General features: G+C 38.8%; 3 long non-coding RNA genes across 3 annotated transcripts; all 3 read right to left on the reverse strand.

Annotated features, from left to right (window-relative positions):
• Window positions 1–6,380: 6,380 nt before the first annotated feature.
• LOC150078171 (uncharacterized) lies at window positions 6,381–10,560 on the reverse strand. Its single transcript, XR_016547627.1, has 3 exons — window positions 10,276–10,560; window positions 6,796–6,974; window positions 6,381–6,541 (listed from the first exon to the last, which is right to left on the reverse strand). It is a non-coding gene; the product is annotated as an uncharacterized LOC150078171 (long non-coding RNA).
• A 1,544-nt stretch (window positions 10,561–12,104) lies between these two features.
• On the reverse strand, window positions 12,105–15,114 carry LOC150078172 (uncharacterized). The gene is made up of 3 exons (XR_016547655.1): window positions 15,054–15,114; window positions 12,329–12,513; window positions 12,105–12,198 (listed from the first exon to the last, which is right to left on the reverse strand). It is a non-coding gene; the product is annotated as an uncharacterized LOC150078172 (long non-coding RNA).
• Window positions 15,115–16,184: 1,070 nt separating this feature from the next.
• LOC150078173 (uncharacterized) lies at window positions 16,185–21,989 on the reverse strand. Its single transcript, XR_016547617.1, has 3 exons — window positions 21,968–21,989; window positions 19,070–19,281; window positions 16,185–16,313 (listed from the first exon to the last, which is right to left on the reverse strand). It is a non-coding gene; the product is annotated as an uncharacterized LOC150078173 (long non-coding RNA).
• Between the last annotated feature and the right edge of the window lie 41,264 nt (window positions 21,990–63,253).

A 63,253-nucleotide genomic window follows, 5' to 3' on the forward strand; every position in this document is an offset into this window, starting at 1 on the left:
CCATCCTTTTGACAATGAATAGAATCTTTAACCGTATTTAACAGTCATGAAGGCACACGCGTGGGCTGCTGTATTCTCGCACTTTACCAAAGATTAAATCTATTCTTACCGCTTTCATTCAATATTAACAGTTTGACACATTACCAACGAAGGACAAGTCGATGTCTTTGTACACTTCCTGTTGCACTTCAAACAAGTTAGGCAATATAGGCAGTGCGTTTCAGGCATTTTCCAATTCTTTAATGGAATTTTCATTTCAAACTTTTTCTGCGTCGGCCAAAAAAATAGTGAAAAGTAGGTGAGGTCTCCATACGTGGACACAGCATTCCAGATGCGGTCTTGCAATTGCCTTATACAGTGGTCATCTTGAAAATTTCACTGAGCAAATTATGGATGCCTTGCATTAATAATGCAAGGCATCCATAATTTAAAGTTGAACCGAAGAAGTGTGCGTGTGTGTAAGCACGCGTGCCTAAACACGTGTTAAGCACCATAGCAAGCAAGGCTATGAGGCGTGAGTATAATGTGTCTGTAAAATGCGTGTATTCTGTGGTCGACTTGACTGTTTGCTCGACGATAACTCGAGTTTCGGAAGAGAAAAAAGCATGCAAATCTTCCCCGAGAATCTAACTCAGACACCAGAACAAATCAGATAACAATTCATCTAGTTATTGACGGGATTCGAACCTGGGCCTTTCCATGCAGGGTAAGGGGATATATGGTGATTAAAATCACTGTGTTACCGCGAGAACTCCTGAATGGAATTAGAATCTAACTTTCCAAAAGAAAACACGATCGTTATTGAGAATAATCACCCTGACCTTTCGCCAGTCTTTTTGCTTCGCTAAGGTTAGTTCTCTTCAATATTTTCCTCAATGACTTTGCGGACTGGAATCTTGCTTCAGCTGCAGACCCCATCTTACTTTCGCCAACAGTAAGTTTCGTTTTTACACGACCTAGAATTGGGTTCAACTCCTTTCAACCCTCATTTTATACTAAGATTCGTAGCTGATTAAGGCTGATTTAAAGTTTTTCTTAAATGATTTTTTAGCTTTTTGTATGCCTTTCTAATGAGCATGCTGCTTTGAAAGGCCTCTGGCACTTGAATTTTTGTCTTTTGTGTCTTTATCTTGTTGCATTTTAAAGAAATAAAATATTTCGATTGTGCCACTTCAAGAATTCCTATATCCTATATCAAGAATTCCTCGCTAAAGTGACTAGTTATTAAGCTCTGCAGACCACATCTTCTAAGTAGTTTCTCATAGCGATAACGTGCTCTTGAGTAATTTGGTCTCTCTTCTTTGCACCATCTTGTGAAGCTGTATATCTTTGGATACAGCCTCCAGCCCTGGATACAATATTCCAAGTGTGGTCACACCATCATCTTACCGAAAGGGATAATAACTTTCTTCACTATAGTTGCAAGATTTCGATAAATCATAGACAAAACATCATGTGCTCTTTTTGCTATCTGCTTACACTGCTTGCTGAGCTTTATGTCTTTCTGAATGTTAATCCTCTTTTTCATCCAATGAATGGTTTAATTACTCTCCCCTCTAATCTATAAACTATTCCTAGGTTTCTGTTCCCCAAGTCAAATACTTTGCATCCGGTAGTGTTTAACTTTAGCTACCATTTGTGAGCCCATACTTGTAGCCGGCCGAAATCCTTTTAAAGCCACATAGCTTTTTCCAACTGTTAACCACCCAGCCGACCTTTAAGTCTTCAGAAAACTTTGACAGCTTCTCCTGTATTCCCACATCGGTATCATTTAGGAAGATAAGAAATGATTGAGGTCCGAGCACTATTTCCCGACGGACTGCACTTGTTACTCTAGTCCACTGTGAAGAATATTCATTTATGAGCACATTGCGTCTTTAGCCATAGATTCAACAATCTTACCAACCTAGAATTCAAACTCACTGTTCTATAACTGGCCATCCTTTCTTCGGCCCCTCTCTTATGGATTGGGGAAATACCGGCACTTCTCGAGTCCAGGGGAATACTTGAATCTAACAATGATCTCATTAATATCACTTGTGCTTGCATGTACTGTACTCCTCGAATTTTATAGTATAACTTGGACGTTATCCACCCCTGGGATTACGCTCTCTCTCAGTCTCATTAGATTTTCAGAAAGACGCTTCTCTGATACCTCTGGTTACAGCTCTGATGAAATCATTATTAGCGTAATAGATACCATGTACTTGAACTCACCTGTTTACATACCTCATCCGGTCTCCAATATCTCCACCATTTTGTGAGTTTCGTAATATGTTTGGATGATATTGCTTTTAACCAACGTATCTGGCTACACTGTACTTATTCTATAGCTCGTTTAAGCTTTTGTTATTCGAACACCATTTCGTTTTTCTTAAAAGTGACCTTCTCCCAGCATAGAAAGATCGCTTTTCACCAAGCTTAACTTTTAAGGAGTTTTTGCCATTTTCTTCCATTAAAGAAAACGTTGGTTTTGCTTCTTTAATTAAAGTCTGAACGTATCAAATTCACAGTTTAACAAAAGAAATATAAAGTTACAAAAAAAAAAGTTTCTTAAAACCAGCCAGCTATTAGCAGATATAAAAAACTTTAATAAAATAAATGCACGTGGCAATGATGCATAAAAGAGGAGTGTAAAACTAAATAAAGGCAAGTATACACAGTTGATAATTTAATTCGCGAAATGGCAGCGCCAACGTACAACCACTCAAGTTTTGTGAAACCGGGCTGATGTAGTTAGATTGCCTAATGGCAGCACGCACTGTACAGCGTGTAACTTAAGGGCCACTTTTGGTAGTCGCAAAGTGGCCTTAAGTTACACGCTGTACAGTGGTGCTGCCATTAGGCAAATTAAATAATCAGCCCGGTTCACAAAACTATTAAAATAAAGAAGTTTAAACCACAAGAAATCTTAAAGTCGATGTGTCATTTTAAAAACTTGAAAGGAAGAGCTTTCAACGGGCAGAGCAGAGATTATACACACCTGACCTGTACTGGTATGGTGCGATATGTAACAGGAAGCCAGAACAGCTTTTAAGAAGCTGTTTTCGAACCCTTTATCTTACTCTCAAAAGAAGGTTAATTTCCTTTTATACACATTAAGCGGAAATTATCCATGTGGTAATTTATGATGTAATATTAAAACTTCGAGTTATGTACAAGTTTAATTCTCAAAATATCAATAAACAATTTTCTGGAGTATGTATGTTATCCTGTCTGATTTGCATTTCATCCCGGTTACTAATTCCTTTTTTATTTTTAATATCAAGTAACTGGCTATATCGGGGGAAATACATTAGATACGAATCGCATATTAATTCCCATACACTGTACTACATAATAAAGATTACTTATTTACTTTACGTATCTCCTATTGAAAGAACAATGACCATCATCCTACAAGTTTTTCCAGACTTCCTTGACATACAAAAAACCAGAATGACTTGGGTGGCTGCAGCTATCATCAGTCAATCATTCAAAGAGTTTATAGGTTGTTTGGAAGTTTGTAAATTGCTGGCCATCTTTCCTGTTGCAATTTTGCCCTCTGCGAGCTACTGTTAGTCACCCACGTTAATTAATTTACATAATGCTGGTAATTCCGGAGGCATCACCTGGTGGAGGTCAGTTGGCAAGCACACCTGCACTCCACAAACTGGATTTATCTCTTCCTTATGACTTCCTTCGGTTCTTATTTGGGCGAGCTCCAGCAACTATTTTACATAACAGGGAGTAATTAAGACAGTGACTCATAAAATAGTACTTCCATAAGTCATTTGCAAGTCAATGTCCCGGATATAATCGTTAACTAATGCAAATTTAGTACTTATTATTCGTTGTGTATTTTATACTTACTGAATATGTACTGTTCGTATTCGTTCCTTGTAAATCATTGTAAATTAGCGACAGTTTGAAAAGCTGTCGCTAATTTATAATGATTTTTTAAGAGTGGAAACTCGTATCTTGAGTTTTTGATTTGACTATTTGGTTTCATTGAAAAGCAGATAATGTGCAGATCTTTTTGGGTATCGAGAATAAAACTAATACTAGCTTGGAAGCAGTGGCATAGGTTAAAAATGGCAGCCTATTCAAGAATTGGCGTTTCAATAAATAAGGTGAATATTCGCTTTTGGTTGACCTAAATATCCATTTTATATATTTATCTTGTTGAGGAGCACCTGAAAGAAATCAGTGAAATGAAAGAGGAAGGTATATTTTCACTGCAAAAGAGAGAAGAACCAGAAGTACTATTACAAAATTTTGCCGAGTTACAGAAGTCTGGATTCATGAAGTTTAATTTTGGGCAGCGTGGTATAATCATTGGAATGTGGCCTGTCGTAGTGGTCGAGGGTTCGGGCAAAGTTTTGAATAGAGTAGACACTTTTGTTGGTGAAGGTATGAGCGATAGAAAATTATTTTTTTTTGGTTTGTAATAATTGTATACTAAACTAAATTTGATGCAAAGTGCCATTTCAAGACACTTGCCGGATCTTATCTTCAGACCCAACCATATTATCAATTTAAGCTCCAGAATTCTAACAACAGTAGAGATTAATATACTAAGCAAAAGGCTAAACTTCAGATCCACTCTTTGTCCCCACTCTTAATCTGATGATAGGATCTGGCAAGCGTTATTTCTTACGTTAACTTTGAATTATTCAAGTGGTATCATAGTGTTCTGTTATTTTAATCAATCTATAGATAATCGGTAATTATCGCCCTTCCAGTATTAAATTAAAATTCGACCTCGATTTGTGGAGCCTTGAAAAAGTAACGTTGCACTTGTTTAGTATGGAAGAGTATTGATTTTGCTGATTTTTCTGGAAAGGATATTGGCGAATATAATTTTTGGGTGCTTCCTAAAATTTATGGAAATACATTTAAAAACAAACATTACTTTCACTTACCCAACTGTGTTCATTTCCCGTTCCCTTGGAACTCAATACACTTCAGCAGCTCCTGCAATTTTTTCTGAATCTCCTAATTATGAGTAAATTTCTTTTCTATGAACTTCGGTTTCATCTTTAGAAACAAGAATTCGAGTTTCTCAAAAATAAAAATTCAGTTGGCAGATGGGAAAACAAAGCCATTGTTTTTTTTTTTGGAGGCAAGTGATTAAGGAGATAGGATTATACTCATTAAAAAAAAACTTAACAGCGGCTTTAGAGGAGTTAAATTTCTTGGCACGTGCAAAAGGAGTGGAAAATACTCCCGGGAGTCATGTACGCCTATGTAACATTACACTGTGGCAGCCGAGTAAGAGGATCGTGTTAGCCTGGAGTGAAGTCAGCTGCTTCCAGACAGACTTGCTTTTCGTATCGTCCAACCTTGTAGTAGTAATAGTAGTAGTGGCATGTGATGCAAGAAAGCAAGTGTATGAGCTTATGCAGCATCAGCCAAAAAAATAAATAAATAAAATAAATAAATAAATAAAATGTTTACGAAACAATTCCCTCTAAATGTTTGTCCAGTTCCTCCTTAAATTTATTTAATCTATCAACTTCCAGAACGAGAGATGGAAGTTTGTTGCAGCAATTAACCATCCGCTGGCTAAAGGCAAATTTCCGCACATCTATTCTACATCTGTCTTTTCTTAATTTGAATTTATGCCCCCTTAGGTTCGCAATCTGAACAAGTGGAAGAATCTCATCAGAATTCAGCGTGCTCAACCCATTCAAGGCCTTATACACTTCAATCAGATCACCGCGCTGGTGCCTAAACTCCAGCCATCGCAATTTGCAGAACTTAAGCCTCTCTTGGTAAGAGGATCCCTTCATTCCCCTCACCAATCTTGCCCTTCTCTGTACACACTCAAGCAAATCTACATAGTTCCTAAAATACAGGCCTCCAGACCTGTATGCAGTACTCAAGGCGTACAGGTCATGGAAAAGTTTCTGTACAGGTTATAGGGAAAGAAGAGATCGTCGTTGAGAAAGTCCATACGTGACAGCCTCTACCCTCTGGAGAAAGTAACTGTTTGCTGCCCTGCAGAGAGATTATAATCTCTCTGCAGGGCAGCAAACATCTAATAATGGAGTTACGATTCCAAATTGTAATGGACTATGTAAATCAATATATTTGAAATCATTGTTCATAATAATTCATTTTATTAAGTATAAGATTATGTATTAACTTATCTAAGATAAGGCAACTAAAATTAGATATACAGATTTATTGTTTCAGCTAGAAAAATAAATGTAATAACCAGGGAAATTAAGGTTGCGTAACTCAATGGTACTGCAACATCATAATACTCTTCTTAACATGTTTCAAAACAATAGTTTGATCCCAATTACTTCTTTACAATCGCCATCAATACTTGATGTTTGTCCCAGTCATTTTTTCCTAAAATAAGCTAATTAGAAATACATTACAAGAGTACGCTGATGGAAACTATAATAATTTATTAACGAAGGTTGTATACAACACATATTGAAACGGGAAAGATTGCACAATGTCTCCAGCAGCTTTCATCGAAGGCCTTTGCAATTAAGGAAAGAAAGACAGTCATCGGTCACTTCGGCTTCCACGCTGATTTCCTCCCCTGTTGAGAGAAAAATTAAAAGATAAGAATTTTCCAATTTTATAAAGTTTCCACATTGATAAAGCTAAGAGAAGTGTAATAAATAATCAAACATTTATAACAGCTTCTTTCTCCAGATTATAAGATATATTTGAAAGTATAAGAAAAGCCATATTGAAGAGATAATAATATTTCTAATAGTCAAAAAGACAGAAGGATTGCACTGTAGTTTCTTGTCTATTTAATGATAATACTGCAAAGAAATTTGATCTTACCCACTGCGAGCCCAATTTCTTGAAGGGCCAGAATAACCACGCCAGCCGCCGTGTCCTACATTTGGATAAGGTACAGGTCTATTTGGACGATATCCTCCATACTGTCCCTGGATAGGAATTAGTAATGCCAAGATTAACACACAGAATAGACCAATGACTCTCTTGTTCATCGTCGATGGCTGAGGTAGCAGAAACAATGAGGTAAGATGGTGAAAATAAATTATACAAAATGGTACACTTTTTAACAAATATACATTACAACTCCATAAAGGCGTTGGGTATTTATACAAATAGCTAACTGGTGTCAATAGGTAAAATTTAGGATCTTCTAATTATTTTAAGGTAAAAATGGATAAAGACGTCCCATCAGTTTAAATGGAAAATAATAATAAACGTGTTAAATTTTTTTAAAAAGATTTTCCGGTAACATAATATATGTTTGAAAAAATCATTAAGTATTATAGAACATGTTCTTTAATTTCTGTGTGTTCCCGTCTGTTCTCCCTTCTGTATTCAATATAATATTTCCTAAAGGTTGTACAATCTTCATGGAGTCGCGTTGAACCAATAACATCTATTCGCATTTTAAATTTCTATAAAAATTGTTTATATTTTATCATTTGAACACATTGATATCATCAGTTGGGTCTTTTGTATAGTAGGAGACAGATCGCACTGATATGTACTCACTGATCATTACTGATCTGTCCTCAAAGGACAGATCAGTAATGATCAGTGAGTACATCACACCTATTGAAAAGAAAGCACTGATCTGTCCTCAAAGGACAGATTAGTGCTTTCTTTTGCATTTATACACTTTGTTTTATTTTTCTTCGTCTCAATGTGCTGTGCCCTTTTCTTCCCAATATAAGTTGCTGATGTCCAGATACATCCTGCACAACTTACTAGCCGTTCTTTTATTGTTTGATGTGAGCTGAAGCAAAGGTTGAATTTTCATGAAAATTTTTTAGTGTACTGTGATGCTGCAAATTCATTAGCGATTCTATTGATGGTTATAGCTTGTTTCTTCTTGAAATTCAGGGAAAATTAATTGATTTAAGGACTGATCAGTATTATGTTATGTAGTTGATTTAATTAACGCCTGTGACTTCATTTAAGCTTACTGCAAAAGCAGCTCCTGGGGTGAATTCTGAATGAGACCTATGTGGAAATATTCCTCTCGCTTGGAAAGCAGGTCCGCCATTACCTGCAGTAGGAGCTCTTCCCAAAGCTTCTCCCAGTAATCCTTCAAATGGGTAGTCAATAATTTTTCTTCCTTCATTAGCCACAAATCACCTATTGCCACCCTGATTAAAAAGTTGACCCCCAGAGACCTAAAAATGCATGGCCCAAGGGTCGCAAGTATTTTGTAGGGTGTGGAGAAGGGTAAACAAAGGATTATAACTTCATTTTTAACTGCGTAATCCAGCATGCCTACTCATTTATGAAGGATTTAGGGTCATTAAGAATTAAAATAATTTTTCCAAGTGATTTGCGGATAATAAAATGTCCTTTTCATATTAATTCCTATTAAATTTGAATTTATGTACAATGACTACGTTCATGGAACTACGTTCTTGGTACTCCTTCTTCAAATTCCTGCTTTTGTTTATACCTTTAAAACTACATACAACAGGCACACATATATACCTGTTTCCCTCCTATTTCTTCTGGTGCCAGTCTATACGCTTCCTTCCCTCCTTTACTGCAATAACTTTTCCAATATTATTAATCCCTTGTAAATATACAACCTGGTTTATCAAATATATCATTTTCAGTCGTTATTCTTAAATGCGTTAAATATTTGCAGATATTTGACCGATTTTTGCTTGAGGACGTGCTGTATTCAGATCCTCCGTTATGCTGGAGGTCAGTTTTGGATGGCTTAACAGAAAGGATCTGTAGCAATCATATCCAGTTTTCTTTTTAATTGTACTTAATATTTTTTTACAATGAATTTAGAAAAAAAAAAGAAAATATAACAAAAAAGTATACTAATCTGTATATCACATTTCAAAAACATGAAACGCCAAGTTGGATAGATTTTAAGATAATCAATATACATTTTAACTTTAAAGTTTTAAAATGAATCAACTTGTCTTTCGCGTCTGTAAAAAAATATGACTTTTTGTTGGAACGCCCATATATATCGCATTCACTTCTCCAAATAAAAGAAAGAACAACCCCATCATCTCAATACAGTGACTAGTTTAAGAAATACAGGAGGGGAATGCTTTCCAGTGGGGATATTTTTGCCATTTGACCCTAATTCTAAACAGTCTTTTTTGTAGGATGCAACTTACAAGTTTAGAAGAGCCAAAGTCGTGACGCTGTTGGCAGAGTGGTCTGAAGCTGAGATTACCAGAGCCTTAAGTGTGTCATTTAATTTCAAGGTTATGGTGAGCTACTGCTTTAAAAGGAAATTCAAGTTCGGCATGTGATGACGCATCTCCTTCGACAGGAGAGTTCATTTCACTTGAATGCAAACCACACCGTTACCGAAGCAGGGAAAACTGGACCAACGTTTTCTTTACTGATGGATCTGGAATCAATCTTGAAAATTTCAAGATTCTCAATATGTTCTCGTCTGGAGAGAAGCTGAAACATGTTCCTATAGTAGATCCATTTCTCCTCTAACGTCAGCGAAGAGAACCACTGACAGCCACTAGACCATTGTCGTCGAGATGGTTGGTGATCTAAGGAGTCATTATGATGAATTATCCACACCAATTTTCACATCTTTACTGTGGACACTTTGATTGCTCGAATTTATTAGGAAGGAATCCTTGAGATCTACTGGAGGCTTTTGAGAAATTCATCTTCATGGACGATAATGTTTTTCCAGTAGGACTTCGAAGGAATTTATTTCAACAAAGTAAGAATATTCTTTGGATGGAGCGAGCAACCAGATCTGCACATCTGATTAAGGCTTTAGAAAGACGAATTGAGACACGTTAACCTCATTCCGGAACTCTCCAGGCGCTAAGATATTGAGGAGTGGAATTTATTATGAAAAGATATTATCAACCCTACGAAAAGCACATGAGTTGGTGAGAGTTATTTAACTGTCGGGTGCGTTAATGATCTCCTGACAATGATAATGAAAACAGAGTTGATCTGTCCAAATATTAATCGAATGCTGTGAAAACACCCTTTCATAAAAGATTTGATTCGAATTCAAATTCGAAAATTCCACTGAAAAACTTCTACTGCTCTTATATACAAATTATAATAACTGAAATAAAATCCTAAAATGATGTTATCACATCGAAAAGAAGCAGAAACACGGAAACTAGATATGAATAAAACGGAAAATGGAGACAAACAATATGTGGACAAGCATCCTTCTGTTTTGGCATCAGTCTGCAGCATTTGTTTAGAATTCTGCAGATGCACGTGTAATAAGCAGATAATGCAGACTGATTCAGAGAGGAAACTGTTTCACTTACTAAAAAAATAAATAAATAAAAGCGAACTCACCTTTATAAAGAAACAGCGGAGTATAAGAAAACGTGGTTGACAGTTCTGGTGACTATGTGACAGTGCGTCTCCTTTTATATTTATGTTGACAATCCTGACTTCTTGGGGAACTTTCTGAAAATTTCAAGGACGTTTTGAAGATTCGGAGAAAAGATGCCGCATTTCCTCAAGCAAATCGGCCGATAGCCAGTGCCATTTCCTCCCCGATTAACCCTCGCCTTCCTGCATGTGTCAGTGATCCAACAAAGTCATAGCGATTGGCCGATAGCAGAGACATATCGTGGATTCGGGAGGAAATTCATTACACGTGCTCTGATGACGACACGGCGAGTAGGTTTTTCAACGTGACAAACAAAGGGGTGGGGAAAATACTCTCAAATTCCTCGGCCAGCACTTGTCTTCGTGTAACCCCACGGCTGCTGGTAATCAACTCTGATTTGTAAAGGAGTTGCTTGACTTCGAATGGCCTCTTACATGTCTTAACCTTGGAAAGAATCGTCGCACGAGAGCCTCTCCTCTCCCCGACTCTCTAATTACTTTTTGCAATTGCCGAGGGGGAAATAACTAGTAGATTTGTTGATAAATCATTATGAGGGGGTTCAAAAAAGATTTGTAATCACCCAGAAGTAGTTGTGATAGAAAGATGAAATTTTATTTGTTTGATATATCGAAATCTCTATAGCAACCACACAAATTTTGATTTCGATCTGATAATTCATTTTTTTCTTTGAAGTAAACTGTCACAATGGATAAAGAGGAATACAGACCAGTGATTCGGTTCCTCTTTCCGCAAGGGAAAACACCCAAAACAATTCACGAAGAAAAGGTCGCTGTTTAGGGGAGAAGAGTGCCCCGGTTACAGTGTGGTTGTTGCACATTGGTATAAACAGCTCAAATGTGGAAGCACCTCAGTGCATGATGAAGAAATCCCAGAATGCCCAGTAACTGCTGTAGCAGAAGAGAGTATTGAAAAAATTAAGGCATTAACCCTGAAGATCGCCGTTTCAGATCTATGGAGAAAAACATCCACAACAGTTGCACATAAGTAAAATGTCTGCTAGATGAGTTCCCAGACTTCTGATCTCTTACCAGAAGAACGAAAGGGCCCAATGTGTACATGAAATGTCGATGTGTCAAGAAAAGCAAGAGGAGTTCTTTTCACGGATAGTCACCATGGATGAAACTTGGATCTATAACTACGATCTCAAAACTAAACATGAACTGGAAATTACTGTATTTGAGTAATTTAAAATGTTCGAAGAAGGCGCTATGCGTCTTCATCTTAAAATTTTAATTTTTGTAAATAAATGAAAGAAGAAATAACAGTGTGTGCGTCCAGGTATTATTACTAATTGACATTCGTGTACTACGAAAGTTGTGACAAAATATGCGAAATTTATTACTCAAAGGTTGCTTTTTAATGTCATAACCATAATCAGATTAATGTCATAACCATTATTATATGGACAAATCGAAAAGTGAAGTCTAATATTGTAATTTAAAACTAGATTAATTGCCACCTTCAGTTTTCCATCTGATTCTTCACCTTAAGCAATAACTTGGAGGTAAATATTCGTGTTACCAGCTTCGACATTACTACTAGATCAAGATGTATTAAGATATTCCAGGGAAATAGATTCATTCCAACTACTTCCCACAACCAATCATCATTACCTAATGTTTATCAACTTCACAGAACACTTTGAAGAATTTTTTGCTAATATAAGTTAAGTAATACATTAAAACAACAACACACTAATGGAAACTATAATAGTTTATTAACAAATGTCTGTATCCAACACAAATTGCAACGAAGAAAATGGTACAATCTCTTGAACATATCTGACTGAAGGTCTTTGCAATTATAGAATGAAAGATTATCATCGACAGCCACCTTAGTCTCCTTCAGAGCCTCTTCCCCTCCTGAGAAAAGTTAAATAAATACAACATTTTCAGTTCATATGAAAAAGATATTCCAGAATGTCGATAATATTTTATCACAATTGAAAAAAAAAACAAGGATATTTTTATTCATTCATTTATTCATTCTTACCCACTGCGGACCCAGTTTCTTGAAGGACCGTAATATCCACGCCAACCTCCGTGTCCCACAGATGGATAACGCACAGGAGCCTGTGGACGATATCCCCAATATCCATACTGTCCCTGGACAGTAATCAGCAAGGCGAAGGCTAACACACAGAACAGGGAAAATATTACTTTGTTCATCGCTGAAACCTGAAAGAAAGAAGAAACCAAAACGTAGATTTCTTAACAACTATGGATATTTATGGCGTCCGGTATCCATATTATTAATTAATTTTACTCTATTTTATTTGAATTAATTTATTAATTTATTTATTTAAGGATATACATTTAAATTGAGCTATATCCTTAAATAAAACAAATAAGCGAAACTAGAAAATTAAAACATTAAGGAAAATCACTAATAAAACATTAAAAGATAAAATAATAAAATAATAAAAAATATTAATGGATAGTTATGCAAGAAAAAAAATGGGAAAAACATACACACGGAGTAGCCACTTTATTAAGTACACCTATTTAACAGCGAGTAGGTTCCTCTTTAGTCACTAGAACAGCTTGGATTGGTCGTGGCATAAACTAAACAAGGTGTTGAAAGTATACAGCTTGGATGCTGGTCTGGTCCTTGTGGAATCAAGTGATTTCGAGGCTGCGGAGCTCCGTTCTACCTCTTCCCACAGGCGCTTAATTGGATTTGAGATCTGGTGAGTGGAGGCTACCGCAGTGGACTGAATTCAACTCTCATGTTCCTGCAACAATTTCTGTACAACTTTGCCCTTGTGATGTAGAGCATCATCTTGTTAGAAGAATCCATTCGGCCAATGCATTCATCTGTCGAATGGGTCGGATACAAGTTGCAGTAGAGCAACATTGTTAGTTGTTGTAGGGTTTTAGGAGCATCAGAACTTAGGCCATGTTGTGCAGTATATAATATCTGTAAATTGCCTGTGTTCTGTGGTCGATTGCTGTTTGCTGGACGAAAGATCCGAGTTTCTGGGAGGAAAAAAACCACGCTATCCTCGCCTGTGACCGACTAACAGCCACCTTGTGAAAAAGGCCCATAAAAGATCCCTGGAGTCATTGATGGGATTCGAACTCAGGTCTTTTCCACCTGGTGAGGAGGACGGTGATTATACCAACTGTGCAATCCACGAGGACGGAGCAATATTTGGTTTTGGCATTCAAATGTTGCTGCACTTGTATCAAGGGATCCAGTGTACACCATGAAAACATTCTCCATGCCATTACATAGACACCACCATAAGACCAGATTTTTGACACCTAGCAGAATAGATAGATGGACTTTTAAGTTAAAATTCACTTAAATCTTTCTTGCCATTATTGGACTAACTTGCACACATCCAGCATCGCTACTCATCTGCTTTATATCGTATGGGAAGAAACATCTGAGTACGTTACTGAAGGAGCTCTCCACTTCATAACCAGGATAGGTGTGCCTAATAAAGTGGTCACTCTGGTAGATTAGTGGATAAAAATATTAAATAATTGGAAATCTATAGGCTTACGAAGAATGCAGGACCATTCTGAATTAGAAAGATGATACAGTATATCCTAAACCCAACAGAGAGAATGCTTAATGGAAAAATAAGAAGCTGAAGAAATAGGATATTCATACAACAACTGCACTCATGTTCAAAAGTTAAGTGACAGCCATATTATTCATTTTTTTAACTAACATGAAATTTGACACTCTGGTGCAATTTAACATGATAAACCCAAATACGATTTCAAAAAAAATAAATAATAATCTTCAGAATGTGCAAATCAGGTGAGCAATTAAAGCTCGCACTACAACAGCAGCGCTCATTTCTAATTTAATATCAAACAGAGCGCATCTGATTTTTCCCTTTCTGTAGAATATATCGTGAAAGTCTGCTAGATTTGGAGCATCTTTCTATTGGCTGGAAGATGACAAGACATTCGCAAGCTGAGATGGATAAAAATAACCTTTGACAATCCGAGAATGTTAATTTCAAGGGCCGTGGCAACATTAGGAGAAAGTAGACCTGTCTTCTAGCCATATTCCAAGCGTACATCTTGGATGACTGCTATCTGGCCCTAATATCGAGATGTTAATAGAGCTGGCAGCCAAGCAGCTCTCACTCTTAGCATTTATGAATTCTTCTCCCTCTCACTTCCAATTTCATTATCAGCTTTTTGGACATTTTGAGAATTCGTTATGAGAGTTGTTTGGCTGTCTGTGATGATCATAATCCAAGTAAACGCCTGAATTATGCAGGACTGTTCCTCACTTTTGGACAGTCACGATCTCACGATTATGATTCATGAAACGCGCATCACTGAGTATAATTTAATCTTTTGATAACATTCTTGACACCTTTACTACTGATTCCAAGAATAATTTGCGATGTTTTCTTGAGTTATTGAAGCCTGACGGTCACATCTATGACGTTCACCAATGCAAAGAAGAAAAAAATGGATGTTTTCCAAGTAATTTATCACGAATGCCGGATATGAATAACGTAAAACAGAAGCAGCCGGTGTGAAAAGAAACAAGATTCTGCTATTCTTTGGCATCTGTCTGCAATCCCTACTTAGCATGTTGCCGGGGTTTAGTCAGATGCACGACGCTACAAACAGGTAATAGGAAATTGTCTACCATCTACTAAGAAAAATCATCTTCACATTGGATTCCGAAATACGAATTGAATTCCTAAAATATAAATAATCGTAAATAAAAGCATACGTACCTGAATAGAGAAACAGCGGTGTAGAAAAACCTGCAGACGTCTCCCTTAATTATGAATAAGACAATTCTTGAGACGTGTATGTTTGGAAAGCCTCTCGGGGCCCTTTTTATTTACATTCGCATACCGGCCACCTTGTGGGGAACTTTTGGAAACTTTCGAGGAAGTTGTCGAGTTTCTGAGAAAAGATCTTGCATTTCCTCAGACAAATCACTCGATGGCCAGTTTGATTTCATCCCCAAGTGAACCTCGACTTCTTGAACATGTTGATGATTTATCCAAGTCGTAGCGATTGGCCGACAGCAGACAGACGCATCAGGGATTCGGGAGGAAAATCGCTACACCTGCATCGATGACGAAACAGTGAGTGGGTTTCTCAGCACGTGCCAAACAAAGGTGCGTGTGTGTGTGGGGGGGGGGGGAATACTTCCAAATTCCACGGTTAGAACTTGTAACCACACAAAGAGTAATCACCTCTAACCTGTGGAGGAGTTACTTGACTCTGAATAGCTTCTTGCGTGTGTTTTAACCTTGGGAAGGATACTGTATCATGGGAATGGCTCTCTAATTACCTTTCCAGTTACCAAGAGAGTAGTTGAGTTCTGATTCGCTTGATTAACTGCTACTGGTACTATTAAGATACCAATATTTACTTCTTTAATATGTCACCAACAAATAAAAGACGTGCAATATCTAATATTATTGTTTTTTTGGATAATTTGTGTAATTCTTCTTCTTCTTCTAAAGGTTTATTTTTTTTAAAATAAACATTTTTAAAATTACTGTTTTTCATTAATTTAAAATGTCTGAAGAAAAGACAGTACACTTCTTCCATCGAAAAAGTATACAAACCATTTTTTTGTTTTCTCTCTGTTTAGCTACAGAATCAAAACTCAAAAATCATTCTTAGGAAGAAAATCTAATTCTAAGAGGTCTAGTAGTACTTTATCCCTTTGATAATGACGAAAGAAATGCATTTGTGGTCGGTGTATGTCTCATCCATTGTACCGAATGAGTTTTTGATTAACAGAAGCCATAATCACGTGTTCGTATTTCTTTATTGGTCTTAAAATACACAATAATGTAGCACCTCATATCAGCAATCAATCCCCCCCTCCCCGATCCTGTACAGGCTAACACCATACTTGCCATAATGTCCTACAGATGGCACTGAGAAAGTGAATTACATGAAGTGGGATGTTTAGGAAGATACCATGATATTACAAGTGTCCCCATCCTCCTAATCTTCCACCATATCTTCCCCTAGAATTAAAAAGAATAATAGAATTTAATTAATAGTAATCTACAACAAAAATACTGTAATTTAAGTATTAAAGATAGAATGTTCCTCTAGGCCTAAAACAAAATCAAATTAAAAAAGGTGTAATGATTTGTTATCTTTGATTATGATTTGTTTTGATTGTTATATTTGATTGTTTTCGTTTGTTATATGTTTGATTGTTTTATTTGATTGTTTTCGTTTGTTATATGTTTGATTGTTTTATTTGTCTTCATTGTTATATGTTTGATTGTTATATTTATTTTCATTGTTATATAATTTGATCTGATCATTATCTTCCCTTTGATCACATCAATGTAAAACTTTAAAGGGCTGTTAGAAGCAGCGAAATCTCTTCTTTTTCTAGGGTCGTTTCACCTTTGAGTCAACTAACCATAGTCAGGGATGGGGGAGGTCTCTATTTCCAGAGCCAGCGATACCTAATAGGCATAGGTATACGATTGTCCTGTGCCTAAAAATCTGCGTAGAGCCACAAATTAAGAACAAACTTAATAAAGTACCTAATATAAGTAAATATACAAAAACTTAAATTAATGAAGGAAATAATGGCTACACTATATTTTAAAATGTAAACCAATGAGCTTAGAAATTTGAGTTTGAGTTTTACCAACAAATATATTTCTCAATGAAAGCAGGTGGCCCAGCCTTTGAATCTGTACCACTTGCTAATACTAATACGAGCTTTTTGAGCATCAATCAAATAAAAAAAACCTTTGTGTATACAACCGGAATCCTTCTTTATCAAACTCCTCCCACCGCCAGAAGGCACCATCTGCATTTTATAAAAGGAGTCCCGATCCAGTTTATAACAGTGGTCAACAGCATCCTAACTAAACTCAAACTTCCTCAGGTTCAGTCTATTGGTATTCCCCCCAATAGTTTATTGTCTCATTTCAATGCGAAAATTCCAGCGTCATTCAGTTTGTTCCCCTCCTCTCTCAATGCCTTCTACTTCTCAGATCACCCCCACATGCCTTTTTCCAAGCTCTGTAACCAACACCTTTTTGATCTCTCTTTTTTGAAGGCACCTTTGCTATTCTCTCATATTCCTGGAACCAGTTCTGTTCAATTCTATCCTTGTGACATAGCTCATCATCCTCTTAACAGAATCCATTCATAGATGGATGCGCTGCTGCCACGAAGGGATGTGCCTATCACAAACAAATTTCCAGATAATGTGTCAACCAATTGTTTCTCAACTGGAATCAAGGTGGGGGAGCACTGTGCACCCCCTCTGAACAATGCTGATCCTCCGTCGTTCCAGGCCTTGTACCAGACATTAAAAGACAAGAGTTCTTTCGTGTGTTATCTCAGACTGGAGCACTTCACAACGAGTTACTTCAGTACTACATTGCTTTCATATAAATAAGAATGCATTTTTTTTGTGCATCCTCTTTTTACAATGAGTTGCCCTGGTATGGCACTACTTTATGATAAAATAAAAATAATTTATTTATTTTTAAATAAAATATTTTTCTCTTTATACTCTGGAGAGACCAAATAAGATCAGAACAGTTCACAAGATGAAGAAAATGCAAGAACATCGCCATACTTATTAGTCACCCAGGCTTGAACCAAACCACTCGAGAGCCGCGAGCTTGACCAGTCGGCTACAGAGGGCGTATAAATGAATTCTAAGTACAATACCTGGACAACTCGTTGTAAAGCGCTCAGGTATAAGGCCATATGAGAAAACTTTGTCAATGTTCACGATAAAATAATAATATCTGAAATGCAGAAAGTGACTTATGGGAAGAATCCCAAATCGTTTTATCTAAAATGGCGACATCTAGGGAGCACCCCCCCCCCCCCCAAATCCATATGGAAATACCAATGCTAAATGCTAATTAGAATGCTCGTGAGCTTTTGTGGTCTAGGAAAATCCTTTGGAATTTACGATATGGGACACGTGACTCGATGGCCAGGGTTGGCGAAGACTGGTAATGCGCGAAAGGGTCAAAATAGAAGACCTGAAATGAGGAAGTGAAAAAGACCCTTTCTTATTGGTGTTGCAACAGAAGTAGGAAAACACATTGCACAACACACACAAATACTTCGAGCAGTTGCATCTGCTAAACTACAGAAATAAAATAAAGAAACAGACAGATGGGGAGATATGATTCTACTTTGTAGTACTGACTCTACTCACTAGATGGCGCGAAGTTTTTCAATATCCCATAATAATAATAATTGCCTATTATTATTGCGTTTGATTATTACTGTCGCCAGAACTTCAACCTTTGACCTTAAAATGAGAATTCCGAGACTTTCTGTCAACCACGGAGATGGCGGGCTCTGTCCTCTTTCCAGGTCATGCTTGGTAATTGGCTTTTTTTTTGTGAGCGTTAACTCTCAAGGTCATTTTTCGAATGGACCATGAATATCGAGGTGGTTGTTCCAGCAGATGGTAACGTCCTCGGCTCAAGGCTGCCATTTAGCCTTCACGTTTCGTTAAGCGACACCTGGCGGCAGGTGGCCATAGGCAGGTGGGTGACAAAATCCAGATAACGCTACGATAGGTGGTTCGTTTTGTCTGGAGTTACCTTGGAAAGAACCATGAACGCGCCATTAATTGCTTTTCCTCTCGTGAATTTACATTCGTTATTTTATTTATATTAGGGTCATCACACAGAAACTTTTGGATGTTTCTATATGGCATGCGCTTGATAAACACAGAATGATGAAATAACGTACATGACATAAAAACTAAATAATTTACCATAATCCTCCGTGATGTCCGTAGCCATAACCGCCGTAACCGCCGTAACCACCATGACCATAGTCGTGATGATGATGATAGTATGGATGATGATGGTGATGATATCCTCCATAACTCAATCCAAGTCCCAAGTAACCATCGACTGATATTAGAGTGAGAAAATAAAGCAGAAGACAAAAGCTGATAACAATCGACGTGTTGGCCATTTTCATCTGAAACAAAAAGATGAAACACGAAGTCAACAATCAAACAATCAACTCTGGCAAAGCCAAAGATTGATGTGATGCAATGCTTTCAATTAATACAGTATAACGAATACATTTAACTCTGAGTATTGGAAACAAACAATACAAAAAGTAAGGCCAATGCTAACTTTTTCTGGTCTTGGTCTTTGGTTTTGGTCAATGCTAAAATATTAAAAACAGTGTCATGCGCAATAGCGACACGTGTTATTCAGCGAAATACCGTTAGAGATATGGTAGCAATGCAGGCCATAGTAATCTAAACTCGATCTAACGATAACACGCAAAGTTTCTTTTCTACAATGCCTCGAAGCAGCTGAACGGGTGGGAATAATGGTTGCCCAGGTAACCATGGTTCCCACCATTTCAGTAGTTATTCACTGTCCCACATCCTATTATTACCGACAAGTCACATTTTGACACAGACTTAAAAGAAAAGAAAAACCGCTTCCTGCGTTTAGGGTGGGCACTCAGCCGAGAAACGAGTAATATTTTTCGCCTTCCCTCCCACGATGTTAGCGAAATGATTTCTCCAAAAGTGCACGGGCCGGACATAATCTTTTAGTAGTTGTACACTGCGATTTTTTTGGTTTTTATACTCAAGAACTGAATGAAAATTGTTTTAATAAAAATAATAATTATTAAATTATGACTGGTAAAAGGTTAATTCTCTTCCGAATTGAGATCGATGGAGTAAGAATACAACAGGTAGAGCACTTTAGGTATCTGGGGCAATTATTTGTACAGGACATTTCATGTCAAACTGAGGTTCAATCCAGAATTGCAATGGCAAAACAATCTTTCAAGAATAATCTGTCGTTGATTACACAGAAGAGGATTTCGCAAGGCATTAGGAAGAAGATAATAATGATATATATCTGGTCAGTGGTACTGTATGCAGCAGAGACATGGATTCTAACACAGACAAAAAGGGACTTAAGGCCTTCGAGATGTGGTGTTGGCGCAGAATGGAAAAAATTAAATGGACTTAAAAAGGATCAAATGTGGAAGTATTAAGACGTGTCTAAGGACAAAGGAAAATTCTAGATAGAATAAGATCAACTAGACTCAAATGGGTGGGCCACGTGATTCGACGTCCTGGTTTGCTTCTAGATGCCATGGAGGGGATTGTGGAGGGAAAATATCCTAGTGGAAGACCAAAAATACCTTTTATCGGGACGTTGCTGGATGAAGCAGGACTTCGAAATTTTGAGGAACTAAAACAAACGGCACAGGAGAGACAAAGATGGCAACAGCTCATCACAGGAACTGACCAGTCACAAAACAATTACTGATGATGATTATTAAATTCTTTGAGAAGATGGCGGCGGAGACATGGACAAACAGAACGTCGTTATCGATTGTGTTGGATAAGATTATTTTGTTTATTAAATTCCACATTCAACATCTTTAAAAGGAAATAAATACGGTATATGTAGCGGATCAAACACATGCAGTTTAATCGCAGAATCGTTATAAACGAGATCCGCTATATAAATACTATGTTAACAAAGTATTGGGACTCGGTACATTTTTAAGAATATGGTTGTTCATTCAGAGGGAAGTTTCGCCTACCATCCCCATAGTAAGTCGTCGTGGGTTTTGTGCCATCCTCCTCCATTCACATTTCCACTTGGCAAGACTTTGGAAAGTTCAGATGAATTGCAAAAGATGATGATAGGGAGCCATCCACACTACAAGCTCATTGAAACTCCATATTTTAAAAATGTCCAAGATATCAATGATGTCTACGAACAGTTACCTGAAAAGTTAACAAAGTTGTTCTTGAGATCTGCGCACACCTTAAAGAGCATAAAGTGGGCTAATGAAAACGAATGCATTTCTCTTCGGAAAGATATTCTGCCAGGGATTGTTGTGTGGATGGAACTCTTCTTTTCACCTAGTCGTTCCATCTGACACGTTTCCACTAGTGATAGCATAATCGAGAGATCATAATCGATTATTTCGATTATTCTAATATCATTTATGAAAAATCAATCGATTATATCATTCGAATGATTAGTAGCCAGTAACTACTAATCATTAGGTTATGGAAATCATTCCATTATGTTCATCACTGATTTCCACATGTCCATTTTATGTTCACTCAGACTTTTGAAAACACATACCGAAATGTTTTTGCACATTAATTTTATATTTAATATCTAATAAAATTCCGCTTGACTTACATACACATTTTATTTTTAAGCAATTCTCACTACGCCGTTGGAATTCTGGGAATGTGAGCGCCATTAAATACATATAGACACAGACACTGTCCAAATGTCAGAAAAAATTCTTGAAGGATAAAAAGTTACGCGATGTTCTCTTGTAAACCGTGGAGACACTTGGTATAATCGGGGATGCCATTTTAAACCAAGATACGATTGTCGATAGTATGGGGAGAGTTGACTACCCCGCAGAGTTTGTCTAAAAATTCAAATCTGCCTAGTTTCTTTAGAATTAAGCTGCAACCCAAGGTCCCGATTTTAAGAGGGACAATGGCAGGAAGGCAAACAGACGCTGCATATTGGAAAGGAACTCCGATATTCTACAGTTTCTGCATCTGTAATGAAGTAGTTCATATGCACAGAGAAAAATAAATAGACAGATAGACGAGAGAGAGAGAGGGATATAACCGCATGGTGGAACTCACCTGTTTCCAAGCTGCAAAGAAGGGCCTCGAGGGTTGCGTCCTGGTCCGTACCTACTTCCCTTTTTATTGCTCCTCCTTAACCTTGACCCCACGCAGTTCTGGCTGAGATCCAGAGTTACTGCAAGTTCATCACTCTCCTTTAATTATCATAAACCATGAGGTATTTAACATCGCCTCCACCCCAACCCCTGTGTCGTCCCAGGTGATGAGGTCAACCTACCCGGAAAGTGAAAGCCTGAGACACACAGCAGAGAGGGAAAGTTTAACCGCGGGGGGTGCGATGGGGGAGCATGGTTAAGGCCATCTGGAAGAAGGAGGGGAGGGTTTGGCGATTCTCTACGGCCTACATCTCTGCGCATCCGTGACTATTATAGTGTAGGCCTTTGTTGCTATGGAAGGCAGCATAACGTGATCTTTCTCTCACTTGGTAACAAAATCTCATCGCTTTTGAGCGCTGTTATTACAGTTTAGGGTTAGGAATCAGCAAAGCAAATGACTAAAATATTAGAAATCCAGAAAATTACCCAATATATTAGCATGAAGACACATCGCTTGCAAATCCAGAACGTGGGACTCTCATCTACTTTGTGACCAGCATCCGCTTAAACCATTTACCGGAAACGGGTCACGTTTGTACCTCATACTTTTTAGAAGTTAATGTCTCGGATTTTTAACATTAGTAATATGATAGCCCTTCATTACGAAAGGTCGCTGCCACTGTCTCTTTCATACTTCCATCTTACATAACCAAACAAGCTATCGCATCCTCTGTCCATTCAACTCTTTGTGTAGTTCATTGTTCTGAAGTTGAAATTCAATCTCTGGATGAAGTAAATCTCCTCTTCTTTCGTCGCCCTCGTGTAGACCTAAACGTGTTTACGACCATCCGTTTTAGGCAGTTCGTATGCAATAACATCATCAAAAGAGTGGTAATGCATCAAATGTGGCAACTTGTTTTCCCGATATTATATTGGAGCGAAGGTAAAATACTGCTTTATTTTTTTGAAGAGGCATAGTTGTGAAAATAAAATAAAATTTAAAAAACATTTCCTCCCTCTGATTTTATATACTGTATATACTCGCTGGCCAAAATATTAGAATTCATTTTTCAGTATTTAGTAGAGCCACCTTTTTCCCAAGGTGCGGCAGGTACACGTAGCAGTAAGGATTCCACTAAGTGTATGAGAAAGTCTAGCTCCATATTTGACCATTCTTCCATTAGCTGATGCTGTTGTATTGTAATCGCTAGCAAACTATAAAGCCGAACTGCCTTTCCAACATATCTGAGACATCCACATTCGGTTTCAGATGTGGAGAATTAAGCGGCCAAGGTAGACGTTGGAAATACTGGGAATGTTCCTCGAACAATTCAGATACAATTTTGGCACGATGGATATTGTGATGATGGATTCTTTCAAGACTGCAACGCAGTCTTGAAAGAATCCATCCGCAATTCGGATAAAAATGAAATATTGGCCCAATAAGACAGAAATATATTCATTGCTGCTAGTAACTCGACCTTCTGATGGTATGAGCGGACCCAGTCTGTGCTAGCTGAACATACCCCATACCATGATGTCAGCTTCAGCCGCTTGAGTAGTAGATATGAGACAGTCTGGATGAATGGCTTCATGAGGTTCACGTCACACTTTCACCCTGTTATTGGAGAAAAATAAGTGTGAATCGAGACTTGTCAGATCACATGTTCTTTTTCCACTGTTGGCATTTGACTTCAACTTCGGCATCACTGTTTGGTTGGAAATAGGTCTTTCTATTCCTAAATTGAATTTTTCAATCATTTGCTGCACTGTACCGTATATCCTGAGGCAAAATTCGCTTTAAATTCCTGCGATCTTGTTCTTGAAGTACAGTACCGACTTTCTGTTGCATTTTTTTCCCTTTTAGTGTTATATTCTCCCATCATAAAAACAAATCCTTGGGCGATTGAAGGGATTCGAACTCTGACTTTACTTTAGCCAGCTGGAAGGACTGGGTTTTGACCACTATGCTCCCTGAGATGTCACGCAATACTCAAGTGGTGATTCTAAATAAATTCGTCGATGATACGAACGTTTTTAGTTTTTAATTTCTTGTATATTAAGGCCAGTGATCACCTGAATGTAAAAAAACTTAGCAAAACCAAAAATACAATTGATTGGTACATCTGACACTCAGACATATGTGATGATTATTGAACTTGGTACAAAAATAGCACCCATTCTATAAACAAGAATATGCCAGTCACCATTACGTTTTCTACACTTCCATTTATTTTTATTTCTGCATTCATACCTATCTCTGCGTTCTCCAAATGTCTTCCAGACTCTCTGTCGCGCTCTTTTTCTTCTTCCCCCTTTACCGGGATGCGATTTCATCGAAAATCTTGCGCTACAAAAAAAATCTATTGATTTTTTTGTACTTCAAGATTTGCGTGTTGTCCCTAAGGAGATGCAGGAGATACTTTTACATGCCTCTTACCCACTCCCCGTAGACCTTGACCCATCGGAGCACGTGTCTCAGTGAAAAGCTCTCCTGATTTCACGCAACGTTGGTAAAATGGTGGGTCAGCCACCTTGTTGCTATAGTAACGCTGTATTGTCCTACGCGACACGCTACACCACCGTTTTCCTCACTCTCCTCGACTGTAAAAAATTAATTAAAAAAGAAAATTGAGGCACAAACTTTAGGAGACTCGTTGTTAAGTTTTATAAATATGATGGCAACCAGTCTAAGATGAATATCATTGTGATCTTATAAAAAAATAAAAAATACAGCAAAGTAAAAATACTTCCATTAACACGATACAAAATTAATTAAAAATTAAGCTTCCCAGAGTCAAGAATTTAAGTTCAAAGTGTTTGTAATTCGATCTGAACTTGAAAACCGAATTAGATAAAATTCCATTGATTATCACCGAAGTACGTTTTTCTCCATACTTATTTAAAACTGTAGATTACTCGCAGAACTTAATTCTCTGAATTCGTGAAGACCAATCAGACTTCTCTCACCGTACCCTCCAAGAATTTGTCTAGTTCTTCTTTCATTCAACCCATCCACTTCCACAATAACAGATGGAAGTCTGTTCCAATAATCAACCACTCACTGGCTGAAGGTAACTTCCGCACATCCATCCTACAACCATCCTTCCTCAAATTGAATTTATGCACCTCTCGTGTGTGTAGTCTCATCAAGTGGAGAATGTCATAACATTCAGGCTACTCAACCCATTCAAGGCTTTAAACACCTAGATCAGATCTCCCAGATCTCCTCACAGGCGTCTAGTCAAGAGACGCTGCAATTTTCAGAACTGAAAGCCTTTCTAAGCACCCTTTTGTTCCCTTAACCACTCTGGTTGCCCTTTTCTGCACACGTTCCAGCAGATGCTAAAGTGAGGCCTAGAGACCTGTATACAGTACTCAAGTTACGGCCTAACCATGGCCTTATACAAAAGGATAATCACCTCCTTATCCCTGCTAGCAAAGTTTCTGTTTATCATTGACAAATCTCTATGAGCTGTCCTGGCTGCATGTCTGCAATGCTCAGAGGATTTGGCGTCTGACTGCACAATTACGGTCCCCCCCAGATATTTTTCATTCTCCACTACACTGAGTGTAGTACCACACACAGTTGATAAGTTACTCTGGGGTTACTGCTACCCACATGCAGTACCTTGCATTTGTCAATGCTAAATTTCAACTGCCATTTCTCAGCCCATCGATCCAATTTTCATACATCTTGTTGCAGTAACTCATCCTGATTACTGCTATTAATCACCCTGCCAACCTTTGTATCATCTGTAAACGTAGACATTAAGCCTGACATATCTTCATCAATATCATTGATAAATATTGAAAACAACAATGGGCCCAGCACTGAACTCTGGGAAACTCCACTAATAACATTAGTCCACGAAGAGCAGCAGTGCTTATTGATAAGTATTCTCTGTCTTCTTCCACTTAATTATCCTTTTATCCATAACAGTAACTTGCCCTTAATGCCAAATTACTCCAAATTGTTCAGCGCAATCTTTTATTGCAGCAGTATCTGCAGTCCGCAACATGAGCAAGATCATCGACAATTAACCCATAGATACCAAGTAGCCGAACATGATTCAACCAATTACTTCTACTGTTAATATAAGCATAAAAGTCTTTGCTGTTTTTCTTTGCATTCTTTGCCAGAGACTTCTCATAATCTGCCTTAGCATGCCTAATCTCCTTTGTGACTTGATTACAGACTAATTTATATCTGCCATTGGCTTCTGTATCACCTGATAATTTGCATATGCATCCCATGCACTTTTCTTCTCTTCCATTTGTCTCAATAGTTCATCTGACATCCATTAAACATCTAAGCCTTAAACAGTATTTCTTCGATGGTATGAAAACCCTAATAGCTTCTTTGATTACTTTCCATGTACAATTTGGGAAGAATTCAGGGAAGTTCAGTAAACTGTCCTTAGACCACTGTAGTCAACCTTACGAAAGTAAAAGCCTTTCCCTTTACCCTCGCAGTAGTTATGTCTTTAATTAAATTCCACATTAGTACACTGTGATCGCTGCCCCCCAGTCTTTTGCCTGCAGATTCTTAATGTATGATGAATCACTGCTGGCAATCAGGTCAAGAGTATTGCTTCCTCTTTTTGTTTCTTTAACATGCTGTTGCAGACAACAGTCACAAGAAATCCACAAAAGTCTTGCTAGTGTGTGAGTAACCAATCCAAAAATTCCAGTCAACGTCTGGCAAATTCAAATCCTCCATTACGAGACATTCTGATTTGCTGGCCCCCTCTATTTCTCTGTATAGCGTTTTGGTATACTTATCTAGTATACCATTAGGCTTATAACACTCCTACTCTCAATTTTCTTTTCCCAGTGCTTGCATCACACCAGACTGATTCAACATTGCACTTGTCACCCATGTCAACTGGATGCCCTGCATTAGATTTAATACACCGATGAGCCAAAACATTATGACCAGTGAGTCATTATGCAAATCGAAGCAACTGCAGGTGAACTACGGCGCATGCTCGGGTCGGGACACGGTATAAAAAGTTTGACAAAGGCCAAATTGTAATCTCCAGACGACTGGGTCAGAGCATATCCGAAACGGCACGGCTGGTGGGATGCTCGCGGTCAGCCGTGGTCAGACCTCCCGAAAGTGGTCCGAGGAGGGGAAATCCACGAACCGCCGGGGAGGTGTTGGACGACCACGGCTCATCGATGCTCAAGGTGAGCGAAGGCTCTCCCGGATGGTACGTGGCAACAGTACGACGACTGTGGCGCAACTCGCCGGTAATTGGAATGCTGGTGACGGGAGTAATGTATCACAACACACAGTACATCGAACCCTGCTGAAAATGGGGCTGCGTAGCCGCAGGCCACTCCGAGTGCCCATGCTGACCACGGTTTACTGGCGACAGTGCCTACAATGGGCACGCGAGCATCGAAACTGGACCTTGAGCGATTGGAAAAGGGACGTCTGGTCCGACTAATCACGTTTCTGGTTGCACCATGTGGACGGCCGGGTACGTGTGCATCGTTTACCTGGAAGTGATGGCACCTGGATGCACCGTTGGATGAAAACAAGCCAGTGGCAGCAATGTCATGCTTTGGGCGATGTTCTGCAGGGATACCCTGGGTCCATTCATCCATGTGCCGGGCACTCTGACGTCTACCACCTACCTAAACATCGAACCACAGTAATGACGAAACTAGTGGAGGACCTCAAGACCACAAAAATTAAATCAGTACGGAAATCGCGCAACACAGGCGTAATAATCGAAACGCATACGCAGGAAGATGCCCAAATAATAATGGCGAATCTGAGAATACAAAACCTCGCCCTGGAGGACGCCACCCCAAACAGGGCCTAGTATAATTATATTCAACACGCACAAAGACCTCACGCCAACAGGTCTTCGAGAAGAACTGTATATGAGAAACTTTCAGCAGGAACATCCAGAGATAGAAAAAAATCAAATTACTGTATTAGGGTTACCCGTAAATGATTATATTAACCCGTATTCGTGTCTCTAAATTGCGTGTGTTCTCTGGTCGATTTGCGTGTTTTGCTGGACGGAAAAATCTCATTTTTTTAGGGAAAAACGTTGCTATCTACGCCTGAGACCGACTAACGCAGCCACGGAGCGAAAAAAAGCCCACTAAAGTTCCACGCGTCATCGACGGGATTCGAACCCGGGCCTTTTCCACCCGGTGTGGGGAGGACGGTGACGATACCACTGTGCTACCCACGCAGACATCCAGAGGTACATCCAGAGTCACTTATAAATCGGAGGTATCAAACCAAATCCCAAATAGGTAGCGCCACAAACCGGGTGGTCGAGCTTTCCCCTGCCGCCTGGAATACTATAAATAAACGCAACAGAGTGTTCATAAACTGGGGCAGTCATCGCTACAACGAACACGTGACAGTCCCCAATTGCTTCCGGTGTGGCCGCTTCGGACACACCACCCACAAATGCGCCCAAACGCAACCAACGTGTGGGCACTGTGCTCAAGTAGGATACGAATTTAAGACATGCCCTAAGAGAGAGGACCCATCAACATGTGCAAAGTGCAAGGCGCACAAAACCATTCAATCCGTGACAACAAGTGCCCTGTATACATCAAGGCCAAGGGAGTATACCATACACGACTCTACTATGGAAGCACTCCCTAAACAGTATAACCAATTAAAAGTTCAGTTCACACAGCTCAACGCGCAAAAGTCTTGGGTGGTTGCCGCCCAGTTGGTACAAAAGGCCAACGAAGAAAATATCGACATTATGCTCGTGCAAGAGACATATACATTCAACAAAGAAGTCAGGGGACACCCCATGCAATACAAGATCGTGCATAGTGATGCTGAATCCCCGTGGGCAGCCATCCTAATTAGAAATCCGGATTACACACTGACCAAACTGTCAAACTACTGCCTCCACTGGGCTGCGTGTGCCCACATAGTCACCGCACTAGGGGAATTTTATGCTGTCTCAATATACAGTCGAAGGGGGGAAGTCATCCTCCCAACTATTAACTACCTACAGACCATGCACACAGAATTCCCGAACGCCAAAATAATTGTATGCGCAGACGTAAACTGCCGCTCACCAGCATGGTATAGAGACTATAGAGAAACCCCAGGACGGAGAGGCGTTGTGAACGGGCAGCGTCTGGAAGAGTACCTTACAAACAATTGCTATAATATACTTAATCAGACAAACAACCTCCCAAGTAGAGGCGCTCCAGCACTATGTGGGAGACAACAATTGATGTCGCCCTTGCCACAAGATTCGTCACTGATCACATCACAGCCTGGACAGTAACGGAAAATTGGAGAACATTGGACCACAGAGCTTCCAACTAAACAGAACCTTCCAACTAAACCGAAAAATATCCAGAAGCACAAATTCAGCACAGATACGCCATACGAAAAGAAGACTAGCCCAAATTAACCAGGCTAGACTTCAACTTCTGCTTAAGTTCTTTGACAAACCCTCCAAAGATCCGGCCTCTTACAGTCCCATTGCTCCGCTGCCCGTCCTTGGCAAAGTCCTAGAAAGATAATTGTTTTCGTTTTCTAAATTACTATTTAGATATAAATCTAAGTTCCCCACTTCAATTCGGCTTCACACGTGGAAGGTCTTCAGTTGATGCTATTTGTCAGGTTCTGAATACTGTTCAAAATTCCACTTCTAAATATGTTCTCGGTCTCTTTGGTAACTTCAAAGGGACATTCGACGCAGTTTGGTGGCCGAGTGTCCTGGCGAGATCCAGAGAGGCTGAGGTCTTTGTTCCCCTTTACCGCCTCCTTTCGAATTATTTTGATTCGCAGCATCACCGTCACTTCAGGATTTTGTTCTGTCACAAGATCTGTAAATAGGGCTGCCCTCAGGGCTCTGTTCTTGGCCCAGTGTGCTGGAACACGGTCCTTGATGGGTGGTTTTCGGTTGTTCGTGACGACATCCTTCAGCTCGCTTACTCAGACGATCTTGTTATTTTGATTTTTGGTAATTCCCGCCGGGAGCTTGAGCACAGATCAAATGAAGTTCTCGAGGACTCGAATATCTGTTGTCAAATACATAAATTTCAAATCTCGACTAATAAAACAAAACAAATGAATAGACCACCTGTTATTAAGCTAAATGGAGAAATGATTAGGAGTACTAGGCAGCATAAATACTTAGGAATTTATTTGGATGGACGTCTTAATTTTTATTATCATTCAAAATATGTACTTCAGAAAATAAAAGCTATGACCTATAAAATTATTAAGATTACCAGGAGTACTTTTGGTGTAAAGAAATCTATTAATCCAGGGCCTCAGTCATCGATTGCCAATCCAATATGAAGTAATGTTACACTGTCTTTTATATTGTAGAAAAAAATGTTTCTGCGGTTGTAAATGGTTTTACTTATAATACTGACTTACAAGAAAATGTAGACATTACAAGAAGGAGAAATTAATGTTGTAGAGCGTGGCAAAATACTTGGTCTACTTCTACCTTTGTTAGGGAGATCTTTAGTTTTTTTTTCTCCCAGAGATTGCTGATTATAATAAGAAAATGGACTTGTTCAATCCTGGCTTATATGTTATGTTTCTATATACCAGTCATGGAAGTCTTAACTAAGTATTCTCATTAAGATTAAGTAACACTCCTTTCTGCAGTTGTGGTGCTCAAGAAACTGTTGAGCAAATCATCTTTCATTGTCCTCTGTATGATGATTTAAGACTGGACTTTTAACTTCTCACAAAATGTATTCGATTGCTCTGAACTGCCAAGATTAGTTCCCTGTCCTGAGTATTATGCTGCCTTCTCCACCTATGCGGAGAAAATATTTAAACGGAGGAAAAGAATTCTTTCTCCTGAGGTTTAGTAAAATTTCTAACTTAATGTTAATTGATAGTAAAAGACCGCCTTCTGTCGGTTGGTTGGTTGGAATTTTTACATTTACATTTATTTATACACACAATTCTATATACATTCTCAAGATTTATATACATCCATTTATATATACATGATACAAGATTTATATACATTCTCACATATATATCCATTCGCGACGTGTATACAGATAAAGTGTATTTGTAAGTTATTAGCGGCTTCCAGGGTTTCCCCTATATCCGCCGTTTGTTAGGCTTTTTGCCAAGTTGCCGGCTTAGAAAAGAACTTAAAAGAGCATCAAAATTTCACGTATATATTTAACACAAAAAAAAAAAAAACAATTTCTTTAAATTTTTTAAGTTTTTTGAATTTTGAGAAGAAAAAAAAAAAAAAAAATGCATCTGATAGATGAAATATGTAATTAGGTGTGCATTAGTGTTGTGTTTGCGTTGTGTGTTAGCCAGCACCTGGCATTTAGCAGTAGGGGGCTGTGGCAGGTTTGTGTCACAGCCCCTCACTCCCATCCCTAGCCACATGGAGGCAGCCAGGATCTACTTTATCTTAAGAGGACACGGACTGATCCGGTCCTGTGGTTAAGTTTTTGGACGTCTGATGTCCCATCAAGTTAATCCTGTGTGGCCGGGTAATGCATCAGGGAAGGTCCCCTCAGAATTACCAGGGCACACTTTTTTGGTTTTATTTCCCCTTAGATATGAAATAAAATAAAATAAAATAAAATAAATAAAACAATTAAAATAAAGTAAAGTAAAATAAAATAAATAAAACAATTAAAATAAAGTAAAGTAAAATAAAATAAGATAATTAAAATAAATAAAATAAAGTAAAATATATTAAAATAAAATAAATAAAATAAAATAAATTAAACTATAATAATATAAGGACTATCATTTACTTTTCGATATCCCTATACCCCATCTCTCACAGGGCTCAGTCCTGGCCACGAGTGGGAGGGATGTACTATTCCATCTCTTGCAGGGCTCAATCCTGACCAAGAGTGGGAATGATGTGATCAGTTCATATTGGTACGCAATCTGGCATGGTAGTGTCCATTTCTTCTTGTCTTTCTTTTTCCCCTCTCTTCCATTTTCCTTCTTCTTCTTTCTTCCCTTCTTCCCTCTTTTCTCCTTCTTTCCTCTCTTTTCTTTCCTCCTGGATATGTCCTTGTGTGCACCATTTCCTATACACTCTAGATATTCCTTTGGCTCAGGCACGGGCAGATTCATCTGGTCTTGTTAAGCCTGGCACTTGTGATTTATGGTACATACAAAGTTTATGACCATTGTTATGGTTCTCTGAGATGTTAGGATTGTAGGTAACATCAACATGCTTTGTTCTCATTGGCACATAACCTCTTGTAGGTGAGAGTGCTGTAATGCCTGGAACTTGGACACTGGGGATGTAGGTCTGTATCTTGCCCCTTGGTTTTATTTTTGTTGTTTTCAATGTCATAGTCATTACTTTTGTTCGTGCAATACTACTGTGATCTGGGATTATTCTTCACCATTACCTATACACTCTAGGTGTTCCTTAAGTTCAGGCACTGACAGATTTACCTGGTGTTGGTGAGCATTGCACTGGTAGTTTATGGTTCTTCCGTAGGTTATGACCATTTCTATGGTTCTCTGGGATGACAGGTCTGTGGTCATTATGCATTGTTTTTAATATCACATGTCTACTTATTGTAGAGTACTGTGGTGTCTGCAACATAGACACTGTGAATGTAGGTCAGTGTCTTGTCCCTTGATTTTAGTTTTGTTGTTTTCAATGTCACAGTCATTGCTTCTGTTCATGTAATACTACTGTGATCCAGGGTGATTACTCCCCATTGTCTATATACTCTAGATATTCCTTAGGCTTACGCCATGGCAGTTCCATCTGGTCTTGTTGAGCATGGCACTGTTGAATTATGGTACATACAAAGTTTATGGCCATTGTTATGGTTCTCTGAGATGTTAGGGCTGTAGGTGACATGCAACATGCTTTCTTCTCATTAGTACATAACCTCTTGTAAGGTGAGAGTACTATAATGCCTGGAACATGGACACTGGGGATGGAGGTCTATATCTTGCCCCTTGATTTTATTTTAGCTGTTTTCAATGTCACAATCATTACTTTTATTCATGCAATACAACTGTGACCTAGGATTTTTACTCACCATTACCTATTCACTCTAGGTGTTCCTTAGGCTTAGGCAATGATAGAGCTACCTAGTGTTGGTAAGCATGGCACTAGTAGTTTATGGTACTTCCATAGTTTATGACCATTGCTATGGTTCTCTAGAATGTCAGGTCTGTATTCATCATTCATTGTTTTCAATAGTCTATCTATTTATAGTAGAGTACTGTGATGTCTGAATCATGGACACTGAGGATGTTGGTCAGTATCATGCCCTTGATTTCATTTTTGTTATTTTCAATGTCTCAGTCAGTACTGTGGTGTCTGCTACATAGACACTGAAAATGTAGGTCAGTGTCTTGTCCCTTGATTTTAGTTTTGTTGTTTTCAATGTCACAGTCATTGCTTCTGTTCATATAGTACTACTGTGATCCAGGGTGATTACTCCCGATTATCTATGTACTCTAGATATTCCTTAAGCCTAAGCCATGACAGATTTATCTGGTCTCATATAGTACTACTGTGATCCAGGGTGATTACTCCCCATTATCTATGTACTCTAGATATTCCTTAAGCCTAAGCCATGACAGATTTATCTGGTCTTATTGAGCATGGCACTGGTGATTTATGGTACATACAAGTTTATGACCAGTGTTATGTTTCTCTGAGATGTTAGGGCTGTAGGTGTCATGCAACATGCTTTCTTCTCATTAGCACATAACCTCTTGTAAGGTAAGAGTACTATAATGCCTGGAACATGGACACTGGGGATGTAGGTCTATATCTTGCCCCTTGACTTTATTTTTGCTGTTTTCAATGTCACAATCATTACTTTTGTTCATGTAACACAACTGTGATCTAGGATTTTTACTCACCATTACCCATTCACTCTAGGTGTTCCCTAGGCTTAGGCAGTGATAGGGTTGACTGGTGTTGGTGAGCATGGCACTAGTAGTTTGTGGTACTTCCATAGTTTATGACCATTGCTATGGTTCTCTAGAATGACAGGTCTGTATTCATCATTCATTGTTTCCAATAGCCCATCTTCTTTTAGTAGAGTGCTGTGATGTCTGAATCATGGACACTGATAATGTTGGTCAGTATCATGCCCCTTGATTTTATTTTTGTTGTTTTCATGTCTCAGTCATTACTTTTTCTTCATGCTGTACTACTAATTTGGTCAGGGATAATTATGTATGTCAGTCCCTTTCCGTACATCTGACCCCGTTCTTGTTGTGTTTCCTTCCCATTTTAGATATGGGCTTGTGTGTTGCAGCATGCCTTGGAGAGTTCTCCTTCTTTTAAGTGCTTTTGTTGCAAAGGTTGCTAGTGCTTGGAATTTTTCTGGTGATTCCAATACTTTTGGAAAATCATCTGTGTGGTACACCTCTGTTATAAGCTGGAGTGGTTGCCTCAGATCCGTGTAGTTTATGCATTCCAGCATTATATGTTGTACTGTTTCTTGCAACCCGCATTTGCAGTTGGGGGAATCTGTTAGCCTCAGAGCATGCAGTCTTGCATTTAGGCTTCCATGACCCGATAAGAGGAAGGTAGTGTATAAACCTGGTTGCAGCCAGGGTTTATTTATTTTACTTATTTCCTGTGCCAGGGGGAAGAACTGGTATGTTGTTCTCCCTTTGGTGTCTTCTCTCCATTCTCTTTGCCATTGTGTGAGAAACATTTCTCTTAGTCTTCTTTGTTCTTCTTTGTCTGTTTCATTTGGATCTGTTGTATATTCTTCAAAGGAATGTGCTATTCTTTGTCTCCTGTAGTATTTTAAGTATGCTTGTATTATTTCGAATGTTATTGGAAGTTTTCCACAGATTATCTGGAGTGCTGATGTGGAGATGGTTCTACATGCTCTAGAGGAGGCCAGTAGGAATATTCTTTGTGCCTGTATTAGGTATTTTTTTACTAGGCTGTGTCTGATTCTGGGTGCCCAGGCACCTGCTCCATAGCATATTATGGGTAGGAATAAACATTTGTAGTACATTGCCAATGTGGATGATTTTATGTTCCATTTTTTTCTTGCTATTCTTAGTAGTTTCCCTGTTAATTGTTGGGTTTTATTCCTTAGATATTTTGCATGCTCCACAAAGTTTAATTTTTCATCTAGTACTACTCCTAGATATTTGTATTTGGATTCCATGCCTATGCTCTGTTCATTGATTTTGATTAATGGGGGTCTGTTTCTGTTAAGCTTTCCCTTGAATAGGACTTGTTTTGTTTTTTCTGCTGACAGTTCCAGTTTGTTTGTTATACACCATGAAATTAGATCATTCAGTACCTCTTTTGCACTGGTTTCCAGCTGTCGCCGTGAGTTGCCATGTAGGAGCAGAACAAGATCGTCTGCGTATGCTATTTTTGTTATTTGGGGGGAGTCTTTTGCGAGCCACTCATCAAGGACCATGTTCCAACAGACAGGGCCAAGAACAGATCCCTGTGGGCAGCCGCGGGTCACGGGTCTTGTTACGGAGCATGCTCCACTTGAGACCACAAGGTGCCTGTTTGAGAAGTAGTCTGTAATTAGACGATAGATCGGAATTGAGACCTCTGCCTCTCGAAACCTCGCCAGCACACTTTGCCACCATAAGGTGTCAAAGGCACCTTTGAAGTCTACAAAGAGACCTAGGACATAATTGAATTCCGAGGAAGTGATAGTGTTTAGAACCTGCTTGATAGCTCCCACGGCAGACTTGCCGGGGGTGAAACCAAACTGGCATTGTGTGGATAGATTTTTCTTAGCATAGTATTGTAGGAATCTGCCTACTATTAGTTTTTCTAGTACTTTTCCTATGACAGGAAGCAGGGCAATGGGGCGGTAGGAGGAAGCTAAGTTTAGGGGTTTGTCTGGGTGTTTAATTAGGACTTTAAGGTTTGCTGTTTTCCAGGGGGCAGGAAAGGTGCCCTCATGCAGACATTTATTAAATAGGGTTTCCAGTACTGTGCTATTCTTTTTCCACAGTCTTTTCATGATAGTCACCTCTATTAAATCCAATCCTGGGCATTTTCCATCACTAAAGGAGAGTATTGCCTCATTTATCTCCCCGTGTGGGTAGTCATCCTCTTTATCTGTTGCTCTGTATGCCAGGTGTTGTATTCGGATGGTTGTTTGTGTGGGGCTTTCAGGGTTTGCAGTGTCCTGCTTTATTATTCCATCCAGAATTTTATTTACTGACTGTTCCCATGTCAGTGTCTCATTGTTTGGGGAGCTTATGATCGAGGAGAATACTTCTCCCGGGTGTATTTTTTCAAACACTAGCCTGGAGGTTGGTTGGAATGACTTTACGGGTTTTTTTGAATTTTAGATGGAAGGAGACAACGGTCTTCTCCTCTGGCAGTTCCGTCTTTTAGCAGGATAATGCGCCATGCCACAACGCCTGGTTTGTTTGAGACTGGTTCACGGAACATGAGGAAGACTTACAGGTATTGCCCTGGCCTCCAAATTCCCCAGACATCAATCCCATCGAGCATCTGTGGTTTGTTTGGAACAACAACTCCGATCTGCGGCGTCTCAACCACGGACCTTACAGGAGTTAAAGGATCTGCTGGTTACGTGTTGGTACGAGATACCACAAGACATTTAGAAATCTTGTAGTGTCCATGCCTTGCCGGGTACGAACTGTTTTGGCTGCACGTGGAGGACCAACATCATATTAAGTAGGTGGTCATAATGTTTTGGCTCATCGGTGTATGCTTCTTAACTGAGAGCACAACCCCTCCACCTCTCCTATTCTATCTGTCTTTCATTGTACTCACCATATTCAAATTCAGCATCACTTATTTCTGAGTGACAAAATGTTTCTACTGTTCCTACAATGTCTGCATTTTATGCCTTCACCAGCACTTCAAATTCATCAAATTTATTTACAATGCTCTTAGCATTAGTGCTCAGCAAGTACACGTGTTCTTACTCTTAGTTACTTTAACACATCCCGTGTATTAATTTGTTCCATGATGACCCACAGCAAGACCCGAAGTCCCAGACAACTTCCTTTCCAGGCTGTTGCATGTACCAATCACTTAACCAGAGCTGCACCCTCTGGTTAAGTGATTCTTACACTGCTACTATTGGTAAATGCAACGACCTTGGGGGATACACAGACTAATAGCTTAACCAAAGCCAGCTCTGGTTAAACAATTAGTCTGTGTATCCCCCAATTCCTAAATGCAGTGATATTAGTTATAATTAGTTATAATTAGTTATATTCTTACTAAACACAAAAAGATACATGCCCAACTACTTATTTATCGCAATTAAAAATTGTAAATTGTTTTAAAACACAATTTATTATGTTAATTAATCAAAAGACGGTAAAAATTAAAAAAAAAAAAATTATCGTTCCCACGAGCTCAAAATTCCGCGTCCTGGCACTTGTAATGTTGTAGGGGTCCTCCGGAATTTTCCTGGTTTTTCGGCCAGCAAAACATGCAAACAGACCATAAAAACATACGCTTGTATTGACATAGTAGGTAATAATTTAGTGGCTGATGCGCCTACCCCCCCTCCTCCTCAAAAAACACTACTCTTCTACATATGGTTTTATTTGTGGCGTTGATTACCTATTTTACAAAAGTTGAACTTTTCTGCAATTTTATTCTGCCAGGTGCTGGGCCGGGGTGTATCTGAGATTTATGCAGATCTGTGATTTTGATGTTGTATAGGGTAGATGAGCCCAATTGTTGGCCCACTTTAGGACCCAGAATTCCAGGCCCCAAAGCGTCTTCAGACTGGACGCAGGAGCAGCCGACCAAACTTCAATACCATAACTGATGATAGAACTAAAATAGTAGAGGAGAAATTTTCTGACTGTTTCCTTGTTGTGCGCTCTACAGAGATCAAGTTTCATACCCCAGAGAGCCCGTAATGCTCTTGAACGCAGTTGCTGGATTTGTTCTGTATACGTTAGGTTTTCGTCCATTACCACTCCTAGGAATTTTACTGAATGAGTGGCGACGAGAACATGCCCCGCAATGGAGGGCTGCAGAGAGACTGTTGGATTGAGGTCTGCCTGTGCTTTAGGTGAGAACATGATATATTTGGATTTTTCAGGGTTTATTCGAAGCCCAAAATAGGCAGCGTATTCACAGAAAGAGGACAGATATTTGTTCAGGATGACAGACTTCGATAGTTCCTCTGACTGCTCTGTTGAGGTGTTAGCCGGGCTTGAGAGGTAACATACAATATCGTCGGTTCGGCGTAGGCCATAAACGCAGGTATCTGATTCATTAGCGGAATAAATATTGCTGAAAAAAGCAATGTCGACAACGATCCGCCTTGGGGTATACCGACTTCCACCTGTTTTGTGATGCAGTTATTCCCTTGCTGAAAGGTAAGGCGCCTCTTGGTTAGCAGATTCCTGAGGAGCTTCGAGACATTACCCGTGAAACCGTAGTAGTTCTCCAGGAGGAACATAAGTGGCTTAACTTGCATTGAATCAAAGGCCACTTTCAGATACAAAAAAACAGCATGAATAACATAGCCTCGCTCCAACGCTTGAGGGGTGTCAAATTCAGAGCCTGTATGCATGTTATAGGTGATCTTTGTGAGAGTGCGTAATGTGTATGCTGACGTCTCTGGGAAAAGATCTGACAACCACTTTAAACATGCACCTCTCCAGGCATTTGAGAAAAGGAGAAGAGATTGAAATAGGCCTATAGTCAGCAGGTGAGATCGGATTCTGCACCTTTGGAACTGAGATAACTCTATAATTTAGCCAAGCGTTTGGGACGACTTCCAGTTGTAAAATTCTGTTAAACAACTTCGTCAGCTCATCGCTGATGAAGTAGGGGGCAACTTTTAGGCAAAACGTGGGAATAGAATCACTTCCCATTGTTTTCTTATTGGACAGGGTGTTGATAGCCTTGATCAGCTCCTCTTCGCCAATCGTCACGTTAGTGAGATTAGTTATGTCGTAGTGGGCACTGTTCCAGGGAAAGTCCGCAGCTGCACTGCCGAATGGTGCGATCGCATGATCGCACCATTCGGCCAGGTCTAACGATTCTGCTGACCGGATATGATTGGCCGACCAGGATCGCTGGCTACACGCTATCCTCTTCTCTATGAACGAGTTGATAGCCTGCTTCTTAGATTCTGGAAACTGCATCTGGCTATTGAGTACGCTGAGTATGATCTTTCTGTGGGTGATCTCTTGAATTGGGCATGTAGTCGTTGTTTTTCTTTAAACTGGTGCATAAGGATGCTGGACCACCACGGCTTCAAGTGTAGGCAGATGACGCATACTCTTGACATGGCCACTGTAGCAATGAAAGACAACCATTTCTGAAGTCAAAACATAGCTTCCTCTATATCGATTTCACTGCGAGTTCACAAGGTGTAGAGCCTAAAGAGATCCATTGCTGTTTCAATTTTTAGGTATTTTGGATCATATACAGCCTTCCTGATCTTTTAAATCGAGTTCGATTGGTTTGGTTGGTTATAGCATTCTTTCAACAGGATGAGAGAAGCTTTAATTGGCCTGTGGTCGGAGGGAATTAGAACTGATTACCGCTTCAACACACCCATGGCTCAAAAATATTCTCTGTAACGTGGTTTCTCCGCGAGAAGGGGGCGGACACAGATGCAATGGATGTTGACACTCGACAGATCCGAAATTAACTGATCGAGGAGCTTCGATGCAGCTGGCAGGGGCAGGTTGAAGTCTCCGAGAATTATTACTTTCTGGTTGCACTTGATAGAGGTCAGAAGCCAAGCAGAAAAATTCGTAATGCATTGATCTGCAACGGATGGGGGTAAGTAAACTGCACATACTAGCAACTGCAGTCAATCGACTAGCAGCCCAGAACAGCCTCAAACTCGCTACCAGGGGGTATGATCAAGATTTGATCAGAGGAAGCTGTTGCCTTTGCTAGATTAAAACTCCGCCTCCTTCCCTATCTTTCCTGTTCGCCAGAACAGACTGATAACCGATGTTGGTGGTTAAAGGCGATATGTCCATGTCATCACGAAGCCAGGTTTCAATAAGGATAACAAAGTCATAATCGCACTTAGAAGTATGTCAATCAGGGCACTGAGCTTGTTCTTTAGGCTCCTGATGTTCTGCATGAAGCATTTCACATGTTTATCGTTGACGGGCTTAATCTGGATTAAGTTTCTAAGGTTCCTTTCCCTGAGGATGGTGGCTGATTGGAGGTGGATTCCTCTTGAGCAGGGTATGGCACTAGGACCCGCCCTACTAGTAATGTGCACTTGTATCTCGTTATCAGATTTGACGAGATGATTGCAGGATTTAATCAGCACGGTGGCTGCTCTTCTTTCATCAGATTGAAAGGTGCAGTCTGGTTTGCTGCCTAGCTATGCAGAGAGATGCACCCTGTCCACCTCTGGTCTCGAGATCGCATGTACCCCTGGTTGCGTATTATGGTCGCCGAAAGATGGCATCACTAGGAGACCTGCAGGCCAGATATCTGTGTTTAGATACCTTTCTATATTAGGATCTTTGACCTTGATCCGGAAAGTTGCATAGGTTAGATGACTGTTCGGAAGCCTGATGGGGGTACTGGGTATGTACAGCTGCTTCAGAAGGGCTTCAATTTGTCCCACCGTTATTTCCGGGCATATGCGACTTATAAAGATGCTGGATGGTTTAGACATCCTCCCTCTACGTTGACGATTTTAATACCTAGTGAGTTAGAGCCAATAACTGCATCAATCCTGAATGATTCTAGGAATCAGGCACGCTTGAATCATTTTAAATGTTCAATATACACAGCTTACTCTACAGCAGGCCTGGGCAAACTTTTTGGCTGAAGGGCCACATTAGGAATTCAAAAAGAAGACGGACCGCACGTAAAATACTATTTTTAGATATATATTATTTGTTATCATGAAGAAGAAATATAACATAAAAAAATTATTCTCTAACAACCAAGAATTTAATGAGATGAATGGAACTGTTTTACATCTTTTAACATTTTTTTAATTTCGGGTGTTAATTTTGTAGTTTAGATTCTTAAAACTGGTTGTAAATGTTCATCAGGGATGCTCGATCGTAAAGAATTTTTATTTAGATTCATGATGGAAAATGTTTGTTCACATATGTAGGTTGACCCAAAAATAACCATTTTTCGGGCAAAATCTTTAAGTTCGGGCAAAATTTTTCGGGCAAAATCTTGTAACACGGTGTTGAAAGTATTTAAGTGTGTCACGATGTCCAGGGTAAACGCAAAATCACAAATCCAGTTATTATTAGTTAATTCGGGAAAGTCCATAATATTTTTCAGTTTTAAAAATAGAACGATGTCATCTTTAAGATCCCATACTCGCCGAAGAACTTTTCCTGAGCTAAGCCATCGAATTTGGCTATGATAAGGAATATCTGTGTATTCGGATTCAATATCTTGAAGAAAATTAACGAATTGTCTGTGTTTCAAACCCCTCGATCATATTAAATTTACCAGTTTAATAATACAAGTGTGACACGTTCAACTTTTAACACATTTTTACATAATACTTGTCGATGTATAATACAATGAATTGTAATTGAATTATAATCAGGACAATTTTCACAAATTTTATCCTGAATTTTCTTTAACACTCCAACATTTTTACCTGTCAAACTTGCTGCTCCGTCAATTGTTACGCTTACCATTTTGTTCCATTGTAAATTATATCTTGTTAAGAATTTTTCAACTTTTTCAAATATATCAGCTCCCGTTGTTTGGTCTTTAAGATATTCCATTGAAAGAAGCTCTTCAATAATTTCAAAATTAAAGGTACATCCACGTATGAAAATCAATAACTGCGCAATATTCCTTTGGTGGTTACTTTCGTCGGGAGCTATCGAGTACCATGTTATGGATTCTACTGATAATAATTGCTCATTCAAATTTGTATCGATACATTCAATTCTTCTTACTACGGTTCGCCAAGATAAACTTATATTCTCAAATTTGTGTTTAATGTCAGGACATATAATTCCACAAGCTTCGGTCATACATTCTTTTAAATCTTTCACGATGTCTTTGAGATTTTTCCAAAATTGCAGAAGATTCTTGACAACATTAGGAACAGGAATTTCAGATATACAAGTACTTCTAACGATGGCAGAATCGCTAAGTGTATTAAGTCCCAAAAGGAGTATCATGATGGTAACATGGCATATGGTGATCATCTTCATACTGTCTTGTTTAGTTTTTTTATAAAGTAACCCTATGCAGGAGACGAAAAATTAAATTCAAACTGGAGCTGGCGATTTTATATTACAAACAAATGTTCAATACTGCAGTTGTGATTTTCTTTGTTTATTTCTGAAGACAGAAAGTCGTATGAAGAATAAAATCACGTTTCATAAACAATCTCAACATCTGTTATTATAGTTACTATTGTTATGTCATTTGAACATCAGGTGGTCTTTGAAGACAGTTTACTTACGTAGGGAAGATAATCCTTACCATAATCTTTTGGAATCTTTTGACTTCCTCCACGCCTATCAGGGCAGGGCGCTCTGAAAAAATCTAAGCTGTAGAACGCAGCATATAAAATGATTGTCGGATGCATCCCCTCCCCTCAGTCAGAGATTGCCTTCCAGCTTACTGGAGTAGGGTGAAGGACACGCGCATGTCAGAAAGAGGTCAAGTACGACTGGGGTTTTTTGCGGTTCAGGGTCGCAGGCAGAGAGGCATCAATGTAACTATTATCAGCGCGACATGTGGGACTCATGGCAGTCTCATGAAATGTCTGGACATGGCCCCTTAATCGTGGCCTGTAGCAAATTCTAAGTTTTCACCAGAGTTGGTCCCAACAATGAGCAGGACCAAACTGGCAGTTAATTCCAGCGATGGAGAATAATGAATATGTTGGCAGATTGTTTATGCACGTCAAAGATTTTAAATGAAAAGAAATTGTTATGTCAATCGAAGTGAAGTTCGATTTACAAAACCATTTAACTTTCGATCGAAAGGGAGAGAGAAAGTTTCTTTGGTGTGATAGTTAAAGGAACTCTTAACTCAGTCGATAATTATCCGTTACTGTAAAAATTTGAATTGCAGTTGCTCGAACAACAAGTATAAGAGAAGGAAAGAGTTTACAGGAAAGTCTATTACTATTATGACTCAATTTCTTTTGGACTTTATAATGGTTTATTGAATCATAAACTTAAATTATTTCGCGTCATTAAGATGATTTTCGCTGAATTACATTACGATTATAATCAAAGTCAGTACGTTAAACTAAAAATATACTATACACTCATTACACAATCAATCAGCTTGGAGGACAATCTGTCCTTCAGGATGATTCAATATTCGCACAACTCAAATATATCATTTTACCATCAATTTTCATTTTCTGTTTACCAACCTGCAGGATTCATTATAGCTCACCCACTTGTAAAGATGAAGTCGAATATTTCATCGCCATCCTGATATATTTTGCGACTCTTTCTTAAGTTTTGGGAACCAGTTCATACAATACACTGGATTCCAAACCTTTTCAAAACATTCTGCACGGTCCTTCAGTAATTTTTTAAGTCTAATTCCATTTTATATCAAAAATGTAATAAATCGTAAGATATAACTCTTACAAGTTATTATGAGAAATAGCGTAGCAGCAAAACCAGTCTGTAAAGTCGTCCTCGACAGCGGGAAAGTGGTGTAAAGGGTGATAAATATCCAACAACGAATTTCGCCATGAGTTGCGACTTCTAAATGGTGAGATGGTTTCCGCAGTGAAGCAGAATTTCTAAGAATTGCATCCATTACTTAAGAAAAAGCACGTATGTGAGCGAATCTGGAAAGTTCTCAGATAATAAACAGCTACAAGGACACAAAGAAAGACGAATAGCCCTTAATTACATATCCTTTCTTTAAGTGGTCTCCTTGTTCGTACCCCTTGCGAAGTTCCAACTGCACGCTTGACCTTTGTTCCTCGTGCATTACTAAATCATATCACTCGCAATAAATTCAGGCTTCATGTTCACCGTAATCGTCTTAAAATTTGCTCACGGAAACCCCTATTGGTTGAAAAGAATCTACAGTGGTAAATATAAAATCACAAGTGAGCTCAGGTGGAGATTATTAACTCAATAACCGAATTCAGAAAATTATTATTAAATCAATTTATTTTCGTTGTAAGATCGTATCGGAAAGTTTGAACAATCGCACGAAAATCTTCCAGAGTGAAGAACAATGGCATCCTGGATCTCTCTGGGTTCTTTGTTCATTTTATTGTAACCAATTCCACGCTTTTCAGAAATTTCACTGTGACCACTTGGCTAAAGTTCGCTAACCCCGCCCCTGCCTATCCTATATCTGTGTCTATGGTATAATCAGTCTGATTTAACACGACGAATTGGTAATGTCATTGTTTTTGTTGTGCATATTCCAATGTATGGATCTCGTTTCATGTTAACCGAATGTAAAATGAAATCGGTGTAATAGCTTGGATGGTTTTGTTGTCTTGTACGTATATGAGAATTGTTCAATTAAAGCACGTTCAAGGCTTGAAAAACCATTACTTTTTTTAAAAAAGAAACTTCACATTTAGCATTTAGGCACACTTAAATGCTTCCCAAAAATTTTTTTACGGTGTTGACTGAACCATTTTTAAAGGCTAGTTTGAGTTCATTACAAGAATTGAAAATATTATTCATGTAAGGTTTTTTTTGAACAGAAACATGAAAGTTAAATGGTTAAAATTCTGGTCTGTGCACAGGATGATTCCTCTTGTCAGTTTTTATGTCTCAAGGCGTGTTCTGTGGCTGATTTGTCTGTTTTCCAGAAGAAAAATCAGCATTTCTGGGAAATAAAATCATGTAGCCATCCCTTGAAACAGGCTATTCAGCCACGTTTAGGGAAAAAAAAGATAGAAAAAGAAAATCAAATCATAAAAAACCCTGGCATTATTGACGAGATCCGAACTAGAACCTTTGCCACGCGGTGTGAAGAAAATGGTGATTATACCCACTTCTCTATCAGCGAGGTACGTGAGTTTGTTGTTAAAAAATACCACTATATAACAAAAAAGTGTTTCTTATATATATTTTGTGGGCTGATGGGATTCTGGGTGTTGGAATGGATTTTTACTCTTTTTGACAGAACCATTTTTAATGGGTATTTTGATTTCACTGCAAGAATTGAAACTGTTATCATGAAAGCGTTTTTTTGGGACTTGAACAATGGGTTCGTCATCTGTCACTCGATTCGAGAGGTGTAGTTTCGAATCCCATCCCAGACTGGAGGAATTTGTAATGGCCTCTTCAATCAAGGCTGTAGTTAGTCGAAGGACAGAGTAAGGTTTTCTCCATGAGTTATTCCAGATTTTTCAGCTGCTCAACGTGAAATCGACTTTTGAACCCACACCATGGACAGAAATAATACACTGGTTTAGGATAATCACAAAAGTATTTAAATGTATATTTTTCTTTAACTCGAGGAAGGTTTCTACTTTTTAATTTGTGACTTTTAGCTTACTGTTTATTCCTAGCAAAGATTAATACTCTTTTCTGTACACAAGTCAATAGATATGATATAGCATTATTACTTTTATTTCATTTCTGTGCAAGCAATTGATGCTATGCAGAAACTAAGGTCATATTCGGAATCAGCATATCCGAATTCATACAGAAACACCAAAAAACAAACTCGATGTTAAAACTGCTCGTATTTAATTGGTCACTGGTCGAAGTGACTTGCAGGATTTTTAAATATACTAGAGGACTAGTTGCAAATGTGTTCGCAGAAAGGAGCTGAACGTATAATGGCAGTAAATTAGAAGTAGCAAGAGAAATCTGGCGTCTTAAGCAACGTGTACACCTTTCTGCTCTATTCGAAGATTCCCAAGCACAGATAAAGCTGTTAATTATCTAAAAATCTTCATCCTTCCTGTGTTTCTCCCTCAATGATTAAACAATTACTTTCACTTGGTTGAGCGCTAATTAGGTGCTTCCTTAAGAGGTGTTTTGTGTTGAAGTTAATTACTCGCTGTCATCTTAAATAGGCGAACGTTAAAAATCGAAGCAGCAATTAAGCACGTTTTCAGCAACGCCCAAATGAATTAAGGTTTAAGGATGATTTATAAAACGCATCTACTGGATAACCTCCCTTTCTTCGCAATGATCTGCGAAGAAAAGTTGCACTTTCTGTGAGCTGTCTATTGTACAAGCTAACTCGTTAAATCATTAATAGGATCTGTACAACAAACTTCGCTGCTGGCGATTCGCTCTCAGGATGGGCAATTTTGAATAGCAACCAGAAATGACCATTCTGCTGAGGTGCTTAAACCGCAGTGTTCTTGTCATTGTTTTAATGAACAGCTGTTAAGTACATCCCGGACAGCTAAGTACCTTTCAGTTGCGGAAGGGATTCCATGCTTTCTCTGTGGTTCTAATTTTACTGTTCCACTTGTTCTAACAATCTTGTTCCTCGAAATGCGAAGTTAAGCCATTTAATTTAAAATGCTGTTCAAAATGGCTGCCATCTCCTTATACGTTTCCAGGTTTCATATGGAGGGAACATTGGAATACTTCATGTTTTTCTGTATGTAAGCAGCAGCATTTATGATTCAGTGCAGATGGGTTTTTGAGATCTGAATACTTGTCCAAGAACCAAGCACCACTATGTGGCAGACGTACTATGACCCGATTGAGTACTAGTCGTAATTAATCAAACGAACAAAATGAAGAAAGACATAAAGCGATGGTAAAATTTCATCTCGGCTAGGGTGTATTTTACTTTGGATTTAGTTCTTTTGTAATTTATCGCCAAGTACAAGAGAATAGATGATCCGACCTGATTTTCTTTGAGCTCAAAATTAGTTAATGAAATTATTTAAATGTTCCACAAAGGAACAATTTCTGGACAATGCAATTCCGAGGCTGTTAATATCTGATACTATTTTTAAATGGACGATTATTAATTTTTCCTTGGATTGGTATAAGTCAGAATGTAACATCTTTGTATATTTTATGTTTACTTGTTTCGGTCTATAAACCAAACTTGGTAAATGACTTTTGAAGATTTTTACTGAAAATAAATTATTTTATATATGGATCTGTACAAGTTATTTGACTCAATTGATCATTTAAAGAGTTCCCGATAAAAATAGCCATGCTATTCTCACCGCACGACTAGTGTGAGAAACGTCCATAAAAGTTTCTCCTACCCGAAAGAAAGTGTTCCCCATTTGGGAAAGTGACACTATTCAAATCTTGGTCTGTTATAGTTGTACGAAAGAGGGGAACAGCTATTTGTGCTGTCGATTGTTCCACCTGTGAGTTTGTCTCTGCTTAAATTTCTTCACCCATCTTGGATATTTTTGTTTATCAATTGTATTTGAGTCGTATGGAGTTCCAAATTGGCAAATCCATCGTTGATCGAATTTTAACAATGGGTCAATGTTGATTTAATATCGCGGATTATTGTTGACAGACTGGAAAAGGAAAATTCATTTTAAAAATCATTAGTACGCTATTGACAATCAACACACTCTTGGTTCAGTCCACTTAATACTATCATTCGCTATACGTTAACCGCTAATATTTACGTTATTTCATGCACTGATGGTAACAAAAGCTTTCTGTGAAAATCTTCCTCCAGAAATCGTGTTAAAGCTTTCTTCCAATCGAAACTGTTTGCATTGATTTCTCTTGTTAAGAATGCTTCACTGCATCTAATTTGCGCTATGCGAGGAAGTATTTTGTATCTATTCTGTGGTTGGGTTGGGCGGGGGTTGATATGGAGGGGACTGTAAAGGGGAAATCCCCGCAAAATGATTATACCATCAGTAGCTTATCCCCAAACGCAGCTGGAGAATGATGTATTGTTTCCCCTTTCACCTCGTCAAAACAGAAAGGTCAGGGTTAGGACCGATTCCTCACTACTGACGTTACGCTTTGGGCAGCCCTTTCGAAATATGCGGTCACCTCAAGGTTAGAAGGGGAGGAAGAGAGATGAGGCAACAGGAAAGTTCTGGGATCGATTAACTGGATCTTTACTGTGGCGCTAATGACTAGGGGGAAATACTTCGAGGGAAAACTTGTTGTCTCGTGACCTTGGACTTCCTGTTTGTTGGTAATTAGTTGCTATAAATGTCACTGTTAGGTAATGGTGTGGTGCAACAGTAATATTTAGTGGTAACAGACAGAAATCTTCCCCTTTTCTCACTTACATACACCTTGTTATTTATGGGGATTTCTGTCAGTTACAAACAACGTCTAGTCGAACAGGAAAGATTTATGAAGAATCCAAAGATTCCACTGTGTTTTGTTGAACCTTCCCGCAGTGCAATCAATAACCCAGACGTTAAGTCTTTCTCTGAAATTTGAAACTCTTTTACTCCAGTGTAAAAATGCTACTCATTGCCATCTAATCGGATTCCATACGATGTAAGAAACATTATTTGAAATAGATATATTTGCCAATTGGTCGGGTCACCAATCTTGAACTGCTAATTAGATTTTTGGCTAAAATAGTTTGAAAACTTGAGTATTTATTTATTTAAAACAGCACGTTAGTAATTTCCTCCAGCGTTAGAATCACAAGATATGCCCCAGACGGCCCAGACTTTGAGAAAGGCAAAAAAAAAAAAAAAAGTGAAAATTTTAAAACCAGCCTACCAATTTGGAGATTGCGTTGCTGTCTCTCACTGTAAGATTAATGATTGAACAACAAAAAAGAATTGTGGACAATTGCATTGCACAATATTAAACCATTATTATAACGTGGAATTTTCGTATGGGCTGTCTCAAGAATCAAGATGAAAAGTTTATCCATCATGAACTGAGCATGAGAAAAGTATGGACTTCGCAGACACTTTGAGGCTAACAACTTTGAATGCATGTACCTGTGAGGTTTTGGTGATCATGAGAAAGACTTAATCAAACGGTAAACTGGAATCTCTTAAACTGAGACGGCAGATCAGAGGGGATGGTTGGAATGCGTGGAATTGATACACCCTGATCTATTGCACGGACAATCTTAAGATTGGCATCAATAATATGTCGCACGAGTTCTTGATAATCTATCGTGTTTCACATACAGAATGTTTACAGGTATAAACTCTAAAGAAGCATGGTTGGGTCACCAATCTTGAACTGCAGATTTTGAGGAGGAAGCTGCGAAAAAGTGAGAAATTCTGTCTGGTAGTTGATTGTCTCATTGTTATTTAATATAGTGTCAATACGAGTGTAAGTTTTGAGGTGACAGATAACTGAGAAGTTTTTTGTGGTGTTCATCGCATCATTTTGGTAGTCCTATAGGGCAGCACAATGGTTATAATTACCGTCCTACCACACCGGGTGGAAATGGTCTGGTTGGTTGTTGTGCGGTTTAAGCGCAAGAGTAACTTAGGCCACATTACGCCGTCTGTAAACTGAATGTGTTTTGCGGCCAATTTGCTGTTTGCTAAACGAAAAACCCGAGTTTCTGGGAGTAAAAGACCACGCTATCCTCAGCCACTTTGTGAAAAAACCCAATAATAGTCCCTCGCGTAATTGACGAGATTCGAACTTGAGTCTTTCCCACCCGGTGTGGGGAGGACGGCGATTCTACCACTGTGCTGCCCACGAGGGCGGAAATGTCCTGGTTTCAAATCCTGTCAATGACTCGAGAAACGTTTATGAGTTTTTTTTTTTCAACATTGTGGAGCTAATTGGTCTCAGGATAGGGAAACATGTTCTTTTCTCCCGGAATTTTGGAGAAAACAGGATTTCGGGAAAAATTCTGTTTTCGGCACATGTTTTCGTTCCAGCAAAACGAAAGAAACACACCCATATAATACAAAGAGTGTATGAGCTTCAATTCGGATGACCCTAAATCTGAAAAACATATTTTTATGATTTATGAATTATTTTGGTGACAGAATAGTCGGTTGTCAAAGTCACTTGTGATCATTGAGGTGATATGCAACATTTCTTCTTTTGGTATTTCTTTCTGATAAATAAATATTTCTTCTTTTTGGTGGATTATCGCAACTGTTTTACCACTACTTTCAATTGTAATAGTTCAATCTGAACTCTCAGATCCAATGGCTTCAAGTTTGACCAGGCTTATCAACAAACTTCCCAGCAAATGCATTACCTGTTCGATGCACGCGCACATTTGTCTTTAGGCTGACTTTCTGGATGTTCTTTCAAATGTATAAAGCTTTGATGCGAGCTCGTAGTTTGTCACGTTTGATTCCATTGAATGACTGGCGGTGTTTACTTATGAAAACTCCAAACACAAAAGGTTTTCCAACCTAGTACTTAGTGTCGTGTATGGGTTGAAGATTGAGACGACAGAAGACAATTGTTCACATTAGGTTTGAATTTCTGTAGGTTGTAATTTTCGGAAATACTTGTGAAGGAACTTGTCTGAGACCGACTAACTCAGCTACGTTGTGAAAAAGGCCGTTAAAAATTCCTCACGTGGACTCGAAATCGGTCTTTTCCACTTGGTGTGAGAAGGATGGTGATCCTACCAACTGTGCTACCCACAAGAGCTCATGTAGAAGAAACGGAACGTCTATGACACAGATGGTGGAGGTAGATTGTAAGGGACGAATCATTATTTAATCTGACTCCCCTATTTTGAATGGAGTTTAGAGCCTGAGAGAGGTTTTGTGGGCATCACTTCAGATTTAAGAACAATATTCCTTGATAGGACTGATTTGAGATTTATACAGAGTGAATAGCTGTTTAGAGAAAAAGTAATGATGATAATGAGAGAGAATACCCAGTTTTTAGATGCAGAGGAAGCAATATTTGTGATGTGCTTATGTTAAGAGAGGTTAGAAGTCAGGGTAATCCCTAATAGAGATGAGAGATCTTGTCTAGAGATCTGAATAATCAAAATTAAGTATAAGAGCAGTACACTTTTTTGCGAGGTATAAAGGACTGAGTGTTTTTTTCCCCTTTTGGAAAAGTACCTAGAGATCAGAATTTAAGGAATTGATGGTGGATATTCGAGATGGTTGGTTGTTGTAGAGTTTTAAGCGCATCGGCAAATCAGGTCATATTGCGCAGTATATAATATGCCTGCAAATTGGCTGTGTTATAGTGTCGATTTGCGGTTTGATAGACGAAAACTCGAATTTCTGGGAAAAAAACGAAGCTACCCTCACCTGAGACCGACTCAGCCACATTGTGAGAACGCCCCATAGAAATTCCTCTCGTTGTTGACGTGATTCAAACTGAGGTGTTTTCTACTCGGACAGCGGGTAGACAGGGAAGGACAGCGATTATACCAAGTGTGCTGCCCACGAGAGCGGATATGCGAGAAGATGAAGCTATTTATGTAGAACAAAGTTTTTAAAACTGGAAGGTGGAATGTATCCAGATGGCGGCAGCTCTCAACATCAAACGTCTTCCTGCCATCATTCACGAGAGAAGACTCGTCTTTGCCATCAAAACTATGGTCGACATTATTTCATACCAGATTTCTGGGCTAACTGTGGATGGAGGATCCCGATTCCAAGCCTTAGGGCTAATCCAATCCTACAGGCCGTTCCAAACCGGTTAAAGCTATCTGATCGGTTCTTACCCGTGCAAATGCAGCAAGACGCAAGACATACAGTCCTTGGACAGCGACCTCTACAAATTCGCAGTGGATAAGGAATATAGGCAGAAAGTACTCGGTCGACTTCCTTCCCACGACCACGTCAGAGGACATTAGAACCTGCTCCCGAGGACTTATCCATCACTGCCATGGATCCATCACCCCAGTGTTCAAACCTTTCTGGAGTCATAATGCTTTTTTTTTTTTTTTTTTTGTTTATTATGTTGTGTAATTTCTTTTATGTAAACTCCTGGCTTGTAGCCGTGAAGGGAGTTGTATACAGCGATGTGCCTTCTGTATATAATAAAGGGTTCTTCTTCTTCTTATCATCAGCAAAACTACTGATAGGATTTTCGGTCAGTGGAAGAAAGCCATTAAAATACATGAGAAAGGGAGCGGGAGAAAGAACTGAATCTTAGGGAAAACCTGCATTAGTGGAAAAGTTAGGAGACAGAAAGTTATATACCATCACCCGCAGTGAGCGGCTAGAGAGAAAACTGGATACCCCATTGCAGAAAACAGTCGGCAGGCCAAAAGATGGAAGCTTGTTTAGAAAGAAGACCTTTATGCCAAACACGATCAAAACCTGATCAAGATCAAAAGCAACTGCTTGAGTTTCTCCATATTTTTCCATCGAATTTGTCTATAGTGGATTGACACTAATGGATTCCATACTGGCAATCATTGACCAAATGGAAGGTTTAGAGATAAACCTTCTGGCAGTTAATTGGAAAAACTGGCAGTTAATTGGATTTCTCCATTACTTTGGAAAGAGTAGCGATAAGTGGAATGCAATGATAATGCGAAAGGAGGAGGAATTCGGCTTTTAAAGGAATAAGTTGATTGGTCTTCGCTATCTTTTCAAGATCATATCAGTTTATCTTTGTTCTCAACATTCTTTTTCACAAAAAAAAAAAAAAAAACGCCGCTCAGCAATGCCATGATAAACGACCATCATAAAAATCCTTGACCCAGGCAGGGCAGCAACCTTTTTATTAATGACCCTAACTGCATCGAATCTGTCCCCAAGACACAGACTTGATTGTCTAATAACAGAAGAACACATGACCTTGTACGATTTTGCGTTCCTTAGTTATGCATATAATGACTTTGGAAAACCTGATGAACAAACTGAAGATTGCTACTGAAGAGACTTTTTGGAAAATATCCCCATTGCAGAAAACAACGATATGATTCTTCCTCCCACATTCCTCCATGTTGCCCTTCAAGGCATGTTAATCTGGTTTTCATTGCTTATTCACAGCTAAGACGAAAATGACATGTCACTGCCAGACAATCATGGCTTATTTTCATTCGAATGTTTGACTCAAGTCAGATTTTGAAGCAGATTTATGGCACTGCTAGTTATAGCCATACCATATCATAAACTCTCAGGGACTAGTGACTAGGCATAGTTTCGTTACTCTAGATTATTTGCAATTATTTTTATTTTGGTATTTTATTTTAATTTTCCACAATTATCTGCTTCTAGGAGACAACGAAACCACACGCTAACATTCAACAAGTTAACCCTAAATATCTCTTTTTCTGTTTTCTAGCAAAGCGCAAGAGAAACATTTTTGTGGTGATTTCAAAGAATAACCACAAATAGAACTAAGGCGGAGTATGCAGACTTTTTCCTTCGCTGAGGCTAATAATTCTTCAAACTATTAATTCTTCTATCAAAATCCGGCATTGTACACACTTCTGGCGACAGATCAAATATTTTAAAAAATGAATATTTAATACTAATGTTAATTCTAGCTGACAGATGGCGCCACATCAGCAGGCGCTGATATTAATTTGGCTTTCTTCAAAATATGTATAAATCTTACAATTCGTTTTTCTTTTCTTTTTAACATCATGAAAACGCATATTGGAAATTATTAATTTATAATATCCATTAAAATGCATTTAATTATAAACTAGGATGATTTTAATGAAAGAAGATAAAGGTTCCACAGTATTACAAAATACTGAGTGAAATTTAATAAACGTATCTCATTAATTACACGGAAATAGAGAATTGCAGAATATGCAAATTCAAACTCATTAAATAACAATAAAGGAGGTTGCTCAGCAAGGAGAGAGAAATAAAAACCAGGAAGTTGTTTTTATGGACTGTAATTACTGCACTGACTTCTACTTTTACACCGCGTTCAGAATATCTTTTTATTCGAATAAATTAATGATCTAATTTCAAATTGCATTGAAACTGGTGATTAAGAAGAAATAATTGGAATGAAAAAAAAAAAAAAAACGAATGAATCCTTAAAATATTGAGAAATTGAGAGTACCACGAGACCATCAAATCCATGATAAATAAAAGTTTTGTTTATAATCCGGGATGACTACAGAGAAGTTCACCGGATAGATAGAATACAAAGAACAGCACTGGACGGATTATAAAATTTTATATTTGATCTTTCAGAAAGATTTGTAGAGCCATCCCAAATTTCATTGAAATCAGGCCAATATCAATCCGGCAATTGTTATTTTTTTCATGCATATCACATAGGCTGTTCCATATTCCGCATATTGTAGTTGAAGCACTGCATATGTTTATGTTTGTTGCCATACGCTGGTTGGAGGAATGAATACACAAACTGGTGGATGCGTAGAAATGAATTTTTTTGGTTCGCGCATAAAGTCGTCGTTTTTTTTTTGCTCTTTTCTTCTTAAAAATCATGAATTACGACTTGCTAACGCCCCTGAAATGTAACGCACTGTATACATCAACTACAATAATTTATTTTGGTTATTTTGAACCACAACACCATTCTGAAATTTAGTAGGCGAGTTCTCACTTACTCTACATATACAATTAGTGCGATGTCGAGTTTCTTTTTGTGAATATTTTGTTCGCTAGAATCTTGGATTCGAAAGAATTGTATTTCAACATAACACCCTTCATTTAAATATTTCCAAGAATGAAAAATTTCCAGTCGCCATTATAATAATTAGACTGTCTTCATTCGTTACACGCAGCGGATGATCACCCGCAATTAGCGTGCCAAAGCACCATTTCATTCTGGTTCCTCAAAACACAATTCTCGGTATAAGGTTAGTAATTATTCTTTCCAGGTTCTGGACATGACTGAGTAGTGATTTTCTTAACCCTTTCATGCCAGATTAACGGCTGAGAACACTAGCACGGTTAACTAATTTTTCAAAAGTGAACAGTTGAATGACAGAGGGAAACGCCATGAAGGGGGAAGGAAGAGTTCACGGTTCAAAGAATTACACTCGCGAAAATCACCCAGAACAGAAAATCTTGACCTTGGAACATTAAAGCATGCGAAATAGTGTGAGAACAGCAAAAGGGTGTAGTGGGACAGGATGGGAAAAGATAAACACAGAAGTGAGGGCATTCTCCTGTTTTCTTAAGGGATTTGACTCCAGGATACTCTGGGGTAGTTCGGTAACTGACTTCTGCCGTAAGAAGCGAAATTTACGATTGTTTTTCTTCTTTTTTGGTCTACGAGTATCCATTCAGTGAGTTCTAAGGCTCGTTGTTATTCTTAAAATGTTTGTTTTCATAATTCCGTTAGCAAATCTGATTATCATTGCACGAAAATAACTGATCAACAATTACTCGTAAGAGTGTGTCATCTGGGCAGTAACTAGAAACTCGGTTTTTTTTTTTATCCCTAAAAATATGTAAACTCACCAAAGAATTAACGTTATTTGTAGATTCGGTGCAAACAGCTATGGGAAGACATCGCAATAAGGAATTCTTGATGCTTTGATATGTTGTTAACCGCTGTGAAAATTAGAGAAAAATATGTAGCTGTTAGATTTGGCTCATTGGTACACTAGTTCCATTATTTGGACTACAAAAAGTAGACTATTCGATAAGTGGATGATGCCAGTGACTAGGTGTCTCCAAACTAAATTGTAATATTGTATTCAGGTCTGAAGACCACACCTGAATGAAGAACGGCTTAGAAGGTGTCGACTGCACGCAGAGTTTGACAACCAGGTATCTAAGGGGAGATCTGATTGAGATGTATAAGGGCTGAAGGGTTTGAGTAAAGCGAATGAGGAAGGCCTGTTCTCCCTCGCAAGGCGACACAAGAACCAGAGGACACAAATATAAAATTTCGGGAAATTTAATCCTCTGTTATTTCCATCAGAAGATTGAATCTCAAGCAGTCACGTGGTGGAGGCAGTGTCTGGATGAAGTTCAAAACGGAATAGAGCAATTACCTTGCAGAACTTGAATACTCTGAATATTATGATTTATATTATTATCGATATTTAGTTTTCTTTCTTTCTTTCTTTCTTTATTTTTTGGCCGATGCACAAAATGTCTGTTGGCATGCATCAATTGGTTTTACTAATATTAAAATTGACGAAGCCTGAAAGCGTTTTGGTTCTGTGAACTGGCTGCTTTCCACTATTAACAACCCACAAATTAAGACATAATGGATAGAATACTGGGTGGCAATATGACTATAAAAGTTGCAATGGTTCTCAAAATTAGCGACAAGAATCATCAATAGATGTTTACATCCCGGTATCCGCAGAAGATACCGAGATGTAACGAGATACCGTTCGCTACGAGGGCCCTTCGAAGAGTTCGTATTTTGTCAACAAAAGAATTAAGATCAGGAATTAGCGGTGCATAATACGTTTTATTTATTATTTTTTTAAATGCCTTTTTTTTATACGGTTTTCGTTTGAAGGATGTCAACAAGAATCAGAAATGGGAAACCTGTTCGTCACTTTGATCAAAAGACAGGTTTGGGCTTCAGTGCTTCTAAATGCAAACTACGCTAACTTTCTGTCGGTTGCAGAAGGAATTATGCTCCGTAGGCATCCCACAGAATGATTTCCTAGCATAGACAATCATTATCAGTTAGAAGATGATTGGGAAACTCCAGGCTAAAACTCTTTCAGGATAAAAGACGTGGCAAGTTTTTACGTGGTAAGAACTTCTCACCCATCCTCCACAGGAAAAGTTGCCCACCCACAAGTGTTCAGGAACGAGCGATTTGAACTGTTCGAGTATCAAATCAATTCAAATCCTCATTTCCTGTCTGGTGTAGAAATCCAGTTTTATTCTTTGGGATAACATAAATTAAAGAAATCATTTGTTGTTTCATCTTTTGCATTCAGCTTTTCATATGGCCCTCGCGTGTCAAGCTATTCCGCTAATAAACCAGTATTTCAATGAAGCAAGGGGGAAAAAAATATCAGAAGACAGACAGGAAATGCAGACAGTGGACAACCGGACAGCTGCTTCACTCTCAGAATACTAAAATGAACGATAAAAAAATTTCATAAGCACATAAGTGGGACCATGCGCATCATCCCACTATCTTAACCTTCACCCGAAGGTAACTTAATTAAGTAGTTGTTTACCACACTGTGGTTATTTCGCCATTCGATGTCTTCCCTCATTCGAACATCACCGCCGATAAGCGAGTTCCTGAACAAGGCCACACGCTTTCCCAGTGAGCGAAATCCTCTGTAAGGAACAACAGCTATTTGTGCATGGTATTAACAGACGTCTGTCAGTAGAGAACAATGAATGCCAGACGGGGGGTCATACTACAGCCACTGGAATGGCATAGAATCGTTCTTTATTCGTATCTATTGAAATAATAATGCAAACAGGTGTTATTTACAAATATACCACAGGCAGAAATCGTTTTTTTTTTTAATTTTCGTCAAGGCAACCAACGCCATGAGACGTCAGTATATTATGTCTGTAAATTTCGTGTATCCTATTGTCGGTTTGCCTGTTTTCTGGATGAAAATCGCTAAGAACACGACCGATCGACACTACACTTTCACTCAGTTCTGCGAGGAGTTCAACAAACACGTCTAGTGTAGAAACTAAAGTAAGTGCTGTTCCCTGGCGAGATAATCAGTATTGGAAGTATTCTCGGAACTCGTGTTCACCAATGTTTTTAAAAAAAAATGGCGCATTACCAAGGTCATGTGAAGAGTATTTTCTTAGTGTCCCTATACATGTTGAGAATAGTGCAGACAGTTTTCTTTTTCCGCTCCTTGAAGTTAGACGTCATTTCCCATGGCCACTAATCACCAAATGTGTCTGTGGTCCCTGACTCAACCCTTTAATTAGCCTTCCAACTTTGTTTATGTGTCCAAGTGCACGCGAACTTTCTTCGAGATAAGAACCTTAGCAAATACCTTACATGTAACGTGTCACAACAGACAAGCAATTCCTGTATGTGTGTTACCATCAATTTAAATGCTAATGAACTAAGAATACTCAAGGAGATCAACTAACTCCGTACCCTGTCATTACTCTAATTCCTGGAACTGGTATGTTGCACGTGTTTCTTCAAAGTAGCGTCCCACTGTCAGGAGCGATGTTTGAACAGTTCATAAAATAGCTTTATAGTCACGGATTCTTTAGCATTATGCATAAATCTGTGTCACGCAGATGACATAAAGCGGGACTTCTTTCCATGAATACAAACAGAGTTCATACAAGCCTAACCTCAACCAAGTGTTTATGCAGTTCGCGCAGCCCTTGGTAACTGGTGACGTAACAAGAAAGAAACGCATTTACCCTGTTTTTTTTTTGAAGACTGTTCCCATGCAACATCAAAACTATGTCTCATCGATGTTTGTTGTCAGATCATTGCACATGCGCTGTTTGACCTTATACGAGGACATAATAAATCCTCTTTGTTGTCAGGATGCTGTTGATTCCATTGTCAGGATTGCTGTTGATTCCCTTTGCTGATTGAATACTCCAATTAATGCAAAACAGTTTTTTCCTATAAATAGAAAGCTTTTTAATATATTAAATCAACGTCTTTTATTCAGTGGGCAATCTGTGGTTTTGATAGGTGATCGAATAACTTGGGTCAAAAGGTAATGTTACACGCTATCCGTTCTACTTTATACTCTCTAATAATGGTGGAGATTTTTACTTCGATAACAAAGCGAATAGATTGAAAAACAAGGAGAAAAAAATATGTTAGAAATCTAAAAATAAAACCGAGGTCTCGTTGCCAATTTTAAAATTTCAGGAAATGACTCCACCTTGTCGATTAAACACTACGCGATCAAACACTCTTTAGTAACGGGCAGTGGTAGGTTCTCCAGTGATTAATTACAAATGGATTTCTATTCCGTAGTAGTTTGCATGCTGAAGGAGCCTTGGAGATGGATTAGACAGGTAGTGGAGGATGCAATTGACAAATAGCATGTAAGGGTACACCTAAGACAGGGGGCGTTATGTTCAAGAACTGCATGTAATGATTTAGAGGAAATCAGACCCTTCACTGAATACTAAATAACCTCTCTAATTATAGGCTAAAGCGGTTGACAATCCTCATCTACGACTGTGACCTTGACCAAACGCTTACCTGAAGTTCGGCCATAAGTCTGAGCTAAGCTTTTCGTTTTTTGGTCTTTTTAGGCAATCTCGTAATATACACGTGACTAATTTATTCCGTTACTTGGGGGGCAGGCGTATTACAAGTTCGATGTTACACCTGATGCAGCTTAATGAGTTCTTTACTAGAACATTTGAGGGCAAATTCTGGTTTTTCATCCCAGAAGCCGACCTTAGCTCACACGTAATTTACAGACATAATATACTGATTCCCCCATGGCTTTCGTTGCCTGGGCATATATTCTAAAGAACCCCGACCAGAAACCACTCCCTCCCCTAAGAACCGAACCACAAAATTCCATTCCTACAGTTTCCCCTTTTTTTCAGGTGCTCAAAGTTTCTTAAAAGAAAGAAGTTAAGATAATGGTCGCGTAATAAAAAAAAAAGAATCTCTGAGGGAACATACAGTTAAGCCTCATCGCACCAGGCACATCCAGCACACAAGAAACCCTGTCATTCTGCGCGATAAACGGGTTCCTGCCTTTCCATTAAGTGCAATTATGTCGCATGCCGGACATGACTGATACGCACCTTCATCATACCGTCACAGAATCTGCGTTGTTGTCCTTTCGCAAATTCTTCGCAGATGAAATCGACCCACTTTTCCCGAGGTCATGTGCTCCTCGTGGATGATGACTCCATCGTGCCGACATTTCAAATAACAAAAGAAAAAAAAAAAAAATCCCAAATACGACGGTGGAAAATGCCACGACAACTGTTGAATGACAAACAGAACTGATAGGCGAAAGAAGAAAATCCTTGAGGTAACTTTTCTTAATGTGTGCCACTTTAACGTTCACTCTCTAATCGAGCGCACGTGAAGGAAATTTAATCAAAAAAACTGTAGCATCTTATTCTCCCCGCGGCTGTTATCAAAAGATTAGAATCGCATCAGTGGAAATTTTTTTTCTTCTTTTCGACTGCATCACTTTCTTAATCATTCTATCACCAAAGTCATTAAGAAACGGACGTTTTACGAGTCCCTTTTTTTGTTTTCTTAGGGGGTTTCTATTTTCATGTTTAATTGCTTCATCATTATTATTCTTTTCGTTTAATTTTAATCAGTAGAAAATCGAAAGAATTCAGAAAACAAATCCAAAGTTACAGAATATAAAATTCGCTTTCCTTGGACCTTTGTTGAATTCTTGCTCAACCATTCCCTGCCTATCCCCCCCCCAACCCATCGTCTAAAAGCCTTCGTTATCCCAAGCACGATCCCGAATAATTTCTAGCTTGGAAAACCATTAGAATTTTACAACCCTGTTTATAGACATTTCTGATTAAAAGACAATCTGAAGGAGGAGTAACAGCTTTGCATACGACATTCTGTCGTTAAAAGAAAGGATGTTAAGGGTAAAAGGTGTGTCCGCCACACCCATGACAATGCTTGCAGTATCGAGTCAAGGTTCATTGCTGTTTACGCCTCACCGATTGGTATAATGGGATGTGGGTAGCTTGAATCACACTCGCTTTCACGTAGGCACTCGTGTCAATGTTAGACATTAAAATGTACTCCAGCAACCGTCTTATGTGAGTGGCCTTGATGGAACCAACATGGTCAAGTAGTGTCTTTTTATCTTTTGCAGCTTCTGTACATCAACCTCGGCATTTCTTTGTACAGCATCGATATCAACATAATGAAGTCACAGTCATGAATACTGTAGCGGTTGAGGAAGAAAAAATTATCGAAACTTTGATTTTTTTCAATTTTATAATACCTCATACCACAAATAATTCTTATATGATGTTAAAATTCATCCATTTTCCCATCACAGAACAATAAATTGAATTGTTTGTAATAGGATAAATGGATCCAATAACGCAATCATTTTATTTATTGAAAAGACTTCTCTTTTATTCCGTTGATCAGCTAAGCATCAAAAAGTGGTCAAACGGCATTATTGTGTCCCTGTGGGATACAACAACACCTCTTTGGGGTAAGCTTGCTGAAATAAATGTGCACATTCACGATGCACATATCAAAACGACCACTTTCCAGCAGCAAGAGAATGATGGAAGAATTTTTTTCCAGAGACCAGTTGATCTATATGACTGGTGTATTTTATGAACAGACAATAATATCGCCTGTCACAGGCAGCTGGTCGCTGTTATTAAAAGACAAGCTATGATTATTACAGACTGCCCCACCCCACCCCTAAAAACTTCCTCACCCTTGTAATACTTAACTGTATGCACAGATAGGATGAAAACAATGATGGCTTGATATTCTAGTGGATCATTACACGAAAATGAAGCTCGGACATTGATATTGTAAGAGCGACTTCCTCGATGACACTTTTCATAGTGATGTTCAATAAATGAATACATTCAGACATTTATGATCCAAAAAAGAAACTGATAAATAAAAGAGCCTCCAGGTGGCTGACAGTATCGATTTGGATGCTGTCAGCCACCTGGAGCCAGATTTGCAAGCTGCGGTTGCGAATGTATAGTTCCAATGGAGCCTTGATTGACAGGCAAAATGGATTCGAACACTGCTACAATACACGTAATTCTCTCTTTCTATCCAAATTCGTTGGTCGAAAAAGGAAGTGGTGGTGGGGGGGGGGGGGTGAAGAAATCGTGTCATTCTGTTTCTAGTGTGGAAAACTTTGTATGAACATCTGTGCGTTGGCGGTGAGGACAGCACTCCATGATTTCTGCCGAACTTTGGCATTTGCATTCATTGGGAGGACCGGCGATAAATCTGAGCCGTCGGTGGCAACCCACTGCATCTCCAACAAATACGAAACACCTGCGATGAATTAATGACGCGTGCTTCGAGAGAAATTAATCTGGTAACCATGGAAACCGGGAGGAAAACGGATCTAATACCCGTGGCCGCAGGTTACCTGGGCAACGATACATCGCACACGGTTATGGTCAATTAGAGAGCTTTCATAGGTAAAAAGCTTGAAAGCCCATTATTTTTCGGTTTATTAAAATGCCCCAACCTTCCGTTGCCAAAAAGATTCTCTTCATCAATAATTGGCTTCATTGATTCTTGTAAAGGGAAAGATCGCAATGAGGTTTGCAATCCTCGCATTGTTATTTGTACATCTATTTTTAATTTTCTTTTGTTTTTGCTATCTTCTCTGCCTTATTTTCTAACCCTTTTGTCTCTCCCTTCGGTTTTCTTTTGTTTTTTTTTTTTTTCCCCTACCGACTGCTGTTTATAAAATAATAATGGCCGATTTGATTATTCGATTCCCCTTATTCGTCATCATCATCTTACTTGGCACTTCGCTGAGTAAGAGAAAGATGGAGGTGGGTGGGGTGGGGTGGGGGAACAAGATGAAAAGAGAAGGGAAATGTCAATTTCACATGGCCGCTCACGTGCAAACCTGGCAACCACTTTTAGTAATCTCTCACCAGGGCCATTAGCCTTCCTGTCGCTTGAGTTGGCAGAATGATTACCACCTAACTGCTAAGAGAAAGCCTATCTAGAAAACTAAGCGGCCGGACCAATGCGCGTGCATAGCCTTCAAGATTCAGACGCCTTTGCCCTCAGCTACCCACCCTCCTTCTAACGACCTTGACTACAGATAGCGCTTGGCACCGAGAAAGTGCGCTGTCTGAAGGCAGACAAGGTAACGTTTGTAGCCATCTAAGAAACCGACGGTTTTTTGGCCTCCCCCAAACTCACCCCAGCAACAGGAGCATGCGTAGAACATTTCCTCCCACGCGCATACTATCGGCACGCGGCAAAAGCAATTGTTTACCAGAAAGATCTACGTAAGTTGTTGCAACAATTTACTCGAAGGAAGCGCTACAAAGAAACGGGACATTAAGAAAGACTTTCCTTGTTGTTAGGAATGTGAATGAAGTGATCGCACGAGAAGAAAGGAAGTTTACTCAGATCCGCATTCACGCATCTGACACACTCTAACGACACCTCCTTACAACTCTTGTCCATAAGGAAGTAAACATTGCTGTTTCTTGTTATCCGAAATTCTTAGAAAAACAAAAATCGTGACCTCCCAGACGCCTTTATATTTATGGAAAATAATCCGTCATGCAGAAGGATAAATTCAACTTCGAGCAGTAGAAAACGTAAAGAAATTCCATCAATCCACTAAGTAATTAAAACTTTTAACCACTGTTTATTAAAATATTAATATTCTTCGTTTAATTTGTGCAGAATTCAACTATTGAGGTTACCTTCGTTTTCTCTAAAACCGGCATAATATCTTTCCAAATTTCCCTCAGCATGAATTGTTGAGGAGGCTTCCATCTTGCAGTGGGTTGATAATGGCTGCAGTTTACCTTTACCTTTACTTTAACTTTCCAATTTCGTTAATTCCAAACCCTTTCTACAGATTTGGGACTGAACTTAGATATTCCAATATTTGCAAATCTCCACATTCATCTTCCTTATCAAATGAAC

Source organism: Mastigoproctus giganteus, chromosome 11 (assembly GCF_048544385.1).
Source record: "Mastigoproctus giganteus isolate SK-2022 chromosome 11, ASM4854438v1, whole genome shotgun sequence".
Taxonomy (NCBI): Eukaryota; Metazoa; Arthropoda; class Arachnida; order Uropygi; family Thelyphonidae; genus Mastigoproctus; species Mastigoproctus giganteus.